This window comes from Eleutherodactylus coqui, chromosome 6 (assembly GCF_035609145.1).
Source record: "Eleutherodactylus coqui strain aEleCoq1 chromosome 6, aEleCoq1.hap1, whole genome shotgun sequence".
Classification (NCBI taxonomy): Eukaryota; Metazoa; Chordata; class Amphibia; order Anura; family Eleutherodactylidae; genus Eleutherodactylus; species Eleutherodactylus coqui.
This window is the reverse complement of record NC_089842.1, coordinates 110,606,833-110,678,921: the sequence shown is the minus strand read 5'-3', so window position 1 is coordinate 110,678,921 and position 72,089 is coordinate 110,606,833. Positions and strand designations below refer to the sequence as shown.

General features: G+C 45.6%; 2 protein-coding genes and 1 non-coding gene across 4 annotated transcripts in view; all 3 read right to left on the bottom strand.

The window, feature by feature from the left end:
* UBE2M (ubiquitin conjugating enzyme E2 M) overlaps nucleotides 1–14,996 on the bottom strand; it is a 16,986-nt gene extending 1,990 nt beyond the window's left edge. Inside the window, exons 1-4 of the mRNA XM_066607398.1 lie at nucleotides 14,607–14,996; nucleotides 10,588–10,682; nucleotides 828–866; nucleotides 71–174 (exon numbers count right to left, since the gene is read on the bottom strand). Coding sequence (XP_066463495.1) covers nucleotides 71–174; nucleotides 828–866; nucleotides 10,588–10,682; nucleotides 14,607–14,715 — 347 coding nt within the window. The 5' untranslated portion in view covers nucleotides 14,716–14,996. The remainder of the gene's footprint in view (nucleotides 1–70; nucleotides 175–827; nucleotides 867–10,587; nucleotides 10,683–14,606) is intronic.
* Nucleotides 14,997–24,380: 9,384 nt separating this feature from the next.
* On the bottom strand, nucleotides 24,381–48,975 carry TRIM28 (tripartite motif containing 28). 2 transcript variants are annotated; one of them, XM_066607396.1, is made up of 17 exons: nucleotides 48,567–48,975; nucleotides 39,766–39,875; nucleotides 37,150–37,282; nucleotides 35,917–36,049; nucleotides 35,706–35,822; nucleotides 35,223–35,337; nucleotides 32,803–32,949; nucleotides 32,600–32,714; nucleotides 31,171–31,349; nucleotides 31,055–31,079; nucleotides 30,921–30,963; nucleotides 30,643–30,838; nucleotides 29,640–29,908; nucleotides 27,534–27,633; nucleotides 27,324–27,398; nucleotides 27,068–27,202; nucleotides 24,381–26,067 (listed from the first exon to the last, which is right to left on the bottom strand). In XM_066607396.1, exons 1-17 carry the CDS (start codon nucleotides 48,814–48,816, stop codon nucleotides 25,855–25,857), a joined length of 2,355 nt encoding a protein of 784 aa, XP_066463493.1. In that variant the 5' UTR covers nucleotides 48,817–48,975; the 3' UTR covers nucleotides 24,381–25,854. The 2 variants fall into 2 exon arrangements, with proteins under 2 accessions (XP_066463493.1, XP_066463494.1); XM_066607397.1 differs by having other exon boundaries at nucleotides 31,279–31,349; nucleotides 48,567–48,974.
* LOC136572128 (small nucleolar RNA SNORD94) lies at nucleotides 42,502–42,640 on the bottom strand. Its single transcript, XR_010785783.1, has one exon. It is a non-coding gene; the product is annotated as a small nucleolar RNA SNORD94 (small nucleolar RNA).
* Nucleotides 48,976–72,089: the final 23,114 nt, after the last annotated feature.

Sequence of the window (72,089 nt, the reverse complement as noted above, 5' to 3'; positions counted from 1 at the left end):
CAATCATCTTCAGACGGAGGAACCAGAAGCCCCCATTACAGTGCTTACAAGTCCTGGGTCAGTAGCATACCTTAGAATATTTAGGCAGACGTTACCCTCTAGGTCTATGTTTGGATGATATACCATTGTCTCACACTTCACTTTTGGCGGGTCGTGAGGGTAGCCTTGTCCAACCTGCAGAAGAACAAGTGTTGTAAGAGCCAATAAACAGTGTGCAAAGCCCTTCACTCCCTGTATACTCCTACGCAGATGTTCTGTGGCCCACACCATCATCAGTGTTTCCCAAACTCCAGTCCTCAAACCCCCAACAGGTCACAATTTGCGGATATTCTATAGAGAGAAGACCTGTGATAATGTCTGAGGCACTAATAATGACATCACCTGTGCAATAATATGGAAGACCTGTTGACGGGTCACGTTGACTGGAGTTTGGAAAGCACTGATCTAGAACAATCCTCGGTTATGGGATAGTCAGTACTGCAGAAGCAGCAGCACTACAACTGTGTATAAGACCCTGTTTTTAGTCTGTGAGGAGGGTTGTCGACTTGGATCTGTCCTATTAGACACGGACAAATTACTCCCGCTGAGGAAGTCACCGAGCTCCAAGTTTCTGAAGTACGGCAAAGGTTGTCCACCAAAACACAGCACCCCGTGGATGCCTGGTAGCACACAACCTACCGCTGCCAAGACACATAAGGTGGTTGTAGCCAGATGCCGGCAGTAGACGCGGCAGATAAACAACATTAAAATTGGCAGATCTGGTGACAATCATCACATGGCTATAACCCCGTTCTGATAAGAGGATATGAACATCTCCGATAACTTACCTTAAAACTGAAGACAAATTTTCCACCTTTGTAAAAACCCTTTAAGAAAGAAGCAGACACTTAGTGATACAATATTGATCAGACATTGGTAAATGGTATGCAACAAGATAACTAATGGGACCAACTTTATGACATGTCCGAAACTGTTACAATATTACAGATGTCCTTACAGCAGCAGCCTGACACTGGGATCACAATCGTAACCTGCAGCTGTGTCTAATCTGTTCACATGGCGCCATGCCAAAATATCGATGGCATGTAGCAAGGCGTCTTTTATAAAGTGTAGGAATTACACTTAATGGCCGCCTTTATTAAATCATTTTAATATTCATAAGGATAAAGTAATGCGGACAAACCTGCTGCAGCCGGAAATAAATATGGAAATGCTGTGAAAACACGTTAGCTGCAGATTATAGTCTCACCACGTGGGCAAGGCGTTACTCTACATCAATGGACGAGTACGGGAGACCATAAACATTAGATGTGGGTAGGACAAACCTGCTGAGGGGACCACCCAACTCTCCCCAACAGGTAAGGAGCAGGCAGTTGGATGTAGCTGCTGCCATAGGGGTCTAGCACTTTCATTCTCCCCTTCCTACACACTCCACATGCATGATTGCTTGACCTGAATATACATGTCTCGTGGGACAAGGCCGGGCGATAAAGCCATCAGTGGACCAACGGTTATTGTTCCAAAAAAAAAACAAAAAACATTGCAGAATTGTTTGAATTTGAACGATAATAGTTCAGTGTGGGAACGGTCAGTGACTGAACTGCGATGGAGGATTTGTCGCTTCTCATTCATTTTATACGGGCATAAAAAATCATTGATTGTTTGAATGATTGCCGCTTACATCCAACGTGTAGTCGTTCACATTCACTCATACAATGAATGAGCAACTGAATGATTAGCGAGTTACCTGCACAAGTAAACGGACATCGTTCACTGGTGCAGCCGATAAGTCTCTCCGTGTACAAGCGCTGCAGGACAGTTGGGGATTTTCAATGAGCAGTTCCAAATAGTAAACCCGCCACAGAGTACAATCCAACGCAGGTCAGAGGGGCGGACCTCATCATCAGTTATGTGGTCAGGGGTTGATCAAGCCCTATAACCCCCTTGGAGTTGCAGACAGTTTTGGCCTTGCGGGCACAGACCCATTTTTTCAATCCTACCGTGTCACCCCATGTGGTAGTAACTTCGGAGTGCGCCAACTTATCCAAATGAGACTTTTTCCACGACACATTGTACTTTATAGTAGTGGTAAGTTTATTTCCAAAACGTTTTGGGTTAGAAAATTTTCAGAAACGTATTTATTTATATTTTTAAGAACTCACAATTTTCAAACTTGAAGGATACCCATACCACAAAAAATAGTAAATAACATTTACCATATGTCCACTTTATCCTCTTCGTGACAAAAAGCCTATTTTCCAAAATTTGGCTCTGTCATAAAGGCGCAATCTGACCAGTGTCACCTTAACATAGAATGACCCCGTAAAGGCTTTGCATATCCAAGTGATTCTGACATTGCTTTTTCATCACATACTGTACTTCATTTAGGCCCCCTGTTCACGGGCGTTGCGCAGGAGCCGCCGCCAAATCTCCGCCAGTCAGCCCTATCTGATAGATAGGCTGACCGCAGAGAATCGGGGCAATTCGCAACATGCTGCGAATTGCCCGCCGCGAGCGGAAAATTGCAATGATTCTCCGCTCATGGACAGGAGCTGGCGCTTTCCATAGGAATGCTATGGGAAGCTTCACACGGTGTGGACAGGCACCCTAAGGTGGTAAAAACAGACCGATAGAATTTGTGTATATTTATTAAAAGTGCCAAAATTGGGAAACTTTTGAAAAAAGTAGTTTTTTTCACATTTTCAACTGTAATATCTCAAATATGTGCAAACATACTGTAAAAATGTTTGCCAAGATATATATTTCCATCTGTCTAGTTTATTCTTGGCGCACATTTGAAAAACTTTAGGTTTTTTTTTAACCATTTAGGAGACGTACAAATATAAGATTACTTATCAACATTTTGAGGAACACTGTTTTCCTGCACCAAGCCAAGATTGCAAAGGCTCATAGGTGTCAGAATGATGGATACCCCCACAAATGACCCCTTAGTGTATTCACTGAGAAGTGTCATAAGTATTTCGACCCCAGTTTTTTTTCAGGCGTTATTGCAATTTAGAGGAGAAAAATTTTTTTTTTCAGACTTTAGCAAATACAGTCGAACCTTTAGTTTCATTGGTAATCCGTCCGAAAGCAAACTGCTAAACTTGAAACCAATGAAACTAGAGGCAATTATTTCCATAGAAATCAATGTAAATCCAATTAATTAGTTTTTGTACAGCATATAGGGCTGCTTTTTCAGCACAGCGCTAAACACTGTACAATGCTCCCATTCATTTCAATGGGGCTGCTCACACAAGCGTTTTCAGCCCTGCGTCGACCATTGAAATGAACGTGCAGCGGTTTCAGCACTGCCAAAAGATACGGCACAACTTGGTACTGTGCTTTTGGCAGCACTAAACGCCCTAGCTACACTGCCTGAGAGGGGTAAAAAAAAAAATGAATATATATACTCCACCAGCAGGTGCTGTCAGTGTCTGGGGGGCCGCTCTCCGGAGCCCAGTGCAGGCTTGTCAAGCCGGCAGAGTATCTTGCTAGTAACGGAGTAATGAAATCGCCTGCCTCCAGCAAGAGATTGCTCTGACTGGCTGAGTCGGCTGAGCGACAGTCCGCTCAGCCAATCCTCCATGGATGGCTGTGATTGGAGCAACCCATGAATGGCCATGACGTCAGCAGTGAGGTAATTGCGGCCGGCAGCGAAACTAAAAGCAAGCGACAAAAGAGGCGGCACGATTCCACACTGAATAATTGACAAAACTGGAAACCGGCAAAAGACAATGGCGACAAAAGTGGAGCTATGACTGTATGTTATTTTAAAGAAATTTTTTTTTCTATAGTGCACATGAAAATGAGGATTTACACCCCAAAATGGATACCCGTTTGTCCCGTGTTCAGAAACATATCTATTATGGCCCTAATATTATGTCTGGATGCACAACAGGGCCCAAAACGAAAGGAGCATTACAACTTCAGCTGCTTTTAACTTTTACATGATCGCCATTATCCATTGGACAATGGCAAACACGTGACCGAAGACCGCTCAACACGGCCCTCAGTCACTGCTCCAGGCTCTCTGTTACCATAACTAGCCAGGAGATTTTAAATTTCCCGGGCCCTCCCCAGTTTCTGCACTTACGTCCACCATTTTGCCGACGAGTGCATTCGCCGAAGTTGGGAAAAGGTCCGCGGATAAAGACTCTGTCGGGGCACATCGCCCGAGGGCTTAGGTAAGTAATTTCACCTGCCCTCACGGATCGGATCAATGATGGGAGGTAACTTTTTTTTTACTTTTACGTAATAGACGTTATCCATTGGATAGTGGCGATCACATGATCAGAGACCATGCACCGGCTCTTGGCTATGTTTGGTAACTAGGAGAAGGAAGATTTCAAATTACCCGAGAAATCCACGGCTTTTGCGCATGCGTCCACCATTTTGGTAATGGACGCGTGTGCGCAGAAGCCTGGGTACGGTTCGTAATTTCATCTTCCCTCATGGACATGTTTTGTTTACATGATTGTTATCCATTGGATAACGGCAATCATGTGACCGGGAACCACATACAGTGGCTCCTGGTGATATCTCCCTGCTCCCAGCTGCACATTTTAAATATCCTGCAGCGTGAGCCCCTCTGCGCACACCCCTGACGTTTTCGTTGGGCACACATGCGCAGAACATAATGTAAGGTCCTGGAAGAACCAAATCGTCGCAGAACATCATGTAGGACAGGGCTGATTATTTTCACCTCCCCTCATCGATCCAATCCATAATGGGAGCTGAAACTAACTTTATTTTACTTCTTTTTTAACTTTTCCAATGGATAGCGGCGATCACAGGACCGGGGACCGCTCACCGCGGTCCCCAGTGACACCTCCTGCCTCACAGCTACCCTCAGTAGCCGAGAGCCAGGAGATTTTGAACGTCCCGTGATGATCCGATCTTCTGCGCATGCGTCACCACTTTTCCTTTGGTGCGCATGCGCAGAAAACGGACGAATGTCCTTTTCAGACCAGATCATCGCGGAGGATGGGGGTGAGAAGTTTCAGCACCCCTCATGGATGCGATCCGTGAGGGGAGCCACATTTTTTTTCTTCACCTTTTATTTACTTTCATGAGATCAGAGCTATCCACTGGATAGGGCCAATCACATAACCAGGAGTCGGATATCCTGGCGCCCCATGACAGTCCCAGGTTATCGGCTACCTCCTGCCCTCAGCCCACGTGGCTTTAATCCTCAGAGGAAGCATGTTTTTATGTCCCTGAGGATTAAAGCACACTTACCTAGGACGTAAAAAGACAATGGGGCCGTCACTAAGGGGTTAAGTTGGCATCATTTTGTACATGTCCTTTAAATGTTTTGGGGGATGTCAGAAAGCTTATATGTATTGGGGCAATTTTCCTAATTTTGAAAAAAAAGTAACCTATTCAGTTCTGAAGTGACCTAAAAGGAGTCTATATATTTAAAACCCCCTATAAAATCACCCCAGTTATAAAAACTGTACACCTTAAAATTTTCAAAAAGGCATTTATGAGGCATGTTAACTCTTTAGGTGCATCACAGGAATTAAGAGTAAAGAGAAATCTGAAACCAATTTATTTTATGTTAAATATTTGCAGATTTTCAGTTTTCATCTAACACAGCAGGAGTTAGCAGATAAACTCAATGTATTACCCTGAATCTGCAGGTTTTTTTAAATATCTCAAGTGTGGCCCTAGTGCACTCATGGCAAACACAAGAGCAGGCTTGATTTTATGTGGCCACGCAGCATGCCACTCACCCATAGTGCAGTCTTACCGGTTTAGGTTTGCTCTGACCTGTATGCAGCGCAGATGCCGGTGGAAGAGGTCAGCGGTCACAGACTGCACTGCCACAGCCGGATGCGCAGGCTGGGTGAGTTAAATGCCTGCAGGGCATTCAATGAATGGCTGTGATTGGTTAATAGAGCACCGGCTTTCATTGGCGCTCGATTAACTAATCAGAGCATTAGCTGGCTGGAGGCGGGGTATTGTAACCCCACTTCCAGGAAGAACTGCTCTGCCAGCGTGCAGGAGGACACAGAAACCTGCACCAGCGACGGTGACCAGCGCAAGGTACCCGAACGCCGGCTGCTAGGTAAGTATTATAAGACACCCCCTTCCCCTCCCCCTCCCCCTCCCCCTCCCCCCTGAAAATAAAACACTGCCTCTTTTGAGGCTAAAATGAATGTAACAGTGTCTTATTTTTAGGGAAACACGGTAGGTCACCCCTCAGCCGTCTTTTTTCTAAATCAAATTAACCTTACTTTGATAACCTCTCTGGGTATTGTAGTCCGCCCATTCCATTGATTACTTTAGTTGCCGCCTTTGTACCCGCTCAAGCTCTGATATGTCCTTCTTGAGTACCGGTGCCCAAAACTGTCCACAATATTCCATGTGTGGTCTAATCAGTGACTTGTAAATAGGAAGAACAAGGTTCTCGTCATGTGCCCTTAGACCTCATCTAATGCACCCCATGGTCCTATTTGCCTTGGCAGCAGCTGCCCGACACTGGTTTCTCCAGTTAAGTTTACAGTTAACTAAAATCCCCAAGTCTGTCTCAATATCAGTATTACCCAGTGTTTCCCACTTAGCATGTAATGGTGACCTGTATTTCCTCTGCCCATGTGCATAAGCTTACATTTATCAGTGTTAAACCTTATTTTCCACTTTTCCGCCCCCAGTTTATACAGATCAATTTGCAACCATATAGTGTCCTCTCAGGTTTTGGGGCCTCCCTTCATTGGGACAATTTCTAAGCACCATTTCAGGCTTGCAGTGGCCTTGAGGTGCCAAAACAGACAGCCCTCAAGGATTGCATAAAGAGGCCTAGCGCGTGTGTTGACCCCACAGGCGGTTTGGAATTGGGCTTTGAAAAGAATTACAACTTTTTCAGAAACATGAATGTATGGCCACAAAATTTTCTTTTTAAAGAAGGATAATAGAAAAAAAAAATAGCCATCCCAAGACTTCTTCCTCCATTTCTTCCAAGTACAGAACTGTGCCATACGTGCATGTAAATTACTCTGGACAAATGACAGGACTCAGAATAAAGCAGAACATGTCTTGTCTAATGTACAGAGCCCAAGGGTACTCAGTACAGTGGAAACCCCCAGTGAAACTACATCCTTTAACCCCTTAATGACGCGGCCCTTTTTCTTTTTCCATTTTCGTTTTTTCCTCCCCCCTTTAAAAAAAATCGTAACTCCTTTATTTATCCATCGACGTCGCTGTATGAGGGCTTGTTTTTTGCGGGACGAGTTATATTTTTCAATGGTGCTATTTAAAGTACCATATAATGTACTGAAAAACTTTTAAAAAATTCTAAGTGGAGTAAAATAAAAAAAAAATATATGACATCTCACCATCTTTTAGTGCGTCTTGTTTCTACAGCACACGAATGGCAACAAAAACGACATGATAACTTTATTCTATGGGTCGCTACGATTACTACGATACCAAACTTGTATAGTTTTTATTTTTTTACTATACTTTTTTTTTTTTTCAAAGACATTAAATTTTTTTCAATTATTTTCTGCGGTCATTTTGTGCGCGGGATAACTTTTTTATTTTTCCGTCGATGTAGTTGAGCAAGGGCTCATTTTTTGCGTAATGTCCTGTAGTTTCTTATAGTACCAATTTGGAATACATACGACTTTTTGATCGCTTTTTATTGCGTTTTTTCTGGGAGACATGGTAACTAAAAAAATGCATTTCTGGCAGTTTTTGGGGGTTTTTTTCGGACGACGTTCACCGTGCGGGAAAAATAATGCGCTACTTTGATAGTTCGGACTTTTACAGAAGCAGCAATACCAAATACATATTTTTAATTATTTAGATTTTTTAATAATAGATATGGCAAAAGGGGGGTGATTTAAACTTTTACAACTTTTTTGTTTTTTCTCTTCAATTAAAAAAAAACTGATTTTTTTTTTTACATTACTTTGAAGCCCCCCTGGGGGACTTTAAGATGCGAGGCTTTGATCGCTCCTGCAGTATGACGTAATGCTATAGCATTACGTCATACTGCTTTTTGACAGGTAGTCTATCAAGCCACCCCACGGGGATGGCTTCATAGGGAGTCTGTTAAGGCAGCCCTGGGGCCTTTCATTAGGCCCCCGGCTGCCATGACACCTGCACGGCTCCCCCGATCTCACCACAGGGGGGGGGCCGTGGGGACCCCCGAACATCGTTTGGGGGATTTAAATGCCCCTGTCAGAACTGACAGCAGCATTTAAATGGTTAATAGCCGCGATCGGCTATTGCCCGCGGGTGTCAGCTGTTATAAACAGCTGACGCCCGCACTGTATGAAGAGAGGAGGCCACGCAACCTCTCTTCATACATACCCCGCGGCTCCATGACGTAAATGTACGTCATTGGTCGTGAAGGGGTTAAGGTATTCTTCTAAGTAGTAGTATTGATTGGGGTGTTCCTAGTAGTGGAAAGACAATGAGCGGAACAGGTTACCACAGGAGGTGGCGAGTTATCCTTCAATGGAAGTGTTCAAACAAAGGCTGGACAGACATCTGTCTGGGATGATTTAGTAATCCTGCACTGAGCAGGGGGTTGGAACAGATGACCCTGGGGGTCCCTTCCAACTTTTTTTTGGAGGGGCAGGGGTGAATAGCAATTCTGTTATTGTTGTATGGGTTGCAATTTTATGGCACTCACCACGCAGCATAAATGGCCCATTAACATCGTTCCATGGATCAGTGTGATTATGTCTGCAGCAATACCAAATTTATAGATTTTTATACTTTATACTACTTGTGGCTTTGAAATACTCTGCATTCCGCCAAGGGGTTGAAAGGGAGAGAAACATTTATGGCCTGTCCTCATTTTGATCCTAAGGGCCCACTCCAATCAAAGCTGCACAGCAACATGGCGTCACCAATACAAGGTGGTAAAGTTGTGAATGACGGGATTTAACAGACCTCATTTTAAAAAATTAACAGACGCATGTCATAAAAAAATAAAAAAAAAGCAGTCATGGCGGCCCACTGAAGAGCGCGTCTGCTGTAATCAGAGGTTCAGCGTCTGGTATCCAAGATAAGACCCAGTAAACCCATTGCGTGGTCACGTCTGATTAAACGCACTTAACCTTTCCTCACCAGTTAATAGATTGCTGAGCAAGAAAATTAAAAGGAAAAAGCCCGGTGTGCCCCAGAGAAGCAGCCGCAGGCCACGCCACAGCATGCCGACTACCTAGAACAGGGCAGAGCAGGAGAGGGGTCATTCACTACAGCGCCTGCTGCATCACCCAGCACATATAAGCGGGAGGAGACTGCGTACCCATACTGTAGAGAGACCGCTGCTCTACTGTGCTGAGCCTCACGGATTAAGTGGACTCCTTTTTAATGGTCTACACTGCGCCAATCTTGTATGGCAGCTCAGCCCCATTCACTTGTACTACCTGACTGCCCACGGGCAATACTGTTGCTGCAATTTTGTCTTATTTCATACAACCCCTTTAAGAGCCCAATTACCCCTTGAAAGCTAAGCTGCTTTTGGCTTTAAGAATCTGAACTCTTGACTTTTTCCACTCCTTACATGCTGGAGGTTAGGTTCAGTGCAGCTGCGTGAGGCCTTGTTATGCGGGAGCGGTTGTACTTTGTGTTGGTGCCTTTCTGTAATCTACATTAGGATTTACTTTATATTTATTTTTATTCTGACAAATATGCAGAACTGTCATTCCACTGCGGTATTTTACAGCATATAACCAGCACAATAATGCTATAGGTTGGCTAGTGATACCAAGTATGAGATTATAGAAACTACTTATATTAACATTTGATGTATTATTAAAAAAATTGCATTATTTTTGCTTTTTTTAATCCCAGGGAATGGGGTTAATTTAGATTATTTTGCACACTAGCACGTTGCAATGTATTAGTACATAATCCAGAGCATTAGTACTGGGTTTCCCTGAAACTACGACCCTCTCATATTAATTTTTGCCCCAAAAGAGGCACTAGATCTTATTTTCGGGGGATGTCTTCTACTTACCTAGCAGGCTCGGTCCACGCCCCCAAGCTGCGGCATTGATTGACCAATTCATAAATCCCGCTTCCACAATGCAATTGCTGTGATTGGCTGAGCAGCACTCGAGAACCAATGTAGAGCTGGATCAACCTATCACATCCATCGCACTGGTTCATTGAGTGCTGCATTGATTGGTTCTCGAGCGCAGCTCAGCCACTCACATGGAGCACTCGATGAACCAGTGCGATGGCTGTGCTGGGTTCATCCAGCTCTACATTGGTTCTCGAGCGCTGCTCAGCCAATCACAGCCATTGCATTGTGGAGGCGGGATTTATGAATCCCGTAACCAGGAAGCGATCTGCTGTTAGCAGCCGAGGACAGCAGGAAGCCTGCTGGAGCTCCGGAGGGACGTGGACCGAGCCTGCTAGGTAATGTATTGCTTTAAAAAAAAAAAAAAGTTTAAAGTAGTGCAGGTAGGGCTTATATTTCAAGTTATCCCGATAAATCAGGGTAGGGCTTATTGTTGGGGAAACGGGGTAGTACACAGGCAGGCGTTATGGCACACCCTAGCAATAGGAAATATAGTCAGACAGGACATGGTACTCCAAACCCCACCAGGAGACACTCACCTCATCTGGACAGATGACTAACTTGAAATTAAGAAGGTCGTCGTGGTCTGAAAATTCTATTTCACACGTCTTCGGCAAATTCAGTTCATTAATATCTGAAACACAAGAAGCAGCCTTGTGAATGCGATGAGAAGTACATGTTATACGGATGGACGGGCGGCTCCACCGATGACCAATGCTGCCTCAGACTTTACATTAAAAGATGTGGCTATGTGGAAACCATCAACAAGCAGGATATCTACAAGTGAAAGATACCAGTTATGACTTAGTACACTCTGCAGCTCATCTTGCTAAAGGAAAGCCAATCACTGAAGACTGTGGCAGATGCTGCTGTCCCCCAATGTGTCTGTATGGATCGCTATGTAATTATGTGACTAAAGGAAAAAACCCTCCTGCTTCCACAAACCCCCTTAGGCTCGAGCTACTGGCCAGCTAGGACCACGATTAGTCACGCAGCCAAAGATCGCAGTGTAGCCCTCTAACCTCACCAGCTAACAGAAGTCAATGCAGCTGTGTTGCAACTTGCTGTGACTCACAAATCCCAAGAGATCTATCTACAGCTCGGTTACCTGTAAGCCACGACACGAGCGCACTAATTAGGGGACCCTTACTAATCAGATGATTACAGAGGACGATGTTTCATTGTGCGGTGCGACTGATTCTGGAGCTACTCCATACATTGTGCAGCGCCCGGTGTAGTAGCGTAGACGGGTCCCATTTAGGTGTATTCCAATGTCTCAATAAAGGAATGGCAGCATCCTGGGCGTAATGCAAAGACCCCAGAGGGGTCGAAACGTAGCAAGATTGTGGAGGAATAAGTTACTGCTTTGCATTACGCCCAGGATGCTGCCATGCCTTTATTGAGACATTGGAGTAGATCTTCTTGGGGTTTCCTCTTACCCCTGCATGTTCGGCGTGCATCCTATTGACTTGTTAGTCATCTTTAATAGGTTTAAAAATCCTGAGGAGTGCTGGGAGTTAATGGAAGTAAAGTACCCATTTAGGTGTATGACATTCATATTACAATACAAACCTGTACCACTGCACATATGGGGTTATCTGCGCCTGGCGTCAAAGTAGTCCCCGGCAGCAAATCCCCGCCGATAGCCCCGGCAGCAAATCCCCGCCGATCAGCCGGAACACAGGCTGCTGCAGCCTGTAAGTATCACAGTGCTGAACACAGCAGAAGAGGACAGACTTTTGAATACGTGGGAAGCCTATTGAGATAAAGATCGAGTATTTTGGACAACTCCTTTAAGAGGAGAAGAAAGCGTACAGATAAGATGACTTCACGCAGTAGGGCTGAGGAGTCTGGCTATCCAGAACATCCCCTTCTAAAGGGCCATTTACGTGGGACGATTATCGCCCAGACGAATGAAACTGAGCGATAATCGTCCCATGTAAATGCAAACAAATGGCTTACTATTCGTTCACTTTTCATTATCGTTGACTTTCACTCTGCATAAGACCTCCTTCCCACGAACGGATTTCCGCTGCGTAATTCGCGGCGGAAATCCGCCACGTTGCCTGCAGCTATTAGGTTCTATTGAACCTAATAGCACAATGCTCACCGTGCGGAATTCCGCACCGTGAAATCTCCCATCCTAACCCACGGCATGCTCTATTTGCCGCGGGTGTACACGCGGACGGCTTCCATTGCAGTCAGCACAGCGGAAGATAGCGTGAAAGCGCTTCCCCGCCTACCGCCGCCGCGTGATTTGACACGGCAGAGGTGGGCGGGGTAGCGTCATTCGAGAGCAAGGACGCCTGATCCGCACGTAAGTATGGGGTCTCCTGGGGGGGCGCCGTGACTGGCTCCACCACAGAATTTCGCAGCAGAGCGCGGCAGAGCCTGTCACAGCCGTGTGCAGCCGGCCTAATACAAACATCGCTGGATGCTTCTCGCTGCGTGTAAACGCTCCCCATAGGATGTGAAGCACTGAGTGAGAAGCCCGCGATCTAGCGGAGAACTCTGTTTAAACACTGTGTACGAGCGCCAACAACCTTAGCAGTGACGTCAGCGTTCGTGCAGTAAGTTATCGGGAGGGGGAGGGTTGTGCAGGTTCCTTAAACAGACCTTAGCCTGATTCTACAGCCCCCCACCAACCTCCGAGTGGCCGTGGGGCTACTGACCAGTCATTCCAAGACGGCTCATTGGTGGAGGCCATTGTTTTCAAGCAGTGCACACACAGTGCAGCAAGGAGGGGGTCTGCACATGACGCACGGCATCTACAACACCACGTACTCGGGACCCCTTTACCATCTGTAACATTTCCCAGGACCCCGAGAGGACAGTGGAGGGCTCCGCTGCTTCCTTTACAAACTCTCTGCTTTCAGCGTTTTTAAATACTTATGCAAACGCACACTTCGGAAATACTGCAGACCGCTGGTGTGCGAGACCGCCTAACGCCCCCCGAGGGTTTGTAGTTGGCAATGAGTGCTGCGGCTACACGGTTCACGCTGAGGAACGCAAGGGGCAGCTCCACGTGCCAGGACTAATTGTGGTCTGAGAACTGTCAGCATGTAAAACAAGATGGCGACTCGTGACGGACGATGCCCTGCGGATCATACAGCGGCCCATCCGTCCCATATACATCAGCTCTGGCAGACAGGCAGGATCTGTGTACAGGGCATGGGATCCCACCATTAAGGCTCCTTTACACGACGCAATCATCAATCGTTAGGTGTGAACACGTGTCGCGAATTTACCACCAGCGACAAACACATTAGTGCTGTCGGCCACTGCATGGTCAGGTATAACGGGCACCATGCCAGTCGTTGACCAGAAAGCACTGGCAGAAGGGTTGACTAGCGGAGCGGTCGGGAACAGCTTATGCTACTACATTACCGCCGGCACACACCCCGTCCGATTTACGTTACAGCACCTTTATATGTTTACAGTAGCCGAGCCCTCCCAGCCGCTTGGGGGACATCTGCTTACAGCATCGGATATGGCACCAACTCATCTTCTGTGGAGTTGAAAAATCTACTGCTTTCTGTTATCAGCCACTGCTGGGTCTCCATGATCAGCTGCTGAAGGAAACAATAGGTTATAAAATGGCAGGTGACGGCAGCCATGAGATTACTGGCCGCCATGCTCTAATCCAGGACCCCCACCCCTCCATGACCCCCACAGGGGGCGATCGCTCCACCAACTACCGTTAGCGATTCCGGTTTGAACGCTGTCTGTTCCGTTTTTTCTCCACTGATTCCGATGGGTTTACCAGACAGAACACGCGCCATCTAATCCCGCTTCATTACGGTTCTGTTTTTCTTAACGGAGTAAACGGTTCCATCTGCAGCGCTACTTGGTCCGGTAAAGACTAGAACGGAATTAGACGGAAATCCCTGAGAACAAATCCACTCGCGCGAATACGAACTCCCTCCTCCTGAACAGTCGTACACTTGAGCGGTGCTGCCACGTAAGAAGAAAAAAAATGAAGTCCTGTTTGTCGTGTCCCCCGGGACACGCGGCGTGTGATGTGCACGCGATGTGAAACCGCCTCGGATCCGCGGGTGAAACGCACGTTGGTAAGTGTGATAGCGGGCCGAGATTCTGTGGCCTGGCAGATATGAGCTGAGCCCTCCGTGGCCCCTTATCACCCCCCCCATCTCTGCAACCACCTGTAAATAAGCTGCACCCCTCAACTACTCCCCGGCGGGGGATGGGAGGGAGCAGCGGCGCCCCCTCTGGGCACTGCGCTCTCGCCAACCCTTGTTTACCACACCAACGTGTTTGCCGCACATTTTTAGGAACTGGAAGCTGAACTCCGAGGCACAAAGTGGTGGCACTTTACGCCCCAGGACCCGGCGGCAGCGGGCAGACCTTACACCCCACACGGCCCCGCTTAGCCGGCTAGGAATCATCTGATTGGTCAGGGATTTAGGGAGGTTACAGAACAATGAGGTTTGATGATTCGGGGGGACTAGAAGTCTCAGCACTGGGGAGGTGGTCTAGTGTGCCACCCCATTGGCTGCAGCGCCCCCCAGAGGCCTCCTGCCCCGCAGGCCCGGCTCACCTTTCTGGATGCGGAGCTGTGCGGCGGACGCCTTCTTGCTGCTCCCCTTCGTGCCGCCCGCAGATTCCTCCTCCTTCTTCTGCTGCTTCAAGGAGAAGAGTTTGATCATGGTGCCGGATCCCCCGCGGGCCTCCCGCTCTCTCTCACCCGGTACCTCCGGCTCTCCCTGTGTCCCGCACCGGGGGAAAGCTCCCGGCCTCCCTCCGTCCCTTCCTCCCTCTGCCTCACGTACAGGCCAGGCCGCAGCCGGGGATGTCTCCGCCGCGGGGTCAGCTACGTAGGAGGCCGGGACACACAGATACTAGGCCGGCTCTACCCTGAGCCCGGCAGCGGAAACACTGTGCTCTGCGGGCGCTTCACTCTGCCTGCTCCTACTGCGCAGCTTCGGAAACCCTCGCGCCGTCACTCGGCAAGTTCCGGAAACACAAGCCCAGCCGAAGGACTTCGGAACCTCTCGTCACGACACTCGGCAACTTCCGGAAATGTTCGGCGGAGGTCGGGAAAGGAGGCGCTGAAATGAGGCAATATGCTTGTCTGTGATTGGCTGACTGTAGGCGCTGCGCAGTTGCCAGGTTACAAGAAGTGTCTTCATACCCTCCAACATCTCAGAAGCAGGGGACGCACTACAGCTGCAGGGGCCGCATGCCACTAGTGCAAATGTTAAAGTAATAGCTGGCTCCAGATTTTTGTGGGACCGCTTCTGGCGCATTCACACAGGCAGATTCAGGGCTTGCATGGGCGCTCATGATAATTGCGGCTGTTAACCCTTTAAATGCCCCTATCAATACTGGCAGCATTTATATGGAGTTCAGGGGTGTTGTTTGGTTGTCATGGCTGTCGGGGGCTTTCTAAAAGCCGCCAGGGCTACCATTGCAGATTGCCTGTCAGATCACGATCTAATGGAATACTATGGTATTACATCATACTGCAGAAGCAACCAAACGAGTGCAAGTTCATGTCCCCTATGACGACTGAAAAAAAGGTGTACTAATCAGTTTAAATAAGATTATTAAAAAATAAAAAGGTAATAAAAGTTACAAAAAAAAACAAAAACCTTTTCCCATAGTCAAAGTAAAAAAAAACATTTGGTATCGCGGGGTCTGTAAAAGTCCGGTCTATCAAAGTAACGCATTATTTATACCGCATGGAGTACGGCATCAGAAAAAAATACACAACATTAGAATTGCTCTTTTTTGGTCGCCCTGTGTCCAAGAAAAAATGTCATAAAAAGCGATCAAATAGTCATATGTAATCCAAAATCTGTGTCCTGCGAGAAACAAGCCCTCATACAACTAGGTCAACGGAAAAACAAAAAGTTATGGCTGTCAGACGATGGTGGCAAGAAGGAATTTTATTTTCTTCCAAAGATATTTTATTTTTTAAAAGTAGTACAGTAAAAAAACCTCTAGTATCTGTTATGGTCGTAGTACTGGGCCACAGAATAAAGTCATCACGCCATTTCTGCTGCAGTGTGTACACCGTAAAACCCACCCCATCCCTAAAGATGCCGGACATTTCTTTTTCCACTTCACTCAACTTAGAATTTTTTAAATGTTCTTTTAGCACAGTATATGGCATATTAAATAATACCATTGAAAAATGCAACTAAACCCACAAAAAACAAGCCCTCAAACAGGTACGTTTATGGATAAACAAACAAATGGGGAGGAAAAAACGAAAATGGGAAAAAAACGGCAAATGGAAAAAAAAAACCCTTAAGGGGTTAAATATTCCCATAGACTAGAATGGGTGATTTTGGTTCATAATATGGACTAAAATAGGTCATACTGCTATTTGTTTCACGTGCATGAAAAGCGCATGTCAGAATGCACCAATGGGCACCAATGGTGTTCTATGCTGTCTGTATTACATCTGTAAAAAATACGGTCGTGGTACGGGCACAAAATATGCCAGTCTGAATGAGCCCTTAGGGTCCAGCCACATGGCGGTTTAAAAAGGTGGAAAATCACATGCAGAATCCACATGTAAGGGAACTTATATCCGAGAGCCAGAGAGGGGGCGGAACTCAGTGCACTGCTCACATCCCGCCTCCTCCCCCTGCAGAGAGGGACAGCGTATATTTGTCGGGCGTTAAAACCCGGCCGATATACAGACATCTGAATAAGCCCTTAACCCTTTCCAATCCAATTTGTATCCTGGTTTTCCTAGGGGGCTTACTCTTTTTCTGCCATTATACAACGGCGCTATCTGCTGGCTAAAGCCAGTACTGCATGAGGTGACACATTGGATAGGTTCCAACAGCAGAGATGCTGGCAATAAACAGTAAGAGAACCCCGACGGACGTCTTCCAACATCGGAGCTGTACAGCCTTAAATCATAATGTCTTCAGACGTCAGACAGTGGATTGGAAAGGGTTTACTTGTAGATTTTCAAGGCAGTTTTCAAATTTATACACAGATTCAGACAGATTTTTAATGGTGCTTTAGTGTGGGATCTAGGCCAAGAGAGGAAGCTCTGTATGAACAAAGAGAAGCGGATCTGGCGTAGAAGACACATGGATTGCCTGCCAAATCTGTCTTGTAAACAAGGTGTTAACCCTTTCCAATACACTGTCTGATGTCTTCCTACATTCTGAGTGAAGCTTGTAGAGCTCCAATGTCAGAAGACATCCAACAGGGTATTCTTACCGCCTATTGCCAACCGTCTATTGCTGTCGGAGCCTCTCTGGCGCACACATACTGGCTTTAGCCAGCAGATGGCACCGTTGTATAACAGCAAAAAGAGAAAGCCTTTTAGGAAACCCTGCGTCCAAAATTGGATTGGAAAGGGTTAAAGGCAACCAGTGATCTGGTTTTATGGGCTGCTAAGTTTATGGGCTGAAAGTAGGTGACCTGTAGAGTCCGGGGATGTGTTATACTTACCTTCCCTATTGTTCCCCCGGTGTGAGCCCTGAAAGACACTGCAGTGCATTTAGCCTGTTCTAATTTTGTAAGGGGAGGACTACTTAGCAGCTTTAAGCGCCAAAACCTGGGGAACAGCAGGGAAGGTAAGTATAACACTTACACCCTCAGACTCAGCAGGTCACCTACTGTCAGCCCACAAGCTTATAGGGCTAAAAGTAGGTGGCAGAGTCTGTGTCATCAGAAGATGACCTGTTCTATAAACCAGTTCTGTGTTAAACATATTTTTAAATATTTTAATATTTTGGGTGATTTTTTAATTTTTAGTCACAATCGTATTTAAAAAACAACAACATATATTCCTGCATTTTTACACTTACCACAGAGCCTAATACTAGTCTGTCACTTCCTGATCTATAGAGAAAACTTTGTAGTCGTCATCTAACTAGGATTACACTGAGAAGTGACATCTATCGTGTTTCCTTGAAAGTAAGCCCTACCTTGATTTTTGGGGAATCTTGAAATATAAGCCTTACCCCCAAAATAAGGCCTAACTAGATTATATTTCTAAAAGCATTACCTAGCAGGCTTGGTCCGGGTCCTCCCGTTGCTGTCCGGAGCTCCAGCGCGCTTGCTTCAGTCTTCGGTCGCTGACAAAAGAGCGCTTCCTGGTTACGGGATTCATAAATCCCACCTTTAGAAGCCAATGGCTCTGACTGGTTCTCAAGCACTGCTCAGCCAATCAATGCAGCGCTCAATGGCTGTGATCGGCTTATCGAGCGCTGCATTGATTGGCTGAGCTGCGCTCAAAAATCAATCACAGCCATTGCGCTGTGGAGGCGGAATTTATGAATTGGCCAATCAATGTGGCGTCTTAGCAATTCATAACAATTAACGAGTACAACACATTTTAGCGCTGTGTGAGATGGTGTATTACCGCGTATGGCAGTGTTTTTGGACTGTGCATGAGGGCGTATCTCACGCACGCTGTCATGTGCAGTCTGCCTGATTTCTTGATTTTTTTTTTTATTTCCCACTGTTGCTTAGCAACATGTGTATAAATGCCACACATTCACAATGTAATTGCTTATGTACGGTGTTTTATACGCACACGTGAAGAATAGTGCTCGATCACTCGTAATACGCAGTAACAGAATATACACAATGAATATAGGCAACTGTGAATAAAACAATGAAAGTCAATATATTCTCATTGACTCCATTCACTGCGTATTATGCACTACTAATACGCAATGAAATTACGCTGGTGTGTCTGCCCTTAGGGCTCCTTCCCACGGACGGATTTCCGCCGCGTACTACGCGGCAAAAATCCGCCACGTTGCCCGCAGCTATTAGGTTCTATTGAACCTAATAGCTCAGTGCTCACAGTGCGGAATTCCATCGTGGAATTCCGCACCGTGAAATCACCCATCCTCACCCACGGCATGCACTATTTGCTGCGAGTGTACGCGCGGACGGCTTCCATTGCAGTCAATGGAAGCCCGTCCGTCACGCTATCTTCCGCTGTAGCACAGGGGAAGATAGCGTGAAACGTCTTCCCCGCCCACCGCATCATATGACGCGGCCGGCGCGTCATGTGACGCTGCGGCGCATGCACGCCGCAGCGTCATGCGGGACGGAAGATGCCGGATCCGCAGGTAAATATGGGGTCTCTGGGGGGCGCCGTGATGGGCTCCGCCGCGGAATTCCACAGCGGAGCCCGTCACGGCCACGTGCAGCCTCTGGCTCACCACCAATCCACAGAGAATTTGCATGTGTTGCATCCAGATTGCTGCACATTTCACCCTACACCTTGAATGTGACATCCACGGAAATTCCACAACATAATGTACATGGGGGTTGTTCTGCGAGTTTTTTTTTTTCTACTACATGTGGGTTAGTTTCTTTTTGCATGTTTTTCAGTAAATGCAATGGAACATATCCTAGAACCAAGAGTCAGCCATGTCAAAGTTCAGAATTTAAGGCTAACTTCACACAGGCGAGCGCAATATGGGGCCATGAATCCCACCCCCAGATCACGCTCCCCACCATGTGAAATCCTGGGGCATGCAAGGCCTTCTCATGGCAAAACAGCCCCGCATCACTTTGGCGATGAAGGAACCCTCCGGCATGGCTGTCTGCAGAATTTCTCCCATTGTTTTCGGTGGGAGACCTCGGATCACGTGCACAAAAACAATGGGTGCTGTGATGCGAGAGCAAGCAGAAAGATAGCTGCAATTAGTTTCCCGCATTGCATGGCATTGAAACATCACTCGTGTGTATGACCCCAGTGAAAAGAATAGACTTCATATTTATGTGAGATTTGTTCGTCTCGCAATGCAAAACTCTCGCACGATTTTGACGCCCGTGGGAAGCTGACTTAACTTATCTTGCAAGAAAATGTGGGTGCTCAGATTTCTTTGCCTTCTCCCATTCATGGCCATTGCTGTATGCCTTGATTTTTGCAAGATGATCTGTAGGATTTTTGTGTCATTTTGTCTCGCATTTAATTTATATTAACTTACTAGGAAATAAAAAAAAAAATTAAAAAGCAATTGCACCATTTTTATTTACACCATTTACTGATCGCTTCTAACATTAAAGGTGTGTTCCTCTGGATAGGTCATCAGTAGTTTATGGACAGGGGATCCCCAATCAGGACCCCTCTATCAGTTGATTGTCTATCCTGTTGTGACTGTAGCAGGCCGAACGGTTAAGACCCATCTTTTGAGTGATAATCGTGTGTAAGGGTGCATTCCCACGAACGTAGATCGGCTCGGTTTTCCCGCCGATATACGTTGTCCTCGTGTGCGGGGGGGAGGATGGAAGAGCCAGGAGCAGGAACTGAGCTCCCGCCCCCTCTCCACTATTTGCAATGGGGAGAGGCGGGCTGGGGGCGGGGCTATTTCTCAGCATTTAGCCCCACCCCCAGTCCGCCTCTCCATTGCAAATAGTGCAGAGGGGCGGAGAGGAGGCAGAGAGGGGGCGCTAGCTCAGTTCCTGCTCCTGGCTCTTCCATCCTCCCCCCCCCCCCCCCTGCACACAAGGACAACGTGTATCGGCTCGGCGTGAAAACCGAGCCAATATACGTTCGCCTGAATGCAGCCCCAGGCTGTTTGTACAGGGCGGAATCCCGACAGAAATCTCGCGGTTTGCCGCAGTAAAAAAAAAAAAAAGTTTTCCGTTGGGAAATTGCAGCTTTAAAACCCGCGGCACTTAGGTTTTTGCCAAATGTCGTCCCCATGGCCGGCTAAACCCGGGATTAGCAGCCGCAGGCAGATTTGACGCTGTGAAATTCCGCACAGAATTTCTGTGGCAAATCCGCCCTGTGTGAACTCCGCTTTAAAATGCCAATCTTTCATTTTTCTGCCAAACGAAAAATTTCAGTTTAGCATGAACTCTATTATTTAACAGTACAGCTTATAAAATGGACCGCACGCTGTATTCTGCCCTGGAAGCGCTGATTACATTGTCTTAGCTGTCAGCCCCATGGCAGAACAAAGGGAATTTATTCAGAGAACAGCGGGTGGTCTGTTCTCTGAATACAGGTCCTGGCAGCTCACACGCTACTAATTGGTACTAGTAGGCATTAGTAGCAAGTAGTAGTTTACGCAAAAAGCCATCTTTTAAATGATCATTTTTGAGTGTAAATGTACCTTTAGTCAGCGCAGGAAGTGGGAGCGCCAGCTTCTATTTTACCTCTTGCCTCTCTTATGGTCAGGATATCACATCCGGTCCTGACTTTAAGAGAAGCAAGAAGGTTGCCTTTACAAATGCAAGATCTGCTGCAGAAATTCCACATCGTTTGCAGTACAAGCCAAGTGAATAAGATTTTTTGAAAAGTAATTCCCATGCCGACTTTCCTGCTGTGGAAAACCCAGGAAGTTGAAAAACTCTGCGGCTTACCAATCTCCAGCATGTCTATGTTGCTGAAATGCAGTGGATTTTTTTTCCATAGAGTTCAGTGAAGAACCTAAAAGCTTGCACTAAAATCCACAAATACACTTTTGCTGTGAATATTGAAGTTTCCCAAGTTGAAACTCACAGATTTTGCTTGGAAATAAAGTTTGCCAGTATGAACTGCCAGGAACTACCATATCTCAAAAAGACAGGGAAATCTACACATGAAAATGCAATTAATTCTGGTCAGCTGCCTAAGGGCTCCTTTACACTAGCGAAGGCAATATTAGGCCGTGATTCACAGCACATTATCGCGCTCCCCACCATGTGAAAACAGCCTTGTATAACTGCGGGGATTACCTTCATCCTCGCCACGGCTGTTACAGCCGCAGTGGAGGATTGCAGAGTTCTCCCATTGTTTTTCAATGGGGGGGGGGGGGGGGCGGCCCTGCTGCCACCAGGCCCCATTGAAAATAATGGGCAATATCACAGAAAGATAGAACATACTATAATTTTTTTTATGCGCAATTGGAGGATGAAAATCATTAGTTTCATTATCGTGCGTTTTAACTCCCTCTCACATCCCGTGTGAAGCCACCGTAAGAGAAGCGCCGCGCTCCCACTTCCTCCGCTGCCAACATTCAGCCCATCAGGTGATGGACGGTAGTACCCAGGACCGGACCCCTGTCCATCAACTACTGATGATCTATCTGGATAGGTTATCAGTTCAAAAAGACCAGAATAAATGTGTCCTTACAGCTGCACAATGTAATTCATGGTTTCATGTTTACTAAACATGTTTCTTCTACTTTTAATGTCCACAGGATAGGAGACAAGTATCTGATCGGTAGGGGCTCAATCACTCGGCCCCCCCAATCATGAGAACAGGGGTACAGAGCATTCCTAAACAAACTGAAGTCTATTGATGAATGCACAACCATCGCTCCATTAATTTCATTGGAATTACTGGAGATAGCCGAGCATTTCGTAGGCAGGCAGACTCCCACCAAATCAAGATACTTAGCTTTGGATAGTAGACAAGTTCTTTCACAGGAACTTAAAGGGTTATCCGTTCATTTTTTTTTGTAAACTACGTAGTTCTTCCCCATGGAAGAACATAAAACATCCTATACTCAGAATGCCTGGCTCCCTCCAGCAGTAACAGGTTAGCCCCATGACATGGTTTACAGGCTGCTGCAGCCAAAGTGCTTGTTTGCATAGCTTTGATTAACTGCAGCAGTCAATCTGCGTACAATATGCCACAGGCACGGAGGAAGGAGCTGCAGCGCAGGAACACGCAGCCAGGAAAGGCAAGTACAGGATGTTCCGTTTGGCCATGGAGAAGACAGATTAAAGATAAATGAACTCTGGCAACCCCTTTAAATATTTGGAGGCATCCCCTAACATTGCCAGCAATGGCCCCCCCTATCCAATGCTACCAGAGGACATAGGAACGTAGAAGAGCGCTGTTTGAGTTTAAGCGCTGCAGAATAAGTTGGCGTATACAAATAAAGATTATTCTGTGTAGTCTCTCCTGCCCTGCAAGTAAAACAAGGCAGGGCACACAGATGCAGAACGCAACCTACTACAATACCCTATTAGAGGGCATTGCTTCAAATATGGTGTCAGGACTTGTTCACAATGAGGCTTTGGCTGCAGATTCCATTTTTTGCCCTAGCAGTGAGCATGAGCCGTGAACCACGGCCAAGATGTGATATGGGTTGGTATGGTGGCATATAGGTTCTGTATGGTATCCTACAGCATATTGCTCCACATTTTCTGTAACTGAGCTTCTAGATCATGCAAACTCATGGGCTGTGAAAGTTTGGGTTCCAGATGGTTCCATACATGTTCTATTCTGGCAAGTGGGCAGGCCACAGAAGTGTAACAATGTTGGAGGGTCCTGCGACATCCTTGCGTGAGTGGCTGATTATCCTGCTGCACAATGCCTCTTAGAAGCCTTGTCATGAGGCACAACATATGTGGCTGCGGGATGTCCTGAACATATTGCTGAGCTGTCATTGTCCCTCATACTACTAGGGGTGACAAACTTGTCATGGTCTGTGGGGGTCCATTACATACACCAGCAGTGGGGGCAGTGTGACGCTCCACAGCAAAGACAGGATTGAGGTGGTCACCCCTAGGTCTTCACACAGCCATCAGTGCCCAAACCAAACCTGGATTCATCGCTGAAGAAAACTATATTTCTACTTCGCAGCAGTCCAGTTGCATTGTTCACAACACCACTGCAAACGGAAGTAATGGTGGGTGGGTGTGTCAAAGGCAGTCCATGCACCGGGTGCCATGAAACTAAGTCTTTCAGCGAAGCATATGGAAATGGTAGGCAGACACAGGAACCATAATGATGGTGCTGACCGTCTCTGGCTAGTGAACAGCAAAACAGTCAAACTACTAGTACTTATCGGACGATCCCCTATACTGGCAAAGTATACAAGTCACATTTATATACACACATGCGTATTACACAGCACTTTACATCCCTTGATTATGGGCTCTGGTACCAATGAAAACTACAGCTCGTCCCACAGAAAATAACAGTGCAATACAAGTTTATTTTATGAGGATCTATTGTGCAATGGGAGGGGGGGGGGGGGGGGGGGAGAGACGGCTTTTTACATGCAATTTGTAAAGGTGAAACACTGCAAAAATAGACTGAAGAAAGCTTTGGAGTAAAACTGGGATACTGAACGAACAGATTTACAGATGGTTCATACAAGTCTACAATTGAGTTTCCTTCTACATTTTGCCATTTGAATTCTGCTACTATTCTTTAAGACCGACCCAGTTCCTGAGGTTGTGGTCATGAACAGACAAGGTCTCGTACTAATCCACTAGAGGACAGAAGTAACAGAACAACCATTCCTTAAGGAAACCAATGCACCAAATATTTATTTGACATGAAGCATTGTAAAGTATACAGCCATATTTTAGCCAGGTACTGCTAGTAAGATAAACCAAAACTAGAATAAATGCCACGTCTGTAAAACAAATACAAGCTTGTAAGTGTTTAAGCTTTATTTAATAAAAAAACAAAAAGGAAAGAAAGTTGTCTTAAAGGGTTACTGCTCTTACAAAATGGTTTCACCAGCATCGCCATTAGTATCGAGGCAAACAGGACAGCACATTGGCTAATGAATAGACAGGTGTTTAAAGGCTACAACAGTATTAGTGGGGGAGGATGTCAAATGAGATTACAGTAATGATACATATATGTCCAAGGTGCCTTCCTCCGAGTGTCCCACGTTAACGGTCCCACATTGGTGGCATTTAGAACTGCCCACCAAGCATTAATAGGTCATATCACTCTTCTATTAAGAGTACCCAACATTTTTCCAAAGATCAATCTACATTCTCATAAGCTACACACCTCGCATTTTGTGACAAAAAAAGTAAAGAAAGTGTAAATTAACCATATTTTACATTCTGATTTCAGTTTCTTAAAACAGCTTTCAAGGGAACTCAAACACAGTAACCAAGTCTCTGGAATTTTTTTTTTTTTAGATGGTAATGCAAAAACAAAAAGCATAGAACAAAAATTACTTCAAGGCAGACTTTATTCTTTATTTCGAGTGTTCAAAATCATAAAAGGTTATGGGGTGTGTGAGGGGGAAGGGGGGAATCCTTATAACAGTTAGCACCTTTCTCTACACCATAACAGCTTCCAAACCTGAATTTAATATCTATAGAGACAAGTGGACTTTGAAAGGCTCCTACCAAAACTTTGCCTCTTGGTAGCACTTTGCACCTACATTTTTGGCTGTGGATCTGCAGTACAGGATATGGAACAACGGTTCAAACAGTGATGCCACAGAAAAGATAATGAACCGATTCTATTGGTAAGAGGAAGCCAATCAACACCTATTAAACATAGCCGACAGACAGTTCTAAAGCCACTCGGCTTGGAAAGCCCAACATACCATGGAGTCAAAGACGGCAGGCAGAAACATTTGGTCCTAGACTAGGCTGCCATGTAAAAGGATGAACATCTGGGTATTAAGAACCTATCTCAACCATAATACAAGGTGTAGCCAGCAGAGTTCATCCTCGCCAACACCAGAGAGAACCTATAAACTAAGATATGGTTACATAGAAGTTCTGTATAACAAGTGGATCATGTACCAGATTGGTATTGAGTAATATCTTGTGGCCCTACCACCACTGAAGCGATTTGGGATTGTTTCATTGATGTGCAAAACAGGCATTTGTTTAACACAGCTAGAAACACTGGGAGGAGTTCTAGAAACAATGAATAGATTTAGATTTTATAGAGATAAGGGCTCAACTAGCTACATTACAGGCCACTCTGTTATCCATCCTTCGTTGCATCTAGGACTCATCTATGGAAAACAAAAAAAAAGGCTATAGATTTTTTTCCAGTCAATTGCGCAGCTGTCACCTTGTTGGGAACTAAACATGCGCATGTCATCTATCAGGGCTGTAAATGGACAGATCCAGATGGGTTCTCATTAAATCTGTTCAGCGCCGTTTTTAACAGAAGATACACTGTCGCTGGTTGTGCTCACAGGGGAACTTCTTTGAGTTGCACTTTCACTGTTTGGTTCATCATCTCTTCCGCCTTCTCCCAGGAGACATGAAAATTTGCGATCCCCGAACAGAAGACTGAGCCTTGCTTCAAAGAAAGCCTGGAGTTCAATGATGGACTGCACCACAGCTTTATCCTACAAGAAAAGAGAAACGTTATGATGGCCAAATCCAACTGAAGACCAATACAGCATGAAGTCTGTAAGCTTTTCCTGTGTTTGGGAGGAAGCTGGAATACAAGAAAGTGCACACACAAATGCAAACACACTAAATCGGCATTTTCAGAGTATTTATCAAAAATACTATGTTCTGATGCAGTTTCCTTTTAACTGGAAACACACCTGTAGGTCAATAGTAACATATGAAACACCCTACGAATGCTGATTTGGTGGCATTTCTCACTTTTGCATTTTTCCCCATGGTGGTTTGGCAATGCAAATTATGACACTATACATACAGCACACCGTCTGCTATATGGACTAGGAAGTACATATGCTGCAAGCCATCAGAGCAAAACACTAAATGTCAAATATATTTGTTTTAATAGTGTAGCCTAGATTTAGGGCTTAAAACTGATAATTCACTTTTCAATATTTAATCTCCTGTTTGATAGCTGACTAGATATATTTCTATACAATCTATTCAAATCTGTTAAAAGAGAACATTGCATGTAAGCCTCACATCAGTCTCAACCTGTAGGAGCTTAGCAGGAGTTTTAACCACAAGGCACATCTCTACAGAAGTTCAGGGAAACTCCAGAGTGGATGTTTTCTTAACCCCTTAGTGATGATAAATATGCCTTTTTATGGACCTCACTAATGGGCTTTAAACTTGTACACAGACATACTTTTAAGGTGATGGAATAGCTGATGTGCAGGTCTCCTGCTCCAACCACCAGTAGTGGAGAAACCCCCGATCCTGGCAGTCTTAAGCCCCTGACATTCAACAATCAATAGCGACGGCAGCATGTAAGCAGACATGAGGCTTTTTGTGTCACCCATCTGCACCCCACAGTGAGATTACAAGATACCTAGGGGTTACCGTGACAGCCAGAAGCCTGACAAAGGCCTCCATGTAACTTCGCCTAATAGGGGGGTGTAGAGCCTTAGAAATCAAGTTATAACAAAGCGGTCTCACCTCTGCAAACTTGCTAACATTTCTAAACATCATCCAGACGTCACGCACAAAGTCATCAGGGGAGGCATAAAAAGGTGACACCTTCTGTTGTAGCTTGGCTCGGATGAGGGTCAAGTCTATCATTGGGTCTCCATCCTGCAACAAGTTAATCAAAACAGAAAATGAAGACAAAGCCTGTAAATCACAATCACACACTTTAGAAGAATGTAAAATGCTGAAGAGACACAGTAAAGTACTCAAAATCGAGAACACTTACCGCACTAGTAGAAAGTCTGTGGAAGGGTCGGCAAGGTTCATGGCAAAGTAGTTCCAGCAACACACGCTCACAGTACTAGAAACAAAATGACATTTAATCTATACCGATAAAATATCTGAAAGGAGTAACCGTGAATACTAGAAAAACTGGTACTAGAAGCGGAACAGTTAACAAAAGATGTAAAAGCGTGGAGTTAAAAATATTCCAAACCTTTTGATTAATCAGTGAGAGGCTGGTGGAATCCTCATCTGAAGCATCTTCACCTTCACTCTTGGGCATGTCCTGGCATAGCATACACTTCCAGTCTCCACTTAAAAATGAAAGGGGGTGTTAATATTGACAGTCTAAGGGAATTTGTCATCTTTTTGCAGTCCTTACTGAGCACTGTAAGGTAGTGCCTGTCAAACTGATATGTCTGTAGATCTGTGCAGTAGTTTGAGAAACTTGCATTAGTAGCACCCAGACATAGAACTAGTCCTGCATATTCTTGACCTTAGGTTAGCCACACCCACCCTGCCCTCCAGCCAATTAGTGGCAGCTCTATGCATAGCAATAGGCAGGCAGCAGTCAATCAATGGCTGGAGGGCAGGGTGAGTAGCTTACCTGTCAAGCTCATGAATATCCATGACTACAAAAGTCTCCAAAAGTGTGTTGCCAGCAGTACTCAGTAACATCCAGTAGGGCAGGACTCCATTAATGCAACAGCCACTTCAAGGGACTTGAGCCATCATCCCAATAGTCTTCAAAATGAGAAAAACAAATGTGGCAGCACACAGAGGTGCAAAAGTATCAAAAAGATTTATTCTTCAACAACCATGATAAACGCTACGTTTTGACCCTAGTGTTGGGTCTTTGTCAAGCTTGACAAAGACCCGACACTAGGGTCAAAACATAGCATTTATCACGGTTGTGGAATAAAGCTTTGATGCTTTTGCATTTCTGTATGCTGCCACATATTCCTTTTCTCATTTTGAGTTCTTTAAAGGGAGTCTGTCACCATCTTTTTCGTGCATGAAGAGGTTGCAGTCATGCAGGGCTTACACATACAGGTATTGCATGCACTCAAATATCAACTCCTCAGATGCAAAGTTTTATTTAAAGGAGTATTCAGACCTTAGGATATGCAATCACTATGACTGACTGGAGTACAGCCTCTGGGACCCTCATCAATCCTGAAAATGAAGGGCTTGCAGAGCTGTGTCCTCTTTAGGCTTCCACTACACAGCACCATCCCGACTACCCACTGCGCTGGAGAATCGCAGCATAGCTCCATTTAAAGGGGTTGTCCCGCGCCGAAACGGGGTTTTTTCTTCAATAGCAGCCCCCCCCCCCGGTTCGGCGCGAGACAAACCCGATGCAGGGATTTAAAAAAAAAAGAAAAAAAAAAAAAAGGGTAGTACTTACCCGAATCTCCGCGCTCCGGTGACTTCTTACTTACCTTGCGAAGATGGCCGCCGGGATCTTCACCCACGGTGGACCGCAGGTCTTCTGTGCGTTCCATTGCCGATTCCAGCCCCCTGATTGGCTGGAATCGGCACACGTGACGGGGCGGAGCTACGAGGAGCAGCTCTCCAGCACGAGCGCCCCATTCAACACAGAGAAGACCGGACTGCGCAAGCGCGTCTAATCGGGAGATTAGACGCTGAAAATTAGACGGCACCATGGAGACGAGGACGCTAGCAACGGAACAGGTAAGTGAATAACTTCTGTATGGCTCATAATTAATGCACAATGTACATTAATATGGCCATACAGAAGTGTATACCCCCACTTGCTTTCGCGGGACAACCTTTTTAATAGAACTCAGCAAGCTGAAGTGCCTTTATTCTCAGAATCAGTGATGGACCCAGAGGTCAGAGACCCCAAAATTGAAGTGAAGACATATCCTAGCAATACACCAATATGGGAATTCCCCTTTAAATGAAAATCTAGGTAACAGCCATTCTTGGAGTGCAAATAGAAGTCATCCACCTTACCTACAATACTGAAAGGGTCAGTTGCGATTATGTATTGCCAATAGGTCTCAAAAGCCCAACCAGACAGATATGTCACACACATCTAAGGAAGCCAATATGGCAGCCACCTAGATTGCCATGCCTGGAAATGTCTGAATACCCTTCACCAAGAGCAAGCTGAACAGATCTACATGGTTCTAAGGTTTACCCAAAAACAGTTTCACTAGGGCCACATCTGCCACAAGCAACCCACACAGACCATCTCTAGTTTCCTGCCTGGGAAACCTGAACAGCAGATAGTTCTTCACATGACAGCCCCTCAAGAGGCAAGAAACCTCAAACATCTTTAGAACTTCCATACCTTATAGTTTCTGTAATTGCAGGCAGATGGCAGTCACGGTGGAAACTGCTCTTACACTGGTTGCATACGAGTAGTGCTCCTTCCTTCTGGCACACTTTACAAGCAGCACCAGTTGCAGCTTCTGGACCTGTTGCACTGGAGCTCTGGAATTCAGCAGCATCACTAGTTGTGCTTGGTGGATGAACTGCAGGAGTTGCACCTTCTGGCAAACTGTAAGGCTTTTCCTCACCAGATTCAGGAATACCGATGCCTGTTTCCATAGCTTCCTCCTAAATAGAACAAGATTATTAGGAGTAGAAGAGCAAGTAGAAAATGGAACCATACCACATGCTTCACAACACATGATGGCCAATGGCATTATGATAAAGGACTGCTAAGCAGAGGTTGCTTCCTATGGTTATCTTCAGTGGGAGAGGAGAATTTGCACAATTGTGAATCTTGGGCACAAAAACACATCCAAGCTATTGAATGTTTTTTGTACACTCCCCTGGTGTAATGTCTGAATATAGCCAGATATTGGACCCACCCCTCTACCAAGCTTTGTCAGGTCTACAACAATAAGGGCTCATTCACAGGGCCGTGATTTCATCACATATTATGCATACAATGCATGCCCGCGTTATAAGCAGCGAATGGAGTCAAAGAAAGTACATTGATCTGTTCAGTGTATATAAATTGCATATAAATATGCGGGTGAAAGATCGAAGCATGCTCTACTTCACCGTATACTACACATGGAAAGCCCTATGCAACACTGCCCATACGGGGGAATTAAAAAAAAAAAAAAAAAAAAAGACATACGCTGTCATGTGCAGTGCACTATCGCTACCATACGTACCACCAATAGTCTCACAAGGCAATAAAACGCTATGCGACCACACAGCATTTTGTGCATACACCCATAAGAATGAGCCCTTAGAGGACTTGCAGTGTTTGTAAAATGTTTGTCAATAAACTCAGTTTTAAACCCTTGCCAAAAAGAAAGGAGATGTACTTTACTTACTTTTACAACAGGCTCTCCTCCATTATTTCCTCTCTCAATAACAATTAAATTATAATCTTCATTTGTGTTTCCAGGGAAAACTTTAAAGACTGGTGGCTGAGTGTCAGGATTAAGATCCACATCCAAACGTTCCAAACTCACACGAGGAACTTTCTTTAACAGTTCATTTACATCGCCGCCCTCTGAACTCCTTCCCCTGTATTAAAAAAAGATGGCTGTTAAAGAGGGAAAGGGGTGTTTGGGGTGAATACTTCAAAAGAATTTGCAAACGCCCATACCTTTTTTGTCCACCTATAGCATCTAACCCAGAAGATTCACCCTCTAGGGAGAAGACATTTGCAAGTTAAAACACAACATCTTTCCAAAGCAGAACAGATTTAAAATCCCACAATGATATTTAGAAGACACATACCTGTTCCATCATAGTCATCCATGGCCTGCAAAGGAAAAACAAACAAGTTAGTCTCTAAAATATTTAACATATGAATGGTCATTGCAAATAGCTGACCACTTGGCCATAACATGCACCTGCTGCATGAAGCTCCTAGGGCCACCTACAGCAGCTCTCCCTTGAGACACACCAGGTCTTGCTCTATTTTGCAGTATTGGACTAAAGTTGGTAAGTGGCGTCAGTACCTGAGACGTTGAGTTGAATGACTGAGTAGCAGTTGAAGAGACCACCCCGGTTTTATCTGACACAATTTTACCTGGAAGAGATGAACAATGTCACCAGGGATCTCCCCATTTTAACATACATAAATTCACCAAGACAGCTTCAAGTTATGTGCACACAACTATAAGGAAGATTGTGGCTAATTTTATTTATTTATTTATTTTTTTAAACACAAACAGCGTAATTACAGAAATTAAAAGCCTACGCACTACCCAATACGGAGACCTTTCTAATGTATTTTGAACACCAAGACCCTGCAGGTCATGGAAATATTCTCCTTTACATTCAGAAGCTGAAAACAGCTTAATCCCATCCCATAAAAAGCACCATTAGTAGGCTTTTTTTGACTTCTGGATGTAAAAGATCTTGGAAATTGGGGTCCTGAAAAACAGTGAGATACGTAACATTATCCAATAATACAAGTTCTAATCAATGGTGAACTAAAATTACATTGCAGCTGTAGAGCAAGACACCCAAGCCTCTGTCTGCACCCTCTGGCAGACTCTAGAAACACGCTACTATACAGATGGCCATCACTAACACAAGTCTATTAAACATGATTCCATGCAAATGTATGTGCCATAATTCACAGCGCAAATTTCTTCATGATGCAAGAAGTAGAGACCTCACTTACTGACAGGGAATCAGTGACAGATAGCCACAGATGGAAACGTCCATTTGAATGAGACTTAACGTGAAACTGTGGTTTAGCCACAAATTCATGTTGGATTTTTTAGCAAGAAAATTTCCTTCATATGTACATACCCTAAAAGCTACAGCAGAAAGAGAAACCAACACGTGCAGTCATAATCTTACAGCAGAATGCTTAAAGGGGGGCAGGGGGTGGGAACTATTCTTCCGTAGGCAGTCTTACCACATCATCTACTCCTAGACATTCTCCTGGCTTCTCCAGTTGTAATGTGCAAGGTGTCTCGCCACAAGTGTTCATATACTATTGCCGTGAGACACCGTACATGCGCAGTCGCAGCAAAAGCCCAACACAGGACTTGTCATTTCCTGCTATGCATTGAACGCCATGTCGCTAGTAATGTAGTTTACAAATGACCTGCAGGAAGCAGAATGCATGCTACATCACAAGAAGAGGTTGCAGCTGGCTGGAGGAGCCAGGAGATGGTCGATGAGAAGTTGTGGCAAGAAGACTGCCTGGGGAAAAATAGGGAAGTATTGTTTTTCCTAATGACAAAACCCCTTTAACCAAAACAGAAGTTGGCTCCAGGAGTAGGGATTAGAATTTATTTTTTAAAAAATTTCAACAATTCTCACCAAAAAATTCTGCATGTTTGGTCCAAGTATCTGCATCCCACTGGAATCTCAAATCTCCCAATGGTTCAACAGGGTCCACAACAACTTTCAAAGCACGGTGAAGCTGGAAATAAATCTAGTGGGGAGGGGGGAAAAAAGTCAGACAAAAGTAACCAGAAGTAGTAGGTTGAATGAAAATATATATAAATAAAAAGTAACAGTACCAGCTTCTTAGAAAGCAACAAGGCTGTATTGTTATCACTTTCCAAGGCCCAGGTAGCAAAGCGCAGGATGTGTTCCTGGTGCTTCTGAAGCTTGGTCATATTCCAGTGCTGTTTCTCCAATTTATCCTGCTGTCCTTCTGTCACTTTCTAAAAGGCGAACAAAAATACAGAAATGATGTTAAACATTTGTCCTTTTTTTTTTTTTTTTAAACCAGGTGGGAAGGGAAAGGGTGAGGCCAATATTTTTCCCTTTCACAGATTAGGGAATAGTTTTCTCAGGCTAGTTTCACACAGGCAAGAATCTAACGCAAGCTTTCTGTGTTGAGACGTGCAAATATGCACTTTATTCTTATGACTAGAGTCATACATATGAGCAATGTTTTCTTTCACAGTGATATAGCATCACTGTGAAGGAAAACATTGCTCATATGTATAAATAGGAAAACAAACAAGACAATAAATAAACACGGTATGCACCATTTTTTCGCAGTCCTCGGAACGCATTGTCCATTAATTTCAATGGGACTTTAAATACCTTGCATGACTCTTGCATGCGTGTTTGAAGCAATATTTCCCATTGAAATCAGTGGAACACACTACTGATCCTCTATTGCATTTTGAGGCTCAGAGGACGACGCCATAGGATCTGAATTTCACAGAACTGATGGAGGTTTTACCCCAAAATTGCCTCACATCCGCTGATAAAACGCACATTGACAAGTGGCTAAGTTTCTCGGCCAGATATCACGCTTGACCATGTGAGACTAGCCTCATTCAAAGTCCAAACTGCTGAACCGGAGAACAAAGGTCTCTACACAAGTAGAGCGGGAGAGTGATGGGCCACACGTGTACTGCTGCTTTATTCATTTCAATGGGAGTGCCAGAGTTTGCCAAGCCCAAACTTGGCATAACCCTCAATTCCAAAAACTTACTTCTGATGCTCTATGCTCAGAATAGGTCAATAGTTGATCAGTGGGGGTCTGCCGCTTAGGATCCCCGCCAATTAGCTGATCCTGTGAGCCACTGTCTGTGCAGAAGAGCAGGACATTCGCATTGGGGGTTGTAGTCAGAAGTATAATAGAAGGTATTGCCTTCATTGAAATCTATGCAGGTGATGCTTTTTTATTAAAGTTCTGGTTTTCCACCCTAATGTGGGGTCTGACTTAGCTGCTCAGACAGCAGGATCAGTTCATCAGCAGCGATTCAAAGCAGTAATCAACTATTGATCGCCAATCCGCTGTATAAATCAGTAGCAAATACTCAGCAAACCTCCTGCCTTTCAATAAGCATATAACAAGCCATATTGTAAAGACACCACTCTCAAACCACCAAAGCAAGGTTTGAGAGTCACACTGCATAAACTACAGAGGCTGAAACCCAATGCACATGGGTCCTGGTGTATCTTGACACCACTGGAAGCTAGGGGTTTGACAGGGCTTGAATGCAGGAACGCCCCCATCACACCCCTAGCTCCTGATTGGAAGGATTCCTCCAGGTCCTTGAGGTTTGTTTTTTTTAGTAGCTTGTTGCATGTCCCCTGTGCCGCAGCTCGCTGATCCGGCTCACTGGAGGCCGGAGTGTGGATCTACAGGGCGCTGTCCCCAGAAGCCAAAAAGGTGTACATGTGCTGTGGCTGTTGTGATGGAATCTGTGCCTGCCGCCCAAACGTTTTTGTCTCTGCCGCAGGCAGTATTCTGCAGAGCCTCTTGGTACAGCGGCAGGGAGAGTCTGATCGACATTAGGTTAGTGGCTGTGGACAAGTCGCGCCCCCTGGTGCAGTCAGTGTGATGCGCTCTGTAAAGGCGGGCGCCCAGTGGCCTTGCCGGCTCCACAGTCAGTGTCACACTCCGCCGGCAAGGACATGTGACCAGATCAAGGAGCACACCTCTGGCAGCTGCGTCCAGGAAGGGAGAGCAGTACCACCACTCAGGGAAGTAAGCAGCGGACAGCAGGAGCTGCTCACACTGCTGTCCGCCCGGTGGAGATGACAGATGGGACTGTGGGAGCAGGGAAGCAGATGAGAAACACTGCTGCGGACCTGGCAGCCAGAGGTACGCGGCACCCGGCTGGTGAGTAACAATGCTGCGCGGGGACGGCACAGCACTCTGAATGACAGCCAATCCGGAGGTAGGGGTGTAACACAGCCGTCCCTCTATGTAAGGCCTGTCACACCCCTACTTTCCAGTGGTGTCAAGATACACCAGTACCATGCACATGAGGGGCTAACACCTTGAAGGTATTACCTCTATACTCCTTTTTACCAGTAAAATCTTATGACTATTGGCCACTGAGGATAGAATGGATTTCAGTCACATACTTTAGGCAATGTGGTTCCGTATCCCAACTTTTTAAAACAAGTTTTAAAAACAAGTTTTCACGTGGATTCACAGCTATTAATAAATTTATATTAGCAAACATACCTGCATATCATTTACAAGAAGCTTGCCACGCTTGTTAAGTTCCTTCATGATTTGTAAGATTGCCATCTTCACATCTACTTGCAATTTCTTCTGTACATCAATAACTTGGCGGATCCTGTATGTTAAAAAGAATGTATGAAAAGGCTTAGAAAAATAGGCAAAATCTAAAAGAAGTGTATTAGGAGGTCCTTTTATTTTATTCAATACTAGTGAGCAGTAACAAGCAAAAACTACCACAACAGTACTCTTACCTATTAGGGAGTAGGTGCAGACAGAATATGGGATAATTGGGGGAGGGGACACCTATTTTACATGATCAAGTATTAAATAGCAGTCAGGTAGGTTCTCTTTTAAACTGCTTTTCTTGTACGCTGATCCAAAAAGCCAGATTATATATCTATTTTGAAGCAAATGCTTAATCTGGTCCATTTATTCACTGAGATTACACATTAGATTTCTGAGCATTTAAACAAGTCTACTTACGAAGAATGAACATCCTTTGTGGACTTTTGAAGAAGAACATGTTTTTCTCCCAATCTCTTCACCAGAGCAGACAGAATTTTCCGTTGGTTTTTAACAGCATCTTCCAAAAACTGATACCTAGAGGATAATTGTAAGGAAGAGAATAAAATAAGATAAATCTGATTTGAAAGCCAATAATTCAAATTACAAAGCCTTAAAGCTTTTTACATACTGATGATCCTTGTGCCCCTGCAATTGGCAGTCACGGCAAGTCAATGTGTCACAGGTATCACAGAAGAGCATAAGGGGCTCTTGTTTATGGACTGGACAGTACACTATATGTTCAGTTTCCTTTTTAGAGCCACCTAAAGAAAAAAAAAAGTTTGAATTACATTTTACTATAGCTGTAGGGATTTGTTAACACACGCACACACACGATAAACTGGCCTTGTTACCCAGAGTAAGCAAGCAGGGTCAGTACTTAAGCTAGGAGAAAGACAAGTGGCACAGTGATTGATTGCCATGGGCACCAGGTTAGTTTTATTGTAATATAAATTAAATCAACTGGAGTTACAGCACTGCTTAAGGCACATTTACAGGGCACAATCTTGCAAGCCTGAGCAATTTGCATAATTATGTGTAAACATATGCAGTGATAAGTCATTAAGATTTTTCACTAATTGTATCTTTCATGCAGAACCAAAAATAGTCTACAACTGCATCGTTTGGTCTAAACTGGCAGTCATTCCATCTATGAAAGACTGCCCGTTTACTGCAAGTGGAGACAGGCGGGCCAGAACGATTTCTGTCATGGTCCACCTCCTTTCACCAAGTGATCATTGCTGCTTTGTAAAAGCGATTCTCACTTGGTCAGATGTTGGGCACTTTAGTGCATCACTGTGGTCTTGTGTAAAAGGGCCTTTAAAGGGATATTTTTAAACTCTTTTGTACACTCTTGTAGATATGCCATAAATGTCTGAGAAGATCCCAGAGGCGCAACGAACGCCACATCCAGTAGCTGAGGTGGCTGGGTTTTTACAGAAACAGCAGGGCACCCTACAGAGAGTGTAGAACACAGCGCTCTACAGTTTCCACAAGACCCTGAGGGACAGTCAGCAACAAGTTGTGGTTAGATGAGATTAGACCCCCCCCCCCCCATTTTAAAAACTGTATGAGCACACAAACACAACAGTAGGCACCAGATGGCTTAGCTTTTCAAGCTGCAATGCTTTACTGAATACAGACTCCCAGTTTAAGTAGGAAATGCATGGAGCTAACAGACCATAAAACAGCTTGTGCAAACTGATCCAAGGTAAAAATGAAAGGTGTCAAGTTGCAATTACGCTGCTTTTTTGTCACAATTTCACAAACAACTCACAGCAAAAATATGAAAAAACTGGAATGTGTTAATACACCTGCAAAATTTTAAAGTCAAGTAGATATTGTTTCATACATTAACACTCACCTGTGACTTTGACAGTGTGATCTTTTGTGTACTTGACTCGCTGATGAGCCTCAACACAGGTTTCACAAAGCCACTCTGTGCACTCAATGCAGTAACTATTAGCTATAGCATTGTCCTCACAGCTGGTGCATCTCTGCAATAAATACAAGCGTTATAAGACACTATTCAAGCAATTCAGCCAAATTAAACACCCATATAATGGGGCGAGTAATTATACAACACTAAAAACATTCACGATCAAAACAGGTTCAAATGGTTGGACTATGCCAACAGTCTAATAAAATGTAGCAGGACGTCACCAATATTTTAGAACCTTAATTTAAAAAGAAAAAAAAAAATCTTACATTTTATTACAGAAAAGTGCTTTTTTTGCTTAGCCACTGGTCCTCCCCCGCACAGATTAATCTGAGTTTACTGCCCATAGATATCCATGGAGAGGAAGGAGCAGCTGCAGAGAGGCTAGATGCTACAGACACATCTGTGTGCCTCTCTAAAATGCTTTTTTTTCATGGCCTGATTTGAACGAATAGGCCATGTAAAGCTGCAATCAGCTGACGATCAAGTATGAGGAATATTCTGCCAACATTGACAAAGCTGTGTGCGGGACAAAATTGCATGATTGATCAGAATCTGTCTGGGTGAAAGCCTGGTAAACTAGCACTATTGTCATTGATCAGCACTCACATGGCTCAGGTCGAGCCGTCTAAAAGGATTCCAAGCGTTCCACTTGACTCCAGGGCTGGATTCTGCTTATATAATAAGGTCCTCTAATACAGCCAAGGAGATGCTGCTCCTCACCACGTGATGTGTCAGGGAGACATACCAGCTAATCTCCACCCAACACAGGGAAGACTTATTAGGAATTGAACCTACAGAATGGGAGATGTATGCTGCAGTTTTTAATCTTTTACCTCATCAAGGTCAAATATGGTTATTCTTCCTGTACACACAGCAGCTTATTCCAGTCATTTAAAAGTATAGTTATGCTTTGTAGTACTACACACACTATCAGCAACTGATTAAGCAAACGCTGTTGTGAGACTCAACTGTGACAAGAAGTCTCCATCAGAACAGAAACTATCTACTGAGTTAGCAGTTGGAAGACAATATTCAGATCACGTCGCCTGGCTCTACATCAAGCCATTCTGCTACAGCCTCATTTAAAGGTGTTGTAGAATCTTGTACCACCTTCTATCAGGTCCCCCCGCATGGGTATTCAGATGATCAGCACAGCGCATCTAACTACATCACAAAGGCTCAACCGTATAGCTGATCAAAACGTTTAATGGGTTCCTCTTTGTAGAGACCCAAGGCATACACTAGATATGCAGTAAAGGTCTAATGGCCCATTTACACCGGCCAAGTCTGGTAAATGACGGCACAAACGCCGACGTCTCCGCTAAGGTGGTTAGCGCTTGTGCTGGGCGTTTACACTGATGAGACTTCACCGCTGGATCGTGGGCTTCTCGCTCAGCACTTCACCTTCTATGCGAAGTGCTGAGCGTTTACACAGAAAGTCAAGCCCTTGATGGTTGAATAGTCACAAAAAAAGAAAACGGCCACGTGAACAAAAAGTGAATGATTTTTGTGCATTTACACTGCATGATTATAACTCAAATTAGCTTCTTTGAACGAATTTTGAGCAATAATTGTCCTGTGTAAATGGCCCATAACAGTGGGGTCTGACTGAAGACCCCAATTTTGCAACATACTACATTTTGGAGTTTGTAGACTATTAGCCAAATTCCAAGGGTGGAGGAAGCCACAAACTGATGGGCCATAAATTGACTTTGACAAGAGTTGTTTTATCCTGAAGCCAGTTTTTGGCTGAGTAAAGGCTAGCAATACATCTAAGCTCTGCATGCCTTAATGTATTTAATAGAATAAACTGCAATTCCTATATCACACTGGGATGAGGACTGCGTGTAATGAAGAGCATTTTTAAAAATATAGCAGCCTCCACTCTGCAAATATGTCTTGAAATGTGCTGTAAAAAGGTTAATGCTCCCATATTAGACTGCCTATCCATGGGCGTAGCAATATTCCGCGGCAGATCTCATCCGTGGGAGCCGCAGACAGCTGACGATTCTCCGCACTGAGCCGATCTAATAGATAGGCTCCCCGTGGCAAATCGCAACATGCTGCGATTTGAGTCCCGCAAACAGGGAATCGCCGATTCTCCGCTATGAAAAGCTTTAGACAGCGTGATTCGCTGGCGGAATGATGCCCATGGACAAGCAGCCTTAACCATTTAAAGAGACATGAAAGCAAGCTGTCATGCTGTAGACTGTCACTAGATGAAATGACAAAACTCAGCTAGCTGTCCTATAACTTGAGCTACTTGCAGAATTGCTTTTTTCAGTGCAACCCACTTGTTTACTCACAAGATCAGCTTCAGCATTCAAGAATGTATACAGGGTGTAGCAATACAGAACTTCATGGACACTCCTAGTGTAAAAAGTGAAGTCCATTTAAATTTTTTATAAAAGTTCTACTCTAGGAGTGCAGTTCTATTTCAGCAGTTCTAGTGCAATATTGTGGAAATTATTCAGTGTCTTAAGGAAAAGGATCCTACAGACTGAGATAAACAAGGCATTTCACTTCTATCAATCTTACCTGAATGGTTTCGGCTGCTTGATCTACAGAAGCATCTTCTCTAAGAAAATAGTTCTCAACAATTTCCTTCTGATAGCATTGATTCTTGCACACTGGACAGGGAACCATAACTGAAAATGTACAAGTAGTCAAGATACATTAGTGCCAAGGTCAGCAGATAAAAACGAAAACACAATCCACACAAATAGAGTGTTGAAGGTAAACTGCAAAATTTCAATTTTTTTTTTTTTTTTTTTAACACTCCAATGCAACGTTGACAGGTAAGGCTGGGTTCACATTACTTTCTCCTGCATGTTAGTGTCCGTTAGCTTCTGTCTGGCCAGTATCCATTGGTAGTTTTTCTAAAAAAAAAAACTACACTGATCCACCGTGTGAGGTATATCCATATTCACCTATAGCTTCGGATTCCGTTGTATGGCATAAGCTAAATGCACCTATTAAACAATACAATGAACATATCTACTAAAACAGCCAACATTATGATCTATAGTTATCATTTGTTTAGCAAATCTGTTAACAGTGGCATCCGCCTACGCTAGGATATAATGACATTCAGTTACTGGATTGGTCATGAAATGCTCACAAGATAGCCATTAAAGGGAATCTTTCACCTGCTGAAAGCACTATAAATCAAGTTACTGTGGTATATGGGCAGATAACAGGGAGCTGGGCTATGTATCTTTCATACTCACCTGCTTTCCCGTGCCCACCGCTGAAGTTCACGCACCAGCTGAAAATCTGACACTGAATCGTGCGTGTTCTCTTATACATATCTTTGGCACGGAGAAGATTTTCTGCTAATGCATGGACCTCAGTGGCGGGCACCAGAAAGTGGAAAGTGTTAAAATTAAGAAGAAAACCAGCAACCAACTCCCTGTCACCCGCCGTAATAGCATTATAAGTTAGTTTTTGGTGCTTTATGGCTCATGTAAATGCTTGCAGCGATGGAACAAGAATTGTTTACTCATTCAGTTTCTGCATGCAGAAAACTAGAGGAGCAGTTCCGTGTAAACAGCAGTCATTCACTTTTGATCGACTGCCTTGCTTACTGTGGAGACGGGTGGACGGAGAGCGCTCCCTGGGGCTGCTCCACCTCCATGCCAGCAGCACTTTGAGCGATGCTATCAATACGCGCTGCTTTGTAACAGGGACAAGCTATCGGACATCATTTGCCTGACCATTTTCCCTGTGTAAATGGATCATCAGGCAGGCGACAGGTTCCCATATTAGGCCTCAGGTGACTGATTCCACATTGGGTGGCAGTGTTTAGCTCCACCCCATCACCTTATGTTTCAGTCTTCTATACAAACAGGGCAAGGGTGTCAAAACTTTCACTGAGGGCCACATCAGCATTATGGATGCCTTTAAAAAGTCAGATTGTAATTGTAAAAATTACAGATGTAAAAAAATAAATTAGTACGTAGTATGACCCATTTTGACGTGTATTCTTTTTTGCATGTCATGCTCAAATACACAGTATTTGTGAACAAAAGGACATGCCCAAGTGGCCAAAAACCACAAAGGTAAGAAAATTTTCGGTCACAAATATGCAGCATATTTGCATGACCGAAATGTGCTTGCGCCCTTGTGAATGAGCCCCACAGTGACCCTCGTAGTAACAGCAGCCTCCCTATACGCTCCCGTGGAGGCAATTGCCGACGAGTGACCACTCACCTCAGCATCTGTGCTGCATAGCAGATGGTGCAAAAAGGCACTGGTGGCGGAGGTCAATGGTCAGACTGCAGGTGCAGGCGGGTGAATAGAATGCCTGTTGCGTTTCCTGCTGGCTGTGCAGCAAACCTAAGATGAAGTGGTGGGCCTTGTGTTTGACATGTGTGAAACAAGGGGATGGAAAAAGTACCTTCACGGCACCACCTACTGGATTTCTACCACACTGCGAAGAAAACTAGGCTGCAGTAATTGTTTCATATGCAGATCCTAAAACCTCTCGGTCTCAGTTTCACAAAGTTTCCAGCCCAGCCCGCGGTTTGTTTGTTTTTTAATGGATAGAAAAGCATGGTCCTTGATGCTTTTCTAGTCTGCTGAAGAGATGACAGTGAAATTGATGAAGTGGTCTCCATCTCACATTAAACCTTATGGTTCCAACCCTATGCAGTTGCAAGCATAGAAGACCAAAACCTGACAGTGGGGAGGGACATGAAATCCAGGGATGAAAATAAGCCAAGGGTTCAGTCAGGAGAGTTCCCCAAAATTAGTGTGAACCCAACCTAACTCATTTAGACTTAGCCACAGTTAGACTTAGCCACAGTTAGGACTTCTTGGGGATCAATGGGAGAGGCTCCTTTTCAATAATTATGACAAAATGTAAAGAAAAAAAAAAAAAGTTTGAGCTAAAGTTTGCCACCTCCATGCCATTCATGTATTTAAATGATCTATTGGTCGCAGTCACCTGCAGCTTCAAGATAGGGAGAAGTTGTAGTTTGCTTTTACAGGATAAATGACATCCCTGCCGTAACTATAATATGAATGTCAACCAAAATATGATTAGAAAAAAAATCCACTCAGATGCCTGTTTGGACTGTAGCCATTTCACAAAACATTGACTACACTAACATTCCAAAAAAATCTTAATCTGTGCCTGGGAACCCCCCACCCACCACTCCAAGTGTGATCCTTGTTATGGTGCCAAAATACCATGTATGACCATAAGAAATACCAGTTTAACCCATAGTGTTTCACTTCAGAAAAAATGTAGGGGCTTTAAATTAGAGTGATGTGGCTCAGTTGGGCGACAAGTTCCTGCAGCCCAGTTCCAAGCAGCCAACCACACGTCAGCCATCTCAGTATCCAGCACTGCAGTCGGCTCCCATTATTCAGCCGAGGTCCGTACCCCTGCGCAATTCATCATTGCCACCATAGTACAATTGCACTACACACTCCCTGTATAAAAAAAAAAAAATTAAAAATCCCTCCCCTAGAAGTTGTTGGAATCAAATGAAAGTTTGTGTGATTGTAACACGGATATAAGTAAGCGATTACAATATCAGTGCAAGAGGATCATTTATTGTGTAAAACTGACCCCTTGAAGAAAGGCTCTAGTATCCTGCTGTACCGCCTCTAGCTTGGCTGAAAGATGTGATACGGAAGGGCATGGAGGCTCCAATTCCCTGTTGTACCCCTCTAGCTTGGCTGAAAGATGTGATACAGGCAGGCATGGAGGCTCTAGTACCCTGTTGTACTGCCTCTAGTTTGGCTGAAAGATGTGATACGGGTGGGCATGCAGGCATACAAGTTCCTTATGGTATCGTGCAGCATATCGCTTCACATTTGCTGTTACTGAACCTCTAGATCATGAAAACTTGTAAACTGTTTAGGTTGGTGTCCCAGATGGTTCCATGCATTTTGTATTGGCAATAAATCTGGTGACTGGTCCAGGCTACGGAAGTGTGGCAATGTCACGGAGGCATTCCTATGACGTCCTTGTGTGTGATTGAGCATTATCCTGCTGGAAAATGCAGTCTTTAATCTCATGGCAGGGTTTCCATGTGGCTGCAGGATGTCCTGAACACGTCGCTGAGCTGTCATTGTCCCCAATATTACTACTAGGGATGAGGATCACACCAGCAGAGGGGGCAGCGTGCCACTCCACATCAAAGGCAGGAGTGTGGTGCTCACTCCTAGGTCTCCAGACATGAACACACCCCTTCACACATCCACTAGTCCCAACAAGCCAGTCAGAAAGGCCCAGGTGGCAGGCAAATCGTCAATATGATAATCTAGCTTCTTGCATTCCAATACTGTCCCCCTCAAAACGCTGATGACTGGGCAAAACTCTTAAGATTGTATCAGAGGCTTCTAGTGGTCAATAAGTTCTACACAAGTAAAAAAAAAAAAACTAAACAAAATAAGGTCACTACACGTGTAGCCTCTGACAGCCTTTTTATAGGCAATGGGTGGAACCACTTTCAAGGCCTCACGGTTCATCTAGTCCAGTGGTGGCAAACCTATGGCACACGTGCCAGAGACGGCATGCAGAGCCCTCCCTGCTGGCACACGCCGCCGTTGGCCGCTCACCACGTTAGTGAATACCAGCAAGTGCTGCGGTTCCCTGCCGGCATTCACTCACTGCGCTGCTAGCAGAGATGATCCCAGCGCACACTGTGACGTAGGTGTGCAGCCATAATCCCCCCCCCCCCCCCCCCTCTTCTGACATCTCCTCTTAGGTTCCACAAGAGCAGGGCAGGAGGTGCCCAGCAGCACCCTGAGGTCATAGTGTTCACCTGGGATCATCACCAAGCAGAGTAGCAGTGGCGCTTCCATAAGGAGGAAGTATATGGTCTAAGGGGGGTACTATTACTACTGGGGGCCGCTGTAAGATGTCATTACATGTGGTGGAAATGCTGCAGAATATCCTCGGCGGAAATTTTCATGGCAAATTCTGCAGCATTTCCACATCCAAAGAGCAGTCAAAATCTGCACTGTCTATTTTGAAACAGCCCTTTCCTTTTTAGAACAAAGAGGTAAAATCATACGTCGTGATAAGCCCCCGCCCCTGACTGGCACTTTGCGATAAAGTGGGTTTTGGGTTGCAGTTTGGGCACTCAAGTCTCCAAAAGGTTCGCCATCACTGATCTAGTCACACCACAACTCTAATCATTTGAGATGTAACTAAATGCCAAGTTGTGCAGCAAAACAACTTCTAAACGCTTAACCTTTTTGTCTATTTAAAAAAAAAAAAAAGGGTATTTTTGTTTATTATGTTCTATTAAAGGGGTTGTCCCGCGCCGAAACGGGTTTTTTTTTCTCTTCAAACCCCCCCCCCCCCCCCCCCCCCCCCCCGTTCGGCGCGAGACAACCCCGATGCAGGGACTGAAAAAAAGAACAGCACAGCGCTTACCTGAATCCCGGCGCTCCGGTGACTTCTATACTTATCGGTGAAGATGGCCGCCGGGATCCTCTACCTCCGTGGACCGCAGCTCTTCTGTGCGGTCCATTGCCGATTCCAGCCTCCTGATTGGCTGGAATCGGCACGTGACGGGGCGGAGCTACACAGAGAACAGCAGAAGACCCGGACTGCGCAAGCGCGGCTAATTTGGCCATCGGAGGGCGAAAATTAGTCGGCTCCATGGGAACGAGGACGCTAGCAACGGAGCAGGTAAGTAAAAAACTTTTTATAACTTCTGTATGGCTCATAATTAATGCACAATGTACATTACAAAGTGCATTAATATGGCCATACAGAAGTCTATAGACCCACTTGCTGCCGCGGGACAACCCCTTTAAGGCTGCCTGGCTATACAAATCTTCTCAGGTAAACCTCAGTTCTTTAAGAATTGAAAATCAGCCCCCCCTGGCTTTGTGTTAGCAACTAAGCTGAGGACCTTCACCAACACAAGTGTATGAAGGGTCCAAACTACAATAGTAAGAGTGGTGTTCAGCAGTCAAGTTAAATATGTAACCTGCCTCACTTATTCACCACCTGTTACAGAACTACCGGGTCACAACATGACACCACTGTTACTAATGGAAATATATATTTTTACTTTAACATAAAGTTAGTTTTCCAACATACTGTCTGCATCACTTTATCAGCCTTCCAAGAGGTTTGCTGTCACTCAAACATTCATTGTTCTACTTAGAGTGTAAAAAAAAATAATAAGTTGATCAATCTGCCCTGGTTGGGTGAAGGCTTGTTACAAGATAAGCCAACTGTCCGCAGAGTCGAGCCCCAGTGTCTATCACATCACCAGAGCAGATTTCAGGGACACTGGAGGTAAACAAGGTGAATGCAGAAAGTATACTGAAACTAACTATGCAATACACATTTGGTTGAAGGGAGACCGACAATCAGAAACATGACAATATTTTTTATACATGAAATATGACCTATATTAAAATATTACTGACAGGCCGAGTTACTGGCATCACTACCCATAGCCTACATTTACAATATTACCACATGATCATGTCAAATACTTTCTGCCGCGGTATTTGTCCAATTGAATGGTGGCGGTATATACACATTGATATGATGCTGGATGCTCTGTTTTTTCATGTACATATATCAATGGGGATGGGTCACCCATTTTGCTACTTAAAAACTGATTTTATTTTACGATTGTAGATTTATTCTGTTTTCTGCTCTTTTCTGAGCTTTCCAGCAGCTATGTGGACATAGGAGGCTACTAGTAGCAGCAGACGACTGGCTACTACAGGAGTGCTGTGAGTATGCTGCTCTGTGACTTGTGCAGGATGGAGAAATAGAGGCGGATCTCTATTGTGAATGGTGGATCCTGTCTTATCTACATAGGCCGCACCTTTCATTGTAATACTGCTTGAGAGAATGAGAACTGCTGAAAAGTTCTCTACAGAACAGGAAGTGGAACTTATTATGCTCAGTGGTCTGAGAATACTGCTGGAGATGGATAGTGAAAGAACCTAAAATTCTTGAAAAAATGCGTTTCTACAAAAGATCCTTTTCTGATGAAACATTAATAGGCCAGCTTAGAAAGTTACATTTACTAGCACATTTTCTTCAGTGCACATGCGGCAGATTATCACACAAATCCACAGAATAGCAATTTGTATAAAAACACATTTTTCAGCGGATCTCACACCAAGGATTGCAAAGTGTGAAATCCACAGTGAAAATTCAAGACATTTTGGCACGAGTTGGTGACTTCATATCTGCAGCATGTCGATTTCAACATGATTTTCTCTACATGTGGATGAGATTTGTTAGAATCCTGTTTCCATTAAGGTAATGTGTGTAAAGTTTTCTATCCAAGAATCCAAATGTGAAAAAAATAAAATCACAGTATACCTGACTTGTGTGAACACACCCTTAAACTTATGGTGCTGATAGGCAAGGGACAGGGAGCCGGAAGCTGTATTTTTCATACTCGCACGCTTCCTGGTTCCCACGGCTGGCCACAAATCTGACTCAAGAGTCCTGTGGGCATACGCTTCCATAGATTTGTATAGGGGAGTGCACACAGGACACTGAAGGAAATAGAAGTCGAACTTATAGCAATGGGCACCCAAGGAACAGGGCGAGTATAAGTACAGCACCCGGCTTCCCATCACCTCACAGCACCATAAGTTAGTTTATGGTGCAGTCCGCAGGTTTCCTATATAGGGGTTGTCCCAAACACTCAAACTAGATGTACTAGCTAATCCTGGCAGGCATAGTGAACAGCTGATTTCGCAGGGGAAGTCACAGCTCGCTATATCATCTGCAATGGATACTGTAGTGAAGATGTATTACATGGCATCCACTCAGATGAATGGCTGTTCAGGTAATACAATGGCAGCTCTGAAGGGCTTGGCTGCTGCTGGGAGGAAAACCAGACCCCATTAGGGCCATTAGATCTAATAAGAGACTAGACATATGTTGACTTTATGTAACAGCCTTTTAAAGGGTCATGTCTAAAGTTAGCAGCTTATAAAGCCGATCATACACATTAAACAAGGGGTTTATTTCCAATTTCAACCAGTTATTGGACATACTGTTTGCTGATACGTTCATCTGGATTTTTCCAGCCATTGGAGGGTACTTTTAATTCTATAGTTTACAGAGTTTACAAAACTTGCAGTAAGATCTATGGCCAGGTATCACTAGTGCAGCACATATGGATGGCCCATACACAACCATCTGTCAGCTGATTTTAAAGTAAGGTCAGATGCCCTTAAGGGGTAGTCCAGCTTGACTACCTTATCCTCGGGATGGCTCAGTAGCCCAAAGCTGGACTAAACCTGGAGCTCCCAAGACCAGCTGCTATAGTCACACCTTTGTATACAAGCATGCCTGGAGGTGCACAGCATGGTGGTGTGGGGGCGGGGAGGTGTCTGCACTTCCTGGAACTCATCTGCATCTGGAGAAGAGAACAATAGAAGGTATTCTGCCACATAGTGTGTGGAGGGAAAAGACTGGGGTGGCTCAGCAACCTGTAGCTCCCCAGCTGTTAGCACTCCCAGCATGCCCTGAAAGCCACAGGATACACAGTACACACGTGGGCCACCAGACACAAGGGGCAGGCTGGGACTAATGAGGCTGGAAGGTCTCCGCTTAAAATACCAAGTAGCTTACAAAAAAAGGAAGGATGTCAGCATGGTCACCTCTTATTCATTGCAACTCGCTACTGAGGAAAGGGTCAGCCAGCTCCCCCCCCCCCCCCCCATAGGGAAACAGTGAGAAGTCCCCCAGCCAAAGGCTACAAGGAGACTCCTACTTGTAGATGAGGCCCTTCAAGCAATGATGGCTGCTAGTCTAACAAAAAACTGATAACAGAAGACAGCCACATGGCCCATCTAGTACAGTGCATGCTGGTACTTATGGTTCTATAGCAGAATTAGCCTGCCATGCATAACACATGGGGAGATCAGTAAGTCCAGGCTAGATTCCCACAGCCATGCTGGGACTTGTGGTTCCGCCACTGATCAGGCCATGCTGGAACTTGTGGTTTTAGGGTAGCAGAAGCCCATACTAAGGTATCTTCGAAAAGCCCGAGGCTAATAGTTAACTTTAGCCATTAGTTAGTGCGGGTCAGAGTATGCTGGGAGTTGTAGTACTTCTGGGCCGCCGCACGAGTCCTGCAGAGGCCGCACCATTATATGGCGCCATACGGAGGGCGCCGCCGCGGGCACTGCGGGGGTAGCGGCCGGGCACAGGCAGACTAGGACGGGCCCCAGGAGGTATCCCGGGCCTGCAGGGCGGGCAGCCCTTTGTTCTGCAGCCCGGGCCTCATGGGCCTGGCGTGGAGGCCATCCGGCGCCGCTAGTAGGCCGCACAGGCCGGGGTGGGGGATGGACGCACGAACAGTGGCGGGAAATCCTCTTACCAGATCCTGGGTCGGGGCTGGCCTCGGCGGGCTCGGCACTCAGGCAGCTCCTACACATGGTGTGCAGGCAGGGCAGCAGCTGAGGCTCCCTCTCCGCCCTCAGTCGGCTCTTACACACGCCGCAGTTCTCCAGCAGCTCCGGCCCGTCGGGGGCAGGCTCCCCGCTGCCGTTATTTCCGTTGTTGCTCGCAGTGGCGGTGGCCATGGAGGTGACCGTGCTCCTCTTCTCACGGGTCGCGGTGGCAGACATGTTCACCGTGCAGCAAGCGGCTTCTCAGTCTCACGACGAATGCGGCGACTGCTCTGCAGCGCTGGGGTTATGGCGGATGAATACACACGCGGTGCTCACAACGCGGTATAGACCCCCGCTCTCCAGCGGCGGCGGAACAATCAATTAAAATAGTGCGTGCCCTAAACGCGATGACGTCTGGGAAACGAGGCGGGTCCTGAAGGAGATGGCGCCATGTGGTGGTTGACTAACTGACGCCAGGGTCTGATTGTCCGGCGCTTTTTTCTCCCTCCTTGAATCCCTCCGCACCTCAGAGTGGGCGCATCACTTCAGCCAGTATAGTGTGGCGCCATCTGCACTCATTGAAATCTGGGACTGTTACCATTTCGACAATTCCACCATTATAATAGTTTATTTATCACTATGGTTATATTCCTAGTGTCAGCCTTAGTAACGGTTCTCTAGTGCAAATACTAGAGTAAAAAGTGCCTGATAGTAATATGTTTTATCACATTCACAGAGTTGAGACAATAAAATGCTTGCAAACTTTTTAGGGGGAACATAGTACCTTCCCTAGTAAACGTGAGGGCAGCTTCACATCTGCGAACCTCCGGCTCGAGGTTTTATCGCAGATACGGCTGCGAATACCGGAAGAAAAAGCAATGCACGTAGCGCTCTGTCTAACATCCCAAAACCGAGCATTTGGGCGGAAAGCGGGCAGACGCCTTTATAGTCATTGGGGTCCGCCCGCTGCTGTTCGGTTCCATCCAGAGACGGAACCGTTCAGCTGCGGGGATTCCCCCATAAAGGAGAAGGAAAGCAGAATCCCCAACGCAGACGTAAAACCACGCTAAGGCTTCATTTACACAGGCGGGTGCGATATCGAGCTGAGAAACCCGGCCTGATATCGCGCTTGTCAACAAGCGTTTTACCCACTGATGCGAGTGCTTTTCATGCAAAAACGCCTCGCATCTTTTCTCTGAAATTCTGATCCCCCCGGCGCTTGTTTCACGCACGTCGGAGGATTGGCGAATGTTTCCTATTGTTTTCACTGGGAAACATCACATCGCGTGGCGGCAATGTGTTTGATTGTCCCGTTGAAAACAATGGGCAATGAGTTCCAAAGGACGAGAAAAAACAAGCGTGAATCTCGCACAAGATTTGTGCATTGCAAGACGCCAAAACTCGCACGAATATGACCTCCAGTCACTGGAGTCATACACACGAGGGATTTTTTTCCCTCCCAGTAATGATGTGAGGTAAAAAAATCTCTGCATGTCCTGTTTTGTCATGTCCCTCGGAACGCATCACCCTTGCTTTCAATGGGACACTCAAACGCATTGCATGGGGGTGCGATGTGGTGTTTCCTGTTGGAATCAATGGGAAACGACTTGCTGTTCCTTTAACACGCGGGAAAGACGCGCCGGAAGGATCAGAATTTCACAGAAGTGATGTAAAGGGTTTTTGCATGAAAAACGCCTCGCATCCGCGGGTAAAACATTGAGAAGCGTGATATCAGGCTGGGCTTCTCAGCCCGTTATCGCTCTTGCCTGTGTGAAGGTAGCTTGCGGCCAGTTTCACGAGGGCGATATCAGGCCGTGAATCATGGCCCGACACGGCCTCGCCATCCATGTGAAAGCCCCATGGATGCGAGGCGTTTTTATGTGAAAACAGCCTCACATCCACGGGGATGCAGTGAATCCCCCCGCCATGGCTGTCACAGCCGCTGCAGAGGATCGAACATGTGATGAAGATAGAACATGTAATATGTTTCCTGCGTAGCATCACGGTGCCATCAAGGAAAACATCACTCGTGCATGACCCCATTCAAATGAAGGGGGTCATATTTGTGTGTCTTGCAATGCACAATTCGCACGATTTTCTCGGCCGTGTGAATGCGGCCTTAGGTAGATTTCTAAAAGCGATGCACAAAAACGGCATGTTATTGAAGTATGTAAACACGCTTGGCCTTATGCCTGGCTGGTTATGTAGCACTGGCCTGCTTATGAGGACTAACAATTGCTGATACCATCATTTGACCCCATAGGCCGGCTGTACGTTTTCTGTTCAGACAAGGAGATGTACGATCAGCAAGCATTTTTATGCTTGCACAATGGAGCAGATCAGCCAACAAACGAGTGCTTGCTCCTTGATCCTTCTACACAACCCAATTTTCAGGCTAACAGGCCTGGAAGATTGCTCAGGCCTAATAACTGGCCTGCATAAAAGGACCATAATAGTACACAGCTATACAGATCCCAAGCCAGACCACCCATGTTAGAATCCCCTATCTACGTTCCTTAGACCAAGTAGTTGTGCCCACAATGCAAGGATTGCAAAGATCAGAGTAATCCGCTGATCGCCACACTCTCAGGAATGCTTCATCTAGATGGAACAATTATCCTTCAAATGAGCAAAACAGAGTGAAAATCATTGAGTTTAAACTTTGCCAACGACTAATGAGAATCGTGCGGTTCTCGTTCGTCATTTAGTTTCAGCCAGCATAAAAATTAGCGCCATCTTGTTGGCTTCGCTTACAGTTTAAACACTTGTCGTTCAGTAGAATGTGAAACACTGAACTAGACGTGAACGAGAAACGCACGATGTTCAACGATAATCTTGCAGTCTAAACAGCTACACGAATGTGAACAAGCTGGTGATGACGTCACCAGCTCGTCCGCTTGTGCAAAAGGGCTTCAACCCCCCACTGCGGGGAAAGGTATTACAGGATGGTCAATCAAATAACGGCAGAAGATCGGCCAGAACGAGAGCTGCTCTTACTAGTGGCTCTCTATTCTAGCACATCAAGGGGGTTTCTGAGCTGGGGACTCCCCTTTATGACATTTATATGCTTTAATAGGGTATATGAACAGGGAATTCCATCTTGGCACACCCCGTTTTATCCAGACCCCAGGTATCCTATAGGCTGGTTTCACACCTGTGTCTGAATCTCCAGCTGGAGATTGGGTTACAGATCCCGCTGAGAATACCGGAAGAAAAAGTGCTGCATGCAGCACTTTTTTTTCCGTCCAAAAGCCGGCAAGCTGGGCTGAAAGCGGGTGAACCACATTAAAATCAGTGGGGTCCGTCCGGCGCTGTTTGGTTCCATCCAGAGATAGAACTATTCAACCACGGGGATTCCCTTTTCCTGCTCCCCGAACAGAGCAGGAAAGCGAAATCCCCAACGCAGATGAGAAACCATCCTTAAGGCCTCATGTCCACGGGGACAGATCCGCAGCGGGTTACCTGCACGTGTGATCCGCGCCCCATAGGGATGCATTGGACACCTGCAGGTATTTAAATACCTGTGGATGTCATTTTCCCTTGAGGCGCAGATTGTGTGTGCGGGAAAACACCCGCAGCATGCTCCATTTTATTGCAGGTCTCCCGCGAGCACGACTCCCGCAGGCTTCTATTGAAGCCTATGGAAGCCGTCCGGATCTGCGGCACACCCGCAGCTGAATTCCTGCTCTCCGGCGCAAGAGCGCGGGAGAGCAGGAGTTTTTTTAAAAAAGAGTGCACAGCGCATGTGCGCGGCATGCTGCTGGCGTGCTGAGGACATCCGCCGAGCCGAAGAAAGAAGATCCTTCCGCGACGGAGGGCAAATCCGCAGCATCCAGACAGGTAAGCAATTCTTCTTTTTAGGCCTTATGCCTGCGGTAAAGGAGGGACCCGCTGCGGGATTCTGCATGAAGAATCCACGGCGGGCCTAATTTTCCCCGTGGACATGAGGCCTAAGGCTCCTCTTACACAGGCATCTGTAAAATCACTGTGTTTTTTAAACACTGCGTTTTTAAATGGCGTTTTCTAAGGCATTCAACCGCGTTTTTAATGCTCCCATCATTGCAATGGGTGACGTGGTGTGTTAACGTTATCTAAAATGCACTAAAATAGAGCAGACAGCGTTCAAAAAGCACTCAAACGCTCGCCTGACAAGCCTCTTTGAAATCAAATGAGGCGTTTTACGGAGTTTTTAGCGGGCGTTTCAAACACCCTCAAAAACACTGTAAAAAACGCTTATGTGAGAGCAGTCTTATATAGACCCCAGACCAAATGTGCACATGAATGGGGTCATTTACATAACTGATGCGGGAAAAAATCGCTCATGTACGTATGTGACCCCATTCAAAAGAATGGGGTTCATATTCATGCGAGATTTGTGTGTCTCGCAATGCTCAAATCTCGCACAATTTTCTCTGGCTGTGTGAAAGTGGCCTTAATATATTCGCTGAGGGGTGTCATGAGTATTTTGACCCTACAGTATTTTTTCCTTTAGAGAAAAAATAAAATTTTATATATTTGCAAATATGTCATTTTAAAGACAGTTTTTTTTTCCTATAGTGCATATGAAAATCAGGATTTTCACCCCAAAATGTAACCCCCTGTTTGTCCGGTGTTCAGAAACATACCCATCTTATGTCCGTATGCACAACGGGGCCCAAACCGAAAGGAGCAGCCGGTGGCTTTTAGAACAGACATTTTGCTAGAAGCTGTGTTAGGCCCAATTGCACCCCATTTTGAAAACTAGACCTCATAACTAATTCATCTAGGGATGTACTGTGTATTTTGACCCCACAGTTTTTGAATGAATCTAAGCAAAGCAGAAGAAAAAAAATTACAATTTTAATTTTTCGGGTAATTGTGTCATTTTAAAAACAGGTTTTTTTTTGTTCAACACACATATGAATGAAGACTTTCACCATAAAATGAATTCCCCCAGTTTGTCCTGTGTTCAGTAACATACCCGTTGTGGCCCCAATCTACTTACAGGACACATGGCTGGCCTGTAATGGAGGGAACACTTGTTGGCTTTCAGGGCACAACTGAATAAATTCCAGGCCCCATTGCACACTTGTAGAGCCATCAAGGTGCCAAAACTATAGAATGCCCCTCACAAGTGACCCCATTTTGAAATCTAGACCTCTTAACCTATTTTTCTAGGTGTGTAATGAGCATTTTGACCCCACAGCGTTTTGCAAAAATTATTATAAACCAGGTGAAAAATAAATCAAATTTCATTTTTTTTTCACAAATATGTCACTTTTATGACAGTTTTCTTTGTTTCAAGCAAATAAAACTGGAGAGACGCACCCCAAATTTTATAGCACTAGTTCTTCTGTGTTCAGCAATACCCCCCATTGTAGCCCCAATCTGCTTACAGGACACACGGCTAGGCCTATGATGGAAGGAACACCAATTGGCTTTCAGGGTACAACTGAATAAATTCCAGGCCCCATTGCTCACTTGTGCAGAAAAAACATAAAAAAAATTGACTCCATACAAAGAACCCCCCATCTCTTTTGGCATTCCCTAAATCTTTGATAAAAGTAATAATGTAAAACTGTATGTTATGTCTCAAAACAGGGGTAATTGTAGAGGCCTGGTTAGGATGGGCACATAGGGCAATAAAACTGGGTATAGGCCCTTTTAAACGCAACGGTTATTGCTCAAAATTCATTCATTCAAGCGAGCGAAAGTGAGTGATACTTGTTACATGTAAACACGCGGCTGTCGTGCACTATTCGTTCACTTGTCGTTAATCGTTGAGTTTTAGCCGGCATAAAAATAGTCGTCAAGTAATTCACTATTCATCCCGTTTGAATGGTATTCGCTTGAAAGACTGAAGGACTGACAGACTTGAGGGGAGGAGTGAGTATTTACCATGCCAAACACTATGAGTACTTCTTTACTTATGCCGGCAGAAGACAATGGATTTTCTTCACACTAAAGCCTGGTTTGGATGCAAAGATTATCGCTCAAAAGATGTATTTTGAGCGACTTTTTAGCGATAATCATTGTGTGCATTTAGAGGGCAAGGTGATTGCTCAAACGGCAGTTTGATTGACAGTTTTGAGCGCTCAGTTTGCGTTCCGAGCATGGTAAGCAGAAGACAAGTGGGGCTGCTTGACTTCTGCATCCAGCTGTTCTCTTCTTGGATCGCTCTCCGAGCGGGGTATGCAGAACACAGCTGGAGCGCTGTGTTCTTCACACCCCTGCTGTGTTCACGGAGCACTCAGCTGGTATAGAGCTGCACGCTCCGAATGGGGTATGAAGAACACAGCTGGAGCGCTGTGTTCTGCATAGCATGGCTGTTCACGGAGCGCTCAGCTAGTATACAGCTGCGCGCTCCGTGTGGAGTATGAAGGACACAGATGGACCGCTGTGTTCCTCATACCCCGCCTGTGTTCACTGAGCAGGATACAGCTGAAACAATAGTAAATAGCATGCTGAAAGAGAACGATCAGCGATTTGTTAACAAAAACTGCAGGATGTCAGTGCAGTTTGACACAACGATTATCGCTAAGACGATGGCTTTTGAGCGAATTTTGAGCAATAATCATTGTGTCTAAACGGGCCTTAAGGCCGTATGCACATGGGGGGATTTGAATTGCAGAATCGGAAGCAGGCGACCGCCTCTGGATTCTGCAGCAAATACAGCCCATAGCATGCTATGCAAAAGTGATTCTTCATACACGAGCAGAAACCAACTGCGTTTTCCGCTCGCAGATGAAAAATCTTTCCTGCGGTGTCTGCATGGACGGCTTCCATTTAAGCCAATGGAAGCCGTCCAACTCACGGCTCGTCTACAGTTGACATTGTGGATGAGCAGTGAATTCTGTGGAAAAAGCAGGAGTTAAAAAATAAATCTGTACCATACATGTCCGGCGGCGGGCCGTGCGGAGCATCCGCAGTACAGATACAGATCAAGTAAAGTAGGTACACACGCAAGCCGCTGCTGCCAGGGTCGGATTCCACATGCGTAATCCGTCTCTGCTGTGTGCATGCGGCCTACTTAGAATCCAGGGTTTCCCTTGCATAAATACACATCCACCTGAGCAAACAACATATACTGAGTTCACTTTAACCCCTTAACAACGGCCCCATCGGGAAACTACGTCCTCAGAAAGTGGGCTTTAATCCTAGAGGACGTAGTTTTATGCATCCTCTTAGGATTAATGCCCACTTGCCTGAGGACGTGACAGCTCCATGCTGTCGGTGCCCGCAGGTAGCCGACAGCATGGAGCTGTCATCCCAGGATGCGCCGATAGCGCCGATCGCAAAAAAGTAAAGAAAAGTGTCAAAAAAGACAGATATTCAGCTGCCCTGATGGATCGGATCCATCAGGGCAGCTGAAAATACTCACCCGGCTTGTCCGCGGTCTCCCCCGAAGATCGGGTCCTTCCAGACCCGCCGCCGGCCTTCTGCGCATGAACGCCAGACGATGACGTCAGGCGCATGCGCAGAAGCCCGGGAGCCCCCGGCAAATTTGAAATCTCCTGGCTCCTGGCTCCTGAAGGTAGCCGGGAACCAGGAGGTGTTACCGGGGACCGCTGTGAGCGGTCCCCAGGCACACGATCGCCGCTATCCATTGGATAGCGGCGATCGTGAAAAAGTTAAAAACGTTTTTTAAAAAGTGTCAATTTCACCTCCCCTCATGGATCGGATCCATGAGGGTAGGTGAAAATACTCACCCAAGTCCTCCCCGATGTCCCGGGAGCCGAAGTCCCCGTCTGCGCATGCACGCCCGATGTCAATCATCGGGCGCGTGTACAGAGGGGCTCGAGCCCCGGGAAATTTAAAATCCCTCTGCTCCTGGCTGCCATGTGTAGCCAAGAGCAGAGGGATGTCACAAGGGACATGATCACTGCTATCCAATGGATAGCAGTGATCATGTAGAGTAAAAAAAAAAGTGTAAAAGTAAAAGAAAAAGTTTAAAAAAAAGTTTAAAAAAGCTCATATCCGTGAGGGAGGATGAAATGACGTACCTAAGGCCCGCAGATTTATCCGCGGACCTTACCCCAGCTTCTGCGCACGCACCCGTCACCACAATGGCAGGCGCATACGCAAAAGCCGTGGATTGCCAGGGTAATTTAAAATCTCCCTGCTCCTGGCTACAAAACTTAGCCGAGAGCCTGGAGATTTCACGGGGGCCGTGGTGAGCGGCTCCTGATCACATGTTCGCCGTTATCCAATGAATAATGGCGATCATGTAAAAGTGAAAAAAAGGTGAAGGTTCATCTCCCCTCACCGATGCGATCGGTGAGAGGAGATGAAACTTTTTACTGGAGGCCTCCGTATTTGCACCCCGACGCGATCCTCATCCGTGAACTTACCCGGATTCTGCACATGCGACCACCGGCAAAACACTGGACACATGCGCAGGAGTCGGGGAGCCCAGGAAACTTAAAATCTCCCTGCTCCCGGCGACCAACGGTCGCCGAGAGCCTGGAGCGGTGACGGGTGGCCTTGTTGAGCGGTCCCCGGTCACGTGAAAAAAAGGTAGCGATCTACCTTTGGCCGGTCTCACATGACCGGATAGGAATTATGGATTCCGCATGCGTCTGATCTGCAGTAATATGCAGATCAATTGCATTGGATTACACAATTCCGCTCACATTAGTGGGTTGGAATTGCGTAATCCACTCGCAGAAAAGAGAACGCAGCAGGTTCTATTTTACCGCGGCTATCCGCAGCATAGAGCCTATTGTGCTCCACGGTCGTGGATATACCCGCAGCCCATACGCAACTACGTTGTATACGGGCTGCGGGTACCCGTGTTATCGCTAAGCGACGGTGCGGGAAATGCAAACAAAAAGAAAGTACTGCGCATGACAGCCTGTGTGAGTAGGCAGTTATGCGCAGCACATTAAATAGCCGTACGCAGGGTCACAGCCGGGCTCACAGATGGGAACTGCTGCGGGCCTCCAAAAGCGGATTCCACCTACGGCTGCGTGAGCCCGGCGTTATTAAAACCGCTACCTGTAATACGCAATTTACAAGAAGCCCCGGGAACGTTCGCCTTCCTGCAGTGCCAGGAGCACCTTGTTGAGCGCCTTCTGTGTGAGACCACCGCACCTCATCAAGCTTATGGAGACTCACAGAGCACCACTTTTTACACCCCATACCCGCTACTGAGGTCAGGAAATACCCCCAAAAAGCATGAGAGGAGGGGGATACCGGTTTTATTGCCCCATGTACCCATCCCAACCAGCCTCCGTAATTATCCCCGTCTTCGGAAATACCACACAGTTCATATTATTACTTTTATCTAAGATTTGGGGAACGCCGAAAAGGGCGCCAGGGGGGGGGAGGGGAATATTTTTAGGGAGTCAATTTTTATTCCGTACAAATGAACAATGGGGCCTGGGATTTATTCAGTTGTGCCCTGAAATCCAATGGGTGTTCCCTGCATTACAGGCCTTGCCATGTGTCCTTTAAGTATGTTAGGGCCACAAGGGGTATGTTTTTGAACACGGGACAAACGGGGGTATCCATTTTGGGGTGAACGTCTTCATTCCTATGTAAGCTGTACAAAAAAAAACAGTTTTTAAATTGACAAAATTGCCAAAAAAATAAAAATCGTAATTTTTTTCCTTTTGCTTTGCTTAAATTCATTCAAAAACTGTGGGGTCAAAATGGGCAGTACACCCCTAGATAAATTCGTTAAGGGGTCTAGTTTTCAAAATGTGGTCACTTGTGGGGGTTCTCTTTGGTTTTGGCCGCTAAAGAGCTCTACAAATGTGCTATGGGGCCTAAAACGCCTTTAAGGAAAATTTACGTTCTGAAAACCACCGACTACTCCTTTCATTTTGGGCCCCGTTGTGCATCCACACATAAGATTAGGGCCACAATGGGTATTTCTCTGAACATGGGACAAACAGGGGTATCCATTTTGGGGTGCAAGTCTTCATTCATGTGTGTGCTGTACAAAAAAAGCAGTTTTTAAAACCACAGAATTGCCAAAAAAAACGAAAATCACATTTTTTTCCTTTTGCTTTGCTTGAATTCATTCAAAAACTGTGGGGTCAAAATGGGCAGTACACCCCTAGATAAATTCGTTAAGGGGTCTAGTTTTCAAAATGGGGTCACTTGTGGGGGTTCTCTTTGGTTTTGGCTGCTCAAGAGCTCTACAAATGTGCTATGGGGCCTAAAACGCCTTCAAGCAAAATTTATGTTCTGAAAGACACCGACTACTCCTTTCATTTTGGGTCCCGTTGTGCATCCAGACATAAGATTAGGGCCACAATAGGTATGTTTCTGAACACGGGAGAAACGGGGGTATCCATTTTGGGGTGTAAATCCTCATTTTCCTGGGCACTATAGGAAAAAAATAATCTGTCTTTAAAATGACATATTTGCAAAAATATGAAATTTGATCTTTTCTCCTCTAAATTGAATTAATTCCTGAAAAAAACTGGTAGGGTCAAAATACTCATGACACCCCTCAGTGAATACATTAAGGGGTGTAGTTTTTAAAATGATGTCATTTGGGGGGGTATCTATTATTCTGACACTCATGAGCCTTTGCAAACTTGGCTTGGTGCAGGAAAACAAAGTGTTCCTCAAAATGCTGAAAAGTAATGTTAAATTTGTACGTCCTATAAATGGTTAAAAAAACCTGAACTTTTTCTAATGTGCACCCAGAATAAAGTAAACAGATGTAAATATATACCTTAGCAAAAATTTGTACAGTATGTTTGGACATATTTGAGATATTACAGTTGAAAATGTGAAAAAATGACAATTTTTTTCAAAATTTTTCCAATATTGGTACTTTTAATAAATATACACAAATTCTATCAGTCTCTTTTTACAACCAAAATGAAGTACAACATGTGGCGAAAAAACAATGTCAGAATCACTTGGATATGTAAAGCCTTTACAGAGTTCTGCTACGTTGAACGACGCATGTCAGATTTCCAAAATTTGGCTCCGTCACTAAGGCGCAAACAGGCTTCTTCACTAAGGGGTTAAGTGATGAGGGAAATTAAGAGTATTTCAGACAATTATCTGTGTGTTTAACGCCACTTTCACGCATCCGTATTTTTCCACGATTACCACAGCGTTCTGAATGCCTCTGGTAATCATGGTATAACACTCCCATTGCCTTGCAGACATGTGCTCGAACGTGGCGCTTTCCAACACCGTAGTTTTCGAGCACTGTCTGTGCAGTGTCCCATAGGGAAACCCTGGACACCTGACATACGTGGGGGAGGCATATTAGCCCTTTCTGCTTAGGTTAAGCAGCGCTGCTGATTAGAGCCACCTGATTGGCTCTTAGGCACCACGTGACTACACATCTTGCACGCGGATAGCCTTCAGCAGCCGTGCACTACACACTACAGTTAAGCAGCACAGGGTTAGGGTTTAGGGTTAGGTTTACAGTTAGGTTTAGGGTTACCTAACCCTAAACACTAACCCTAAACCTAACCCTAAAACTAACCCTACACCTAACCCTAAACCTAACCCTAAACCTAACCCTAAAGCCTAAAACTAACCCTACACCTAACCCTAAACCTAACCCTAAACCCTAACCCTAAACACTAACCCCGTGCTGCTTAAGTGTAGTGTGTAGTGCACGGCTGCTGAAGGCAATCCGCGTGCATGCTGTGTAGTCACGTGGTGTCGAAGAGCCAATCAGGTGGCTCTAATCAGCAGCGCTGCTTAACCTAAGCAGAAAGTGCTAATATGCGTGGGGGAGCTGGGAGGGTAGAGTGTTGGCTTGTCACAGTGACACTTAACATGTTCCTTCCCAGAGCGACACACAAGCCAGGGCCAGAGTAGCACTGCAGTCCACCTAAGACACCCCTAGCATAGGAAATGCCCACCAAACAGGATAACGGGGTTAATTGTCACGTGTGACACCGCCGTTACTACACACTGGTATGACCCTCGGCGGATAAGAAATTCAGCCACAGACAGTTCTTAGTACCACAGGTCTCTAGGAATGGTTAGAACCCCAGCTAAACCTTTACTTGAGACAAATAATACAAGGCAGTTCAATTGTAGACTTCACAGTGCAGGCAAATGAATAGACTTCAGAACTTAGTACCTCCACACGGCTCTTAAGGCTGATTTAGACACAACGTTTAAAAAAAATAATCGTTGTGTCTATCTTGCGCACGTTGTGCAGTTTTCGTTAAAGATTCGCTCATCGTTGTCTTTCAGTCCACTTAAAATCCATCTTTCGGCTGTTTGCTTCTCGTTTGGTTAAAATGACATTGTTCAATCATCCAGCAATTTGAGGGGAGTTTTCAATGCAAACACTAAACAACGATAATGCAACGACTGAAAAGCCCAAAGATTTTCGTTAAGGTTAAAAACGTCCATCTTTAAAAGCAAAACCATCGCTCAGTTTTATCGTTATAACGAATTTCGAGCGATAATCTATCTGGCTTAACAGGCTCAAAGACGTACATGTGTGAACAGAGATTACTATCTTGTAGTACCTCCACCCAGCTTTGGAGACGCGTGGGTGTGACAAATAAAGGGTGTACCTCTACGCTGTGATCCAGACTTCAGACGGCCGCGCAGGAAAATTTGTAGAATAGATAGTACCTCTGCACTGGCCATCAAAGGAAGTTGTTACTCACAGATGCTTTCTCTCACTCTTGGGGCTCACTCCATTAATATACAATCAACGTGTCCCGATGTACCTGGACCTCTTGAACAGCAGCACTCCTGAAGACATGGACTCTTTCCCGCTCTCAAGCACTCACTTTTATAACCTTCTCTCATACCACATGACATGACATAACTGATACATTTATATGCAGACTTTAGATTTTACAGACGTTAACCTCTCAAGTGCTGCAGCTGTGCAACATTCACACTGGAAAAAACAAGACAGCTTTGCACAGTGCATCAATATAAGACATACATGTATGACATTTATGGCGGGGACCAGGATGATGTACTGTGTCACTACATCTGCTCTATTTTCTGTGCTTAGTCCGCCTCATCAATGATAGGGTGCGTTAAAGCCCCTGTTGGAGGCACGAACTTGCCTCCGAAAACGAATGTAAAATTGCAGAAAAGCGCGGGATTGAAATCGCAACACTTAGGCGAAACCATGTGTGAGAGTGGCCTTATTGCACAACACTTTATGCAAGAAAGTCATCAATTCGTTCAGACTTTCGACCGTTTTAACGATAATTCGTTACATGTAAAAAGACCTTATGCCTCCTCCTCCCATGCTTGCTGCAAACCTGATACCTTTTTGCAAAGGGACAAAAAGTTTCAATAATGAAAAACCCTGTGAACCCTCCATGTAGCTGGCAAATCAAGTTCATAAGCAAGCGGGTTTACTACACGTGTGATGACAAAGGGACCCACGTAACGCGGCACCAGTTTCAAAGAGGGAATCTTCAATTTGAGTTTTCTAGAAGACAAATATACCTTCTGTCCCATCCTGTAAGGTTCAGATGCTGACAGACTCCTCCCACTACGCAACTGCATACGAGCCCCCGTTGCTTCCAGCTTCTTCTGGACTTCTTTCCATACCCCCTGCAGCGCATCTGTTGCGACATCAGCTAGCAGCAGATGGCGCAGAAATAGCTGTAAGGAAGCGGAGATGCTGACCATATACGCAAAGGAATGGAGATACCCCAGTGAAAGAACAAGTACAGTGGTTTAGCGCAAACTCTGCCAATGGCAGGAATTCTGTGTACTGATGAGCCTTTTCGCTAGCAAACAACCGTAAATATTGCACTAAATCCGGTTCTTCCGCTCAGTCTATTAGTTTGCAGGTGGAATGCTGACAAGAAGGAAAGCGACGTTCCCAGGTTTCTACAGAAGGCTCGCCAAAATTGCGCAACAACTGAACACCACGATCAGATACGATGCTCTTGGGAACCCCACGTAGGCGAATGATTTCTTTTACAAATATCTTGGAAAATTCTATCGCAGAAGGTAGCTTCTTTAAGGCCAAGAAATGTGCCATTTTTGAGAAACGGTGTACAACAACTAGACTAGTAGTGAACTTCTGAGACTCAGGTAGATCGGTGATAAAATCTACCGATAAATGCAACCACGGATGAGAAGGTACCAGTAACGGTCTAAGAGGCCCCTCTGGACGACGAAGCCAACTTTTACTGCATGCACAGACAGAGCATCCCTCAACAAAGTCGCTGATCTCCCGAGACATGGCCACCAGTAGTGTCTAGTACAAAGGTCCAGAGTCCCCTGAACCCCCGGATGGCCTGCGAGAACAGATGAGTGAGACTCTTCAATGACTCTAAGACGCAAGGTCTCTGGCACAAACCCTCTGCCCTCCGGCACCCCCGAGGGAGCGTCCTGCTGACAATTTTGTAGATGAGGAACGAGATCAGATTCTACAGCTGCCACCACCACCCCAGGTGCCAAGATATTCCCGGGAGCCACTGTCTCACTTTCCGGCGAACTGAAACTCCGTGAGAGGGTGTCTGCCTTCACGTTCTTCTGCCATGGAATATATGTAACAACGAGGTTAAACCTGGCGAAAAATAACGCCCACCTGGCCTGACGAGCTGTGAGTCTCTTAGCATTGGCGAGATATACCACGTTTTTATGATTAGTATACACGGTAATGGGATGCCTTTCCCCCTCAAGATGGTGACGTCAGGTTATCAGGAGAGCTTTCAGGTTATCTGGTCTGACCCATTGGGAGAGTGCTGCCACTTTATCAGACTCCATTTGAATCTCCGTGGGTGAAATCACATAACCAAGGAAAGACACTTGTTTAGTACCTAAAATGCATTTCTCCAACTAAACTTCTAACAAAAAGATGGTACTCATTATAGATGAGCGAGTATACTCGCTAAAGGCAATTGCTTGAGCGAGCATTGTCTTTAGCAAGTAGCTCCCCCGCTCGAGACTGCAGGTTCGGGTGCCGGCAGCGGGCACGGAGCTGCGGGGGAGAGCGGGGCGGAACGGAGGGGAGATCTCTCTCTCCCTCTCCCCCCCCCCCCCCCCGCTCCCTCCTGCTGACAGCCGCTACTCACCGCTCCCCCGCGCCGGCACTCGAACCTTCTGTCTCGAGCGGGGGAGATACTCGCTAAAGGCAATGCTCGCTCGAGCAATTGCCTTTAGCGAGTATACTCGCTCATCTCTAGTACTCATGCAAACGGGTCAGAACCAACCTCTGGTGCCGCACAGGTGAATCCCAGTCTGGGGAATACACCAGAATCTCATCGAGATACATGATCAAAAATACCCCGAGGAAGTTATGGAAGACCGCGTTCATAAACCCCTGGAAGACAGCGGGGGCATTACAAAGTCCAAAGGGCATGACTAGACATTCAAAATGTCTGAACGAGGTGTTAAACGCGGTCTTCCACTCATCTCCCTTTTGGATGTGAATTTAATTGTAAGCCCCCCTTATGTCCAATTTGGAAAACCAGTGAGCCCCTACCACCTGATTCAATAAATCAGGAATCAGGGGCAAGAAGCACTGATTCTTCACTGTAATTTTATTCAAAGCCCGATAATCCAACAAGGCCTCAATGTCCCATCCTTCTTCTCTACAAAGAAGAGACCGGCCCCGGCAGGGAACCTGGATGGCCTGATATGTCATTTGGCCAGAGACTCTGAGATATAGGACTTAAAGGGGTTGTCCCGCGCCGAAACAGGTTTTTTTTTTTTCAACAGCCCCCCCGTTCGGCGCGAGACAAACCCGATGCAGGGACTTAAAAAAAAAAACGCACAGGGCTTACCTGAATCCCCGCGCTCCGGTGACTTCTTACTTACCTGGTGAAGATGGCCGCCGGGATCTTCTCCCTCGGTGGACCGCAGGGCTTCTGTGTGGTCCATTGCCGATTCCAGCCTCCTGATTGGCTGGAATCGGCACGTGATGGGGCGGAGCTACACGGAGCCGCTCTCCGGCACGAGCGGCCCCATTCAGAAAAGAAGAAGACCGGACTGCGCAAGCGCGTCTAATCCGGCGATTAGACGCTGAAAATTAGACGGCACCATGGAGACGAGGACGCTAGCAACGGAACAGGTAAGTGAATAATTTCTGATAACTTCTGTATGGCTCATAATTAATGCACAATGTACATTACAAAGTGCATTAATATGGTCATAAGAAGTGTATAACCTCACTTGCTTTCGCGGGACAACCCCTTTAAGGGCTTCGTGCTCACGCCCAAACAAATTGAAAATGGCTCCCTTAGGGATGGGACTGTCAGGGATCAAATCAATACCACAGTCCCACTCCCTATGGGGAGGCAAAGTCTCAGACAGTTTCTTGGAAAATATGTCATGAAAATCAGACAAATACTCAGGAATAAGTATGGTATCGGCTGAACACATGGATATAGTAGCTAAGTGACTATGACAGGAGAACCCCCAATGTGTCAATTCCAAGGGGACCAATTAAATTGGGGATTGTGCAGTACCAACCAGGGCATACCAAGCACTACATCAACGGACATCTTTTCCATTACCTCGAACGACAGATTCTCTGAATGGAGAACACCCACAGTGAACTGCAAAATGGGAGTCCTCCATTGAACAACACCTGCAGACAGAGGGGTAGAATCAATACTAGTGAAGCGTATCAGAATCTTTAACGCCGAGAATTCAGTCATCAGAGGTCTGACAAAACTTAAACTAATCAAATTGGCGGCAGCACCCGAATCAATAAAAGCTTGACCGGACCGAGTGAAATTCTGGTAGCCAATCTGACAAGGCACCAACAACTTAGGGGGTACCTGTGATCCTAGCGATCCTCCCAAAAATCTTTGGTTTGGACTGATGTTGTATACATTTCTGAGGACAGGTCGCTACACGATGTCCGGCTTTCCCACAATAGAGGCGATGAATCATCCGGAACTGTCGCCATTCCTCGGGACTTAACTGGTCCACTTCCTTAGGCTCGGCACCAGAAGTTGGCATGGGTGAAGTGGGAGCGGGTCTGCTGGATTCCCTAGCCTTACGGGCCTGACGTTCCTCTTTTCCAGACCTCAGCCTCCTGTCAGCCTTAACCGCCAATTCCATCACATCATTGAGTGTCACGGGAGCGGGATGAGAAATGAGTAGATCCTTGACAGCGTCAGAAAGACCCAACAAAAACACATCTTTAAGGGCGCTATCGTTCCAACAGGTTTCACCTGCATACAGTCTAAATTTAGAGCAATAGTCCTCTACCCACTGCTGTCCCTGACATAGAGACATGAGATGAGATACCGCCAACCCCGCACGGTCCAGCTCATCAAAAATACCTCCAAGTTCCCGAAAAAACAAATCAACTGACTGCAGGCAAGCCAAACTCTCAGGTAAGAAGTAGGCCCATGTTTGGACAGGGACCCCGAAGTAAGGACATAATCAATCCAACTTTCTGGGATTCTCAGCCGTAGGAGCGGGGCCGCATCCGAAAATAAAATCTACATGCCTGCTTAAAAACAAAAAACTTGCTCCTCTCCCCTGAAAATACCACAGGAAGCAAGCACTTGGGCTCAGGAATAGAAGGGGTGGTAGAAACAGGCACTAATTCTCGCTGCTCTTGGGCCACCATACGACCGGACAGGTCTTGGATCACGACCACTAAATCCTGCAACTGACTTGTGAGGGTACTCATGGCCTCCATTGGAGAGCAAGTTTAAGGGCCAGTTATTATGTTATACTACCCAAATAACTGGCAGTGATTGCAAGTCTCTGCCCAACCTTTAAACAAAAGTCTCCGCCCAGGTGCGGAGAGAGGTAGACAGCCAACTCCCAACTGAACGCAACAAAAGGGAGCTCGTGCACTGCAGCTGCATACACAGGTGCGCACGCGCGACACCAGCACCATGTCGGCCAGGCAACCGCATAGTGCCTGCCCGGGAAGACCAGCAACCGCCGCATGGTAACAGCTGTTATCCATTGGATAACGGTAATCACGTGATTGGGGACTCCAGTCACTGCCCCAGGGTCTCTGCTACCTTTGGTAGGTGGGAGCAAGGGGATTATGAATTTTCCGGGCCCTCCCAGCTTCTGTGCATGCATCTACCATATTGCTGGCGGGCGCATGCGCAGAAGCTGAGGAGGGTCTGAGCAGGAAGATCACGCCAGGGAACACTGCCCTGTAGAATAAAGCCCAGACACCCAGGACATGAAAACATGCATGGGTGGCTACTAGGGGATTAAAGGAGTTGTTACACCATAACAACTTAGCACCTATCCACTGGATAGATGATAAATATCTGATCAATGGGGGGTTTCTCTGGGTCATTTTAGTGCTTTAGTGTTTTACCCTGTGTTGAGCCCACTCAGAGCTGGTGTGGTACATGCTTATCTGTAGTGTCCCTCTCTCCTCTCCTGAAGATGGTCTGGGCACCTGCTGCCCCTCCCCTTCTTGCAATCTGGGGTGCGTGCATTGTGTAGTGTGTGGTACGGTGATCACGCAGGTGCAGGCGGACTGCAGGTTTCTCCCTACCCCTGGGCAGGTGCAGCCTTCAGTCATCTGATGTCCTATGTGTGTGTGTCAGATGGGTGATGCCTGACACTGTTCTTTATGTCAGCACAGTGGCTGACTTTCTATTCCCCTGGTGTGAGGACACTTGGACTGGCTATGGTTTACCATCTGTATGCATGTGAGCTCTGGTTGGGGTTCCTGTTATATATTGTATACATAACGTGGTATGTTGGTGTGAACAGTGACGTGTGTTATGTCTGTTCAAAGTGGCCAGAAATTTGCTTTATGTGCAGTTCTGTTCTGTGCTCAGTGTGTGTGAACAGTGTTTTGTCGTGTCCTGTGTGTTTAGTGCATCTTCTCCAGGTTCCTGATCAGGGATAGTCGGGTCCCAGATGAAGACAGTGTGGCCCACCTTATCAGAATGATTACCCCGCTTTTAGGCAGAGGTTCCCTACTTTTCCTGGTTAGTAAGGGGACAGGCGTCCTTCCGTCTTGCCTGGAGAGGTGCGGTTTGTAAGTGCAAATACTATATAAGTGTGTTTGTGGGTTTTAAATGGACACAATCCTTCATCCGTACGGAGGCGTGGCGCTTTAGTGCACCCAGTGGACATAACAAAATGATGTATGTAGGTCTCTCGTGTTATAAACATTATCTTATGCTGTCTTCAATATATTTTTTTGTTTGGGAGGAGTACATACAACTTGAGGCTCGTGCCTCTGATCTTTTCAGACCCTAGCAACACCCCTAGTGTTTTATAGATGGGTCACTTAAGAAACAGAATATATCATGTGGGGACAGATGTGCTACATTATGCTTCTGCTTTGTGCTCAACAAATCTAATTTTTAATTTGCCGGTGGTGCATCTGACATATTGCAAATGATGAGCAACAGACAAGAAAATAGACCACATATGTAGAATTGCAATTCATAAAGCTTTTTATTGTAACCTCAGACACAAATAAAGTAGCTCTCTATACATACTTACAATATGTCGGATGCACCATTCGCCAATTACTAATTATATTAGCTGAGCACATACCAGGAGCATCGTGTAGCACAAATATTGAAATAGTGGACCGTCCATTTCGTGGCGGTGATTGGCATAAAAAAAACTTTTGCGTAAAACTATTTGGATTATGGAATTATGCACATATATAACATCAGGTTTGGGTTACATCAAATTTTATTGGGAGATGATCAACATATAATAAAAATACCATATAAAGCTTAGGCAGGCAGCATTTCTGAAGTACAATAAGATGAAATTGTAGAAATCAAAAACAAGAGTATTTACATCCTAAGGCTGTGTAAATCTCTCATAGTTTTAATGGACTGAGTACTATACCAAGAAGATCAGACCAAGAGGATCAGACATGGATGCAAACACTAAGCGGAGAGGGGGGCATGTAGACCTGGCTACCTCGCCATACTAAGGCCACATGCATATTGGTGGGTCGGATTCCGCATGTGGAATCCCGCAGCGAAGTTCGGCCCTGGCAGCAGCGTTATCCGTGAGTACTGGCTTTCTTCTTTCTTCATCTGTTCCGTAAGGGGCTCCGGATGGCTCGCATCTAGATTTTATAACCGTTTTCTTGAATTTGGCTGAAGATGGACAATTTGTGAGTGATCACGAAGGCCTTCGTCCAGTCTGCCTCAGAGAATGTAACATCTAGTTCCCTCTCCAATCGACATATCTAAAGAAGAAGCTTGGTGTCACACCCTCCAGGAGCAGCCCGTAGAGGAGAGAGATCTAGGTGCCCGTGATCCAACACAGACATGCATGAAGGGAGTCCGTTCCCTAAGTAACCTACCTCCTACTGACAAACTACTGACGGAGCTAGCCAATTGACCATAGACATACCAGGTGCCAGGGGGAAGGGGATCACCCTTAAAAGCTCCTGTAGGGGTTGGGGGATGCCACCAGCGAGTGGTTGAGCTACCAGTATTCCCTGTGATCTTGAATAACCTAGAAGCTTTAAGGCCCTGGGGGAATAGTGGATGCCAAAAATAGGAAACATAAGCCCAGAAGGTTCCGTAAGGGACAAATGTCTTTTGTGGATGTCCCAAAATTTCAGAATCATGCTTAACAGGTATGAGAAGGAAGAGTTTGGCCCTCTAAGGCTCCCCTCTAATCAAAAGTCTGAATGCTTCAGAAGAGATAAAAGATCAGTCTCCAGCTCCACCCAGAACTTGAAATTCTCATTGCCACTATTTGCAATGGGAGGGGTAGGGCAGGGGCGGAGCTAAGCGCCGGACCTTACTTAGCTCCGCCCCCATCTCTGCCCCTCCTATTGCAAATAGTGGAGAGGGGCGGAGAGGGGGGAGCTCAGTTCCTGCTCCTGGCTCTTCCATCCCCCCCCCCCTGCAGACAAGGACACCGTATATCGGCTCGGCATGAAAACTGAGACAATATACGGTCGTCTAAAATAGCCCTTAAGGTGTGACAAAAGTGACATTTCAGTTTATGACAGGGAGTTGGTGCAGTTTTTGTGCACAATCAGCTCTGGGAATTCTGCATACAGATTTGTCGATTGTACAGCGCCAAGTCCTCCTGCGGATCCACGGGCAATTATGTGCTTGACCCCTTAAGTACCAGGCTTTTTGTACCTTAAGGACCATACACGTCTTAGGGATTTTGCCCATGTGGTGGTTTTACTGCCCTATTTTTTCTCCTTTAGCTTCCAAAATTATTTTTGCTGTGTTTTTTTTTCCATGACACATAGGGCTATTTTTTTTATATCTTTTTCCCTTCCTTTTTTTTTAGTTTTTTAGTTTTATTGGGGGTAAAAAGCTAAAAAAAATTATTATTTAAACATTTCTAGTTATTTTTTTTAATTGTATTTTTTATAAAGTATGGGAACGGGTTCCTCATTTTGTTTCGGATGTTTTGATGTGTAATATGTATAGTTTTGGTGATTAAAGTGTGCTTATAGCGACAGTTTGGGGTTATTTTCTTTCTTATGCATATATAGTTATTTTATTGTGTAATTTTGTTTTACTTGTGTATGTAATTATGTTTTTTACTATCTATGTCCCCCATGATGTCATATAAGACCTCTGAGGGATATTCACATGTTTTGGTTTTATTTGCCATTTTTCCACTGTAGCTAGGGCATCCATAGGAGCGCCAGTTACAGGGGAAAACATCCCTTGTAGTGACATTAGTCACTGGCAGAGCTGATCAGGTTCTGCTGGGACCCTGTAGCTCTGCTGTGCCAGAGGTCACCCAGCAATCACGTGACCCCCACTTTCACTTTTTAGTACATAGCGCTCATTGAGTGATGTGTACTAAATAAAGGAGGAGGCAGTAAGGGTTAAAACCCTCTTCTACCCCCTCCTCCAGGTTATCAGCTGTGACTAACTGCTGACAACCCGACTTCCTTCTGATTGATTGCAGAAGCAGGAGGGTTTCATCCCCACCGTAATTTTACATACGGCTGGGCTTTAAGCCCGGGACCAGGCACCGTAAATTTACAGTGCTTGGTCCTTAATGGGTTAAACTTCAACTCAGGGTAGGGTAGATGAGATCGAGGGTGATATCTATTATGTGTGAAATGAGAGGTTTCCTTTCATTAGACTGTTAAAGGGGTTGTCCCGCGAAAGCAAGTGGGGTTATACACTTCTGTATGGCCATATTAATGCACTTTGTAATGTACATCGTGCATTAATTATGAGCCATACAGAAGTTATTCACTTACCTGTTCCGTTGCTAGCGTCCTCGTCTCCATGGTGCCGTCTAATTTTCAGCGTCTAATCGCCAGATTAGACGCGCTTGCGCAGTCCGGTCTTCTTCTTTTCTGAATGGGGCCGCTCGTGCCGGAGAGCTGCTCCTTGTAGCTCCGCCCCGTCACGTGCCGATTTCAGCCAATCAGGAGGCTGGAATCGGCAATGGACCGCACAGAAGACCTGCGGTCCACCGAGGGAGAAGATCTCGGCGGCCATCTTCACCAGGTAAGTAAGAAGTCACCGGAGCGCGGGGATTCAGGTAAGCACTATCCCGTTTTCTTTTTTAACCCCTGCATCGGGTTTGTCTCGCGCCGAATGGGGGGGCTATTGAAAAAAAAAAAAACCTGTTTCGGCGCGGGACAACCCCTTCAACTCTTAGGTACAGGACCCAACTTATCACGTCAGTGTATTGTAAGCCTTGATTGGCAGGAATCCTCTCTGTAATATAAGATATGATATTACATTGTAAGCCTTAACCTCTTAATGACTGGACACATTTTTGCCCTGATCATCATCACAGCTTCCTTCTTAAGGACCCATTCACTCAGCCGTATATTCATATCTGTGCTAGCCGTGTATTTAACAGACGGCACAATGACTCGTTATAACCTATCAGGCTTCTCATATGTGGGAGTTTTCACACAGACTGATGGTCTATGTAAGAAAAATTGTGGCTAACTCACAGTCTGAATGTATTTTTTTGCCATTTTTTTACCATTTTTAAGAGAAGCTTCTCCATCAAGCAAATGTTTGATTTTTTTACATCATGTTATTTGTATCCATACTGTCATAAGTCATTGAGAGGTAAGGTCCAAAAAACAGTCCTGTCAGCAGCACTCAGAATCTACCTGAATAGGTGAGGCATGCAAATGTTGATATGGAACGCCACTTTAGCGTATCTGACCTTGATTTCAATTACAACCAAGAAATAATGCCATTATGGCAGCATACATGGTGCAAATAAAAATCTTTTCTGTCAAGTTCGAGAAAGACCGCTATAGGTCGAAATGTCGCCTTTTAAAGAAATTGGGGAAATAAAGACAGAAAAGATTTTTATTTGCACCATATATGCTGCCATCATTGCATTATTTCTTGAGAGGTAAGGTCCGTCATCCTAGATTGTAAACTCCTCAGAGCAGGATTATGTGCAGCAATAGGCAGGAGGGTAGATGAGATCCAGGGTGATATCCGATCGCCACATTTGGGGTCAGGAAGGAATTATTTTTCCCCCTGAGACTAAGCTCTGCGGGGTTTTTCTTCACCTTCCTCTGGATCTTTGGGTTGTGGCTCTTAACTCCGGACCCCAGAATAATAATAACTGTTATATATGACAAGTACTGGTTGCTCATATTATGGGGGCTCACACCAGCGCTGGGTTGTTCTGTTTGTCTCCATCCTAGGAGCTGAACAACA

Excerpts from the sequence above, each read along its gene's own strand:
- TRIM28 (XM_066607396.1), bottom strand. The coding sequence starts at position 48,816 with ATGTCTGCCACCGCGACCCGTGAGAAGAGGAGCACGGTCACCTCCATG. Across the intron at positions 37,283-39,765 it reads AAGCAGCCGAAACCATTCAG|AGATGCACCAGCTGTGAGGA; the intron begins GTAAGATTGATA and ends TATTTATTGCAG. Across the intron at positions 36,050-37,149 it reads TCACACTGTCAAAGTCACAG|GTGGCTCTAAAAAGGAAACT; the intron begins GTGAGTGTTAAT and ends TTTTTTCTTTAG.